Raw genomic sequence first — 72089 nt, forward strand, 5'->3', positions numbered from 1 at the left:
CGACTCTTGTTCAAAAGTGTTTTGTCAAATTTACAACATTCAAGGCCTCATTAAAGCTTTTACTAAGACTTTTTTAGTGTGTGATGAATATGCGGAGTACATTTCCAGATACGACTAAATTGATAAAGATCACAAACGTTATGTCCGATTCAATGCCTCTTCTTGACTTAAATCATATATTTGTTTTCTTGGCCTCTCTTGCTGGTGCTTGTGGCGAGTACCATCACTGAAGCAGTATACAGTAGATGGCCATAAGTGAGTCATCATTAGTGAAATTTCCATAGACTTACATGTTAATTAACTGTTGCAAGCATAATTGTCATAAATTGTGTAGAAGTCATTTTATTTTGATATTTTGCAAATATCTTGGGAATCATCTTCAGCTACGTGTACATATTTTTCTTTCATCTTTCCGTTGATCAGTTATGACACCTGATTAAGCACCATAAGTACAACTTAATTTTAATCTATCCCATAGACAGCCATGTTAAACATGATTTGTATACCTAATATATACTCTCCCAAAAACGAAACGCATATGGGAATTTCAACTGTATTGTTATGTTTATTTTGAAACATCTTGTAGGCTTTATGAGTCAATGAAATATAGCGAAATTGCACACTGGGAATGCAGACTTATCCGTCTTTGGCACCAACTCGAGGAAAGTCAGTTTGAGTGTCACATGGAGACGTGTGTGGTGGCGCTGAAGTCAATAACTCGTGTGACCACCGTGGGCATCCAGAACTGCACGGCATCGCCTCGGCATCGAACGAATAAGTCTCAGAATCTCGTGTTGCCCAATCGCAGCCCACTCTGCCTGTAGTGCCTGTGCGAGTTGCTGAAGTGTCTGGGGCTGAGGGTTACGGCGTCGCACCCGTCTGTCCAGGGCATCCCACAGATGTTCGATCGGGTTTAAGTCCGGTGATCTTGAGGGCCAGGGGAGCACATTGATGTTGTGGTTCTGGAGGAAGTCTCTAGTGTGACGTTCTGTGTGGGGCCTGGCATTGTCCTGTTGAAACAACTCCCTCTGGCGATCAATGATTGGAAGGAGGTGTGGGCGTAGGATTTCGTCACAGTACCGTTGAGCTGTCAGGTTGCCCTGGATCATCACCAAATCACCTCTCCTACGGCAGGTGATCGCTCCCCACATCAAAACACTGCCCGGGCCGAATCTGTCCACCTGGGGAACGCAAGCGTCGGCGAAACGTTCACGTCGACGTCTGTACACCCGCATTCTTCCATCGCGTCGTTCCAATAGAAATCGTGATTCATCACTGAACCAGATTCTACGCCAATTCGGTAGGTTCCAGGCCTGAACGTTGGTGCACCATTGAACTCGATGTCGACGATGTTGTTGTCGAAGCACAGGGCCAAAATAAGGTCTTCTGGCACGTAAACCAGCCTCTCTCAACCTGTTCCTGACGGTCTGCGCAGAACGTCTCCTCAATCCGGGTATTTGTCGAGCGGTACTGGTCGCCGTAGCTGTTCGATGACGCAGGTGATGTACCCGGATGTAGCGATCCTGCGCCGCAGTGGTCGCTCGAGGTCGCCACTACGAGGGGCATCTGCTACCGAATTCTGCCGGCGATATCTCCCAGAGCCGTGAAATGGTGCTTTGGTGAACATTCATGCGTCGGGCAACTGCACGTTGAGACTGGCCAGCTTCAAGCAAACCAATGGCGATATGACGGTTGGCTTCACTTAGACGTGGCATTTTGCGTTCGTCAACAATATTCCAAATACAGTGAATAATCGACAGACAGCGATCAACCTTTTATACCCATCATTGAGACTATCTGATCCCCCAACTTTCACGTGCATTGTATGTGAATTGTGTATTCTGTGACACTACACGCCGAAATTGAAAATCATGCTGTTAAATACGGGTATTTTACGGATGGTGCGTTTTGTTGTGATGTTTCAAAACATAAACACCATAGGACTCATAACCTTTTGTAAAATGAATCACGTTTTAATTCATTGCTACATGAAATTGCTATTTTCATGATGCGTTTCTTTTTTGGGAGAGTATATATTGTTTAAATAGTTGCAGTTTTCTTAATGATCATCGGAAAATTCCATGGAAATTATGTGTGCAGCTGAGATGATTTCCCAGCTGGTAGATAAGTATTAAAGCAATTCGACCGAAACTAAATTTATGAACATTATTCTTGCAAGAGTTACCTAACATGCAAGTCTATGGGAATTTCAGAAATGATGACTCACTTATGGACAACTGCTGTAGTCACAGTTTGCTAGTGATTCCTAAATACACGCTCATGACAGAGGGACATTTGTACAATCGACAATGATTTTGGCAAAGAATTTTTATCTCTGTTTTGTGTGGAATAATATCTTGACAGGATAATTGAACTGGTTCTTATTATGGAAATATTTTGCTAATGGCGTGTAACGTACAACACTATAACCTTCTTTGAAAGAAAGGCTTCTCTACTTAGATATGCTTCTGTGCTTGGCATTCAAAGTTTTTTAAATGTGTTTCATGCCGTATTTCTAAAAATGGTTTACTAATCATTGGAACGGATTGTAATGTAGGGAAGCAAATCAGCGAATCCACTATAACTGCATCATGCAAAATACATGCCAGTGAATACATAATATATGCGCACGTGGGTGTTTTCCCATCATAAAACATCCATAAAATAGCATTGCAGCGCGCAGGCGCAGTGGGGTGTGGGTTAAACTTTGGTTTAGGCAACTCGAACGCCTGATTACTTAGGACAAATGTGCCTTTGAAATTTTTTATATTATTAAGATTTTTTGGTTAAATTTATGGATTAATCTTTAACGACGCGTTTCATGAATCTGACCGTTGCGTAAAGAATAAAAGGGACATAATCCAGTGTAATTTAAAATTGATGCTCTGTAATAACATAATTTTCGAAACCGCACAAAGATAACAGCTCTGTGTGTTTGAAAATGCACGTGGCGTCGTTTTTTCACTGTACTCACTTTGTCTGTAACCAACGAGATGTTTTGCACGCTACCTTGAACACTTTCAGTTAAATCACGCCATGGCAGCATAAGCTGATTCTCAATGGCTCGTCATCTAGGCATTAAGCGCTTTGTTGACCCCAATGAACACGAGCGAACACGGATACCAGGTGAATCTGAGGTTTTTTACAAAGCGTTTATGTGTTTCTTCCTTAACGCTGCTATCCCCGATATTCCGCCTCTGTGACGGCAGCTGTAAATTCTAACGCCAGGCTGACTGGAAATGGGTATAGCCCATGTCGTCGGGGTATTATGACATGCGATGTATCAACTAAGTCATCCAGTCTTATGACACGCTGTGTATCAACAAAGTCATCCAGTCTGATGACACCCAGTGTATCAAATACGTCATCCAGTCTGATGACACGCAGCGTATCAACTTAGTCATCCAGTCTGATGACACCCAGTGTATAAAATACGTCATCCAGTCTGATGACACCCAGTGTATCAACTAGGTCATCAAGTCTGATGACACCCAGTGTATTAAATACGTCATCCAGTCTGATGACACCCAGTGTATCAACTACGTCATCCAGTCTGATGACACCCAGTGTATCAACTAAGTCATCCAGTCTGATGACACCCAGTGTATCAACTAAGTCATCCAGTCTGATGACACCCAGTGTATCAACTAAGTCATCCAGTCTGATGACACCCAGTGTATCAACTAGGTCATCAAGTCTGATGACACCCAGTGTATCAACTAAGTCATCCAGTCTGATGGCACCCAGTGTATCAACTAAGTCATCCAGTCTGATGACACCCAGTGTATCAACTAGGTCATCCAGTCTGATGACCCCCAGTGTATCAACTAAGTCATCCAGACTGATGACACCCAGTGTATCAACTAAGTCATCCAGTCTGATGGCACCCAGTGTATCAACTAAGTCATCCAGTCTGATGACACCCAGTGTATCAACTAGGTCATCAAGTCTGATGACACGCTGTGTATCAACTAAGTCATCCAGTCTGATGACACCCAGTGTATCAACTAAGTCATCCAGTCTGATGACACCCAGTGTATCAACTAAGTCATCCAGTCTGATGACACCCAGTGTATCAACCAAGTCATCCAGTCTGATGACACCCAGTGTATCAACTAAGTCATCCAGTCTGATGACACCCAGTGTATCAACTAAGTCATCCAGTCTGATGACACCCAGTGTATCAACCAAGTCATCCAGTCTGATGGCACCAAGTGTATCAACTAAGTCATCCAGTCTGATGACACCCAGTGTATCAACTAGGTCATCAAGTCTGATGACACGCTGTGTATCAACTAAGTCATCCAGTCTGATGTCACCCAGTGTATCAACTAAGTCTTCCAGTCTGATGACACCCAGTGTATCAACTAAGTCATCCAGTCTGATGGCACCCAGTGTATCAACTAAGTCATCCAGTCTGATGACATCCAGTGTATCAACTAGGTCATCAAGTCTGATGACACGCTGTGTATCAACTAAGTCATCCAGACTGATGACACCCAGTGTATCAACTAAGTCATCCAGTCTGATGACCCCCAGTGTATCAAATAAGTCATCCAGTCTGATGACACCCAGTGTATCAAATAAGTCATCCAGTCTGATGACACCCAGTGTATCAACTAAGTCATCCAGTCTGATGACACCCAGTGTATCAACTAAGTCATCCAGTCTGATGACACGCAAAAAAGTCACCCAGTATCATGACAGGCAAACGGTCACAAAGTTTGATGATAGGCACTCAACTAACTCACCCAGTGTGAGGATAGGCACTCAACTAACTCACCCAGTCTGATGATAGGCACTCAGCTAAGTCATCCAGTTTGAGGATAGGCACTCAACTAAGTCACACAGTGTGAGGATAGGCACTCAACTAACACACAGTCTGATGATAAGCACTCAACTAAATCACACAGTCTGATGATAGGCAATCAACTAAGTCACACAGTCTGATAGGCACTCAACTAAGTCACACAGCCTGATAGGCACTCAACTAAGTCACACAGTCTGATGATAGGCAGTCAACTAAGTCACACAGTCTGATGATAGGCAATCAACTAAGTTACACAGTCTGATAGCACTCAACTAAGTCACACAGGCTGATAGGCACTCAACTAAGTCACACAGTCTGATAGGCACTCAACTTAGTCACACAGTATGATGATAGGCACTCAACTAAGTCACGCAGTCTGATAGGCACACAACTAAGTCACACAGTCTGATAGGCACACAACTAAGTCACACAGTCTGATAGGCACACAACTAAGTCACACAGTCTGATAGACACTCAACTAAGTCACACAGTATGATGATAGGCACTCAACTAAGTCACACAGTCTGATGATAGGCACTCAATTAACACACAATTAACTAAGTCATCCAGTCTGAAGACACGCAAATACTTTATCCATCAGGTGTGTACACCTGGCGCTGGAAGAATTGATTGCCACTGACAACAGGCATGCTACAAGCTTGACATAAGGACGAGTACTTGATACCGTGGGCTGGTCGTTGAATGAATGCTCTTACTGAAGAGTGGAACAACCTTCATTTGTAGACAGCCAGACACTTACTGGAAGCATAAGACGAAAGTGCCAGGCTGTGATCGAATCAGGTGCAGAACATACCGTCCTTTTTTTTAATGCATTTGTTTTCATGATTTGTCGTTTCCGCTGTGCTCTGTCGCTCTTAATTTGACAGGTCATCTGGCTGATTATGGGTCACATGTTTGTATGGATTATATGGCACATGTCAATGGATTTCTGTCTATTAAAAGATCTCCTCGAAGTATTATCTTTTGATTTCAACATATCCCCACAACGTGACTGATCACCTTTTAAAATGTTGATCCTCAGCACACTCTGAGTAATATATGAGCAGAAGAATCGCTGAACTTGTTCTCACCGGCCGGGATTCAAAAGCAGCATATGGTTTTCAGTCAAAATTGTAGTAAAAGTGCTATTGTTGCACTGAATGTCCACCAACTGCCTAGTTTGTCTCCGTCGAAATGCAAGGTACGACTTGTTTTCAATATAAAAACATTTCAATATAAAAATGATCCTTCACATGTTTACCCGGATGTTATATCTAGTTATTCTCTTGGATCGACGGAATAATTTCTTATATTACTCTTACACACTGCAGATCTCATTCTTTATTTTCCTATTCTCAGATAATATATCAATGTAAACAAAAATTATATTTTGATATTTTTGTTGCATCAGTCCTCATGGCAACATAAATGATGCTAAAAGCATCGTAACTATTATTGCCGTTGAATTCATCCTGACATAAGTATGCACACTCTAAAATATTGACTACCTTTTTACGTAATATAAATATACAGCATGCCAACAAAACCGTTCGTGGTCTTGTTGTTCTCAAAAGGGAACGCCTTCCTTGTCAATGTATCCAGACGTAATATGACTCCAACTGCTTTCAATGGCCAATTTGTCATAATAAACGTTAATGACAGCTAAATTCCAGCCATTCGCTGCACAGTACAAGAACGTGAAGTGAATATTAAATGTTGAGGTGATATGTAACTATAACCTCGTAAATAAGGACCGATTTCAGAAACCCATGATCGTCATAAGAGGTGGCAAAAGGGATGGGGAGATGGGGCCTCTTGGTGGTATGTCATTATCTCCCGGTATTTTCTCCAATTATTTTCAAATTTAGAAATAATAACTACCCACCAACATTCCAGTTCACACAAAAGGAGCTCACTGAATGTTACAAGACTGAATTGGAATAGAGACTACTTCAATAAGGTTTGGTCAACCTGCCACGCCCTATTTTCTTTAACATGTTTTTATGCAAACCTGTGTAAATACTTAAGATAAATAAACAAATTATAAACATAATCTCCAAGCAGTGCACATGGGCATCGATGTTAAATAAGCAAGCCAAAACAAACAAACTTTCAACTTAATTAATTACTTCGCTGTGCCGAGGTGAACTATATAAACGGAGTTCGAATCCAGGATTCGCCCTTGCTGTGGGTTTTTGTTTGATAGCAAATGTGAAACGTCTAAGATATATCCATTCGGATCCCCCTATTGTTATATACATGTATATCCTATTCGCCATTTTTCTCGGGTTTTTGTTTCGTTATTTGTCATTGTTTGTTTGTTTGTACTAGCTGTATCCAAACAGCCTGTAAACAATAGAGTGAGCGAGTGTGTTGGGTTTTACGCCGCTTTTAGCAATATTCCAGCAAAATAACGGCGGGGGACACCAGAAATGGGCTTCACACATTGTACCCATATGGGAATCGAACCCGGGTCTTCGGCGTGGCGAGCGAACGCTTTAACCACTACGCTTCCCCAACGCCCCTGTAACCAGTAGAATCCGTTCCAGGACACTCATTATTGACAATATCAGATGCCCCAAACTGCTGACTGAATGAGTGGATCCTTTCATTGATACCTTCAGCAGAAATCAACTAATCGTTTTTGCTTTGTAAAAAACATATTTATTTGTCCAAAAGAAAAGGGATTGGGCACATGAGCTAATGAGCAGCAAAACTCACAGAGGCTGTCCACTCGATTGATTGCATCCGATGTCTACTGCATGCTACTACTTTAGCCCATAATCTCAATTGAGCAACATCGGAATAAACCATTGGTCTTAATATCTTAGCAAATAAAAGCTACACACGCTACAATCATAAGAATTCTCTGCTAAACGAATGTTTAGGTAATCAGCTCGCCTAGCAGAGATTTGTAAACGAAATTAACATTAGTTAGTCAACGATAAATTGTTCGCACACACACACACACATAGATGGATGGATGAATAAGAAGAATACCAATGACAGAAATAATTAAAGATAAATAATCTGTTAGTTGTACTAACGTAAGCTACGTATGATAACAGTTAACTCATGATTGAACATAATACACCTGACACACCTTAATACATTACTCAAGTGGGCATTTACACAAGCTACATTCTATAACAGTCACAATACATATTATGTGGTAAACAGCTAAATAGCGTTAAAAAGAATTGAAGTAATCTCTTATCAACAGCTGTACACGAAATATACACCGAAGTATGACATATTCCACATGTTGAAGTATTGCCAAGGGCCTGGTTAACATAAATTAGATGCTAGTTAAGATATAAGAACATAAATTTAAGATGCAGTAGCCTGTTGTTTAGATATAATAGCATAATAGTTTAGATAAAACCTTGAGGCATTGAGCCCTAATTAGCCGTATTTATACAAAATCCCGGTTGTACAGATACTCCTATTATCTGACTATGACAGCGATAAGGTGGTTATTGCGAACTTTTTGATTAATGTGTTGGCGACAAAGATGTGTATTAGTGAAGTTCAGTATTTATTAGATCACCTACTCGGTTTGTATGTCATATGGTTGGTTAGTCTGTAATATTAAAATTTCCAATCACACAAGAGGGAAAATGTTTGCCCATTGCGTCAAATCCCTAACAATATGTCTACCATGAATTTGTTTTGAAACTTTACTATGGCTTTCTATGTTGTAAGTTGCCAAAGCAACTTTTGAATCGCATGGCGCTCACTGAAAACTCACTGAAAGAGTACGACAGCAAAGGATGGAGTTGCTGCAATATTGCCCGATTCAAAGGGAAAGTTGACTACCAAAGAGTTGAAGTTCCTTCTCTTATCATACAGATTTTGGGACAAATTGTTGTTACTCTCACTCCGCATTACATTAAACAGGCTTCAAATCCTCAGTTGTGTGAGATTTTACCTATATCCATTACCATCAATGTCAATCTACGGAATGTGGTTTAGTTAAAATTGTTTTTCTGTCACTTCAGCCGATTTGTCAACACATCAAGACGAAGTACATACTACGCCCTTGTCTCTGAATATGCAATTTTTCATATTTTGAAAAATAAATGTAATACAATTTTACCTTGTGCAACACAAAGAAAGCATCTCTGTAGAGAATATTTCATGAATGGCTTTTTTCATTGCACTTTAGTTTGAAAACAGTGACTCCGTTTTTGAAATGCAGCTGTCATCACAAAATAACGTGACGGGGGTTATGTCTATTACTGCAAAAGTCTCCTAAAAAGTGAGTTTGCTGATATATTTCTAATGAGCGACTATGCGACCACTTCTTTACCAACGTCTTTTGTGCATACTGTCACTTCAGTATAACAGATGTGTGTGCACTTGTAGGCGGCTAATAACTACCTGCAACGCACATTGTGAATACAAGATAATGAAATATTACACTAATCCTGTCACTGCCTAAAATTTTAGAAAAACTATTTGAAATAGATTTAATTCACCAAAGTGTACATTAAATAGCCCTGAAAGTGTTTTCTCTGCATGACAGCGTGGTTTCATATAGGGATCATCTTCATATTTGTGCAATTGAAAGGGTTTTTCGTATGTGACATGACATTCTATTTGGCAAAGTACTCTTACTGGAAATCGTATTTTCATTTTCATTATACATGCAGCTCAGCTTTTATATCAAAATGTCAAGATCGGATGAGCGAAAATTAGATCCAAGATAGGTATTTATCTTATATGCACTGTTGAATATATACTTTATTCATCAATGAATTTTCTTTTTGATTATTGTACACAACGCTGAAGTCCAATATTTTGCTTAAAGGATTAACGGATTGGCACACTCACATAGGGTTTCAACAATCGTAGCTGGCAGCGCTTTGTGAAGTTGGCCCCGGGTTCTAACAAGGATTCAACGACAAAGTGTTAGATACCGTTCATTATCTTATTTGTGACTTTTTTTTACCACTAACATGAAGGTAGTTCATATATGCTGATTAAGATGTAAAAGTATGTTGTGTAAATTGGGCAAAATACATTGTGTAAATTGGGCAAATGTCAAAGGGATTACCAATCATTCTCATTTTATTTTTACTACTTCTCTGCCTACTGCCCCCTCTCTCTCTCTCCCTCCCTCTCTTTACTCCTCTCTGTCAAACTACCCTCCCTCCCTCTCTCTCTCTCTTACGCACACTCACTCAGTTCTACTCACTTATTAAAAATACGACATGAGTAATATGTGTATTTTATCTATGAATGCCAGGGGCCTCCAGTCGGACAGCATAAAACGTAGAGGTATTTTTAATTTCGTACGAAATAGGAAATCATCTATAATATTTATTCAAGAATCTCATAGTACTTTAGAAAATGAACAGACATGGGCAGCCGAATGGGGCTACAGGTGTTACTTCTCACATGGAACCAGTAATAGAGCAGGGACATTAATACTGATTAAAAATAACTTTGAATATGAAGTGCATGAAACAATTTTGGACGAAAATGGACGTTTTATCATACTGGATATGACAATAGAAAGTATTCGGTTCTCAATTACAAATATCTATGGACCAAATATCTATGGACCAAATAAGGATAATCCTGAATTCTTTCAAGATCTTGCCAATGAATTAGAACAATTACCTGGAGCGATTATTTGGGGCGGTGACTGGAATGTAGTTCAGGATTATAATTTGGACACTTATAATTTAAAACATAGAAATAATCCTGAAGCATATATATGAAAAAATTGTCGACATAAAAACAAAACTAGGCTTAGTTGACCCGTGGAGAATTTTCAATCCTGATAAACAGCAGTACACATGGCGTCAAAGGAATGGAGTAAAACAGAGTAGGCTCGATTATTTCCTCGTCTCTGAAGAGCTTATGTCCCTAGTTAAACGTACTTCTATAGATGTAAGTTACAGATCAGATCATTCTATTATTTCCTTAGAACTTGCCCTTAGTCCAGTAGAACGTGGACCGGGTTACTGGAAGTTCAACCCATCTTTATTGTATCACAATGATTATGTAACACAAGTCACGCAAACAATACGGGAAACAGTGGCCGAATATTGTATCACCGGAAACATCGACAATTTAGAAGGTATTGAATTATCAGTAAATGATCAAGTATCTTTTGAAATATTAAAAATGAAGATAAGAACTAAGACAAATGAATATTCAAATAAACTGAAAACAAACTGAAAAGAAGAAAGACGCTGTTACGTGAAATCTATGAAATGGAGGCTAGATCCCAAATATTAAGTAGTGATGATCATACAAAATTGTGTTTAAAAAAAAGAAAGACTCGAAACTATTAGGACAGCAAAAATAAAAGGAATCATATTTAGAGCAAGGCCAAATGGTATGAAGAGGGAGAGAAGAATACTGAATACTTTATGAACTTAGAAAAGAGAAACTATATAAATAAGAACATGAATGAAATAATAACAGAAAATGAAATTCTGACGGAAAAGGAAGACATATTGAGAGAATGTTCAGAATATTATTGCAATTTATACACAAGTAAACACGCAAAAGATTGGCAAGATTATCTAGATGTTTTACGAAAATGATGACCAGAAATTATCAAATGATCAACGCGAATTTTGTGAAAATACACTTACGCTAGATGAATGTACACGAGCCTTAAATAGTATGAAGAATCGAAAGAGTCCTGGATCGGATGGTTTCACAGCAGAGTTTTATAAATTTTTCTGAAAGACATAGGTGTATTTTCTGGCGATCCATTACATATGCATACGAATCTGAATGTTGTCAGACTTTCAACGACAAGGTATCATAACATGTTTGCCTAAAGACTCTCGTGATAGCGATACTTAAAAAAATGGCGACCTATAACTCTTCTAAATGTAGATTACAAAATTGCATCTGGGGCCATAGTTTCATCGACTGAAAGAAGTCCTTCCTGAGATAATAAGTGAAACTCAAACAGGCTTCTTAAAAATAGATTTCTAGGAGAAAATACTCGAATATTATATGACTTAATGAATTATTGTGAAGAATATAAACTACCTGGTCTTTTTTAGTTGCAATAGATTTTGAGAAGGCATTCGATACCTATCGAATGGGACTTTATTGACAAGGTATTGAAGTATTTAATTTTGGCCCGGTACTTAGAAATTTGATTAAACTCTTTCAGCGTAATAGCTTAGCGTAGTGCCTCAATTTTATCGGGTTCATTGTCGAACTTCTTTTCCTTAAGACGCGGATGTCGTCAAGGGAGACCCAGTAGCGCCATATCTCTTTTGTAACATGTGTCGAACTATTGGCTATTGCAATTAAATCTAATAAGCATATCAATGGTATTACTATAAAAGATATAGAATATCTCATCTTCCAATACGCAGACGATATGAATTTCACTTTAGATGGATCTGAACGAGGACTGTCAGAGCTAATTCATATTATTAAAACATTTGCAATAGTATCTGGTCTAAATTTAAACTGTGATAAAACTATAGCTGTCTGGATAGGGTCCAAACGAGACAATAAAATGAACAACTTTGCCCATATATACCTCTACCTCTTCGCTGGTCCAAAGAACCATTTAAAACTCTGGGAATAATTTTTTCAACCAATTTAGAAGAAATGATTACATTAAATTTCGAACCGCAGTTTTCAAAAATTAAAAAAATATTATTCTCGTGGTCAAATAGATCATTAACTTTGATAGGCCGAATAACGATAATTAAAACTCAAATTATCTCTCTTTTTACCCAATTTTTATCGCCCTCCCTAATCCTTCTAAACTCTTTTTCAAACGTTTGAATACTTTACTTTTTACGTTTATTTGGGGTGGGAAGCGTGATAAAATCCAAAGGAAAATGTTGATAAACGACTACTGTAAGGGTGGCTTAAAAATGATCGATGTTATATCATTCTGCAAGTACATGAAAAATCAAATGGATAAAGGAGATTACTGACATCAAAGGGTTGTGGCAGCACCTAGCATTTGAGACATTATCACCTTTTGGTGACATTAATCTATTCAACTTTCAAGTGGAAAAATACAATCCTACTCCAAAAATATTAAAACTACTTTTGAAAGATGTTGTTTCATGCTATGCATGTATCCATTCTAAAATTAGTGAAAGTGTTGAAGATTTTATGTGCTTGCCACTTCTTAATTTTGTACCTGTTACCGATATTGGGTTGTTCGTCTCATGGATAAAAAAGGCATGAAATATATGAAAGACATTGTCTCGAACAACGGTGAGTTCAAGTCCTATGATACGCTTAAAGAAGAATTTAACCTTAAAGAAACATATCTCCTTTATTTCAGATTTTTTAAATATATACCCAAACACTGGATCAATGCCATCAGAGACACAAATCAAAAGATAGAATCAGTAAACACTCAGTGTAATACTCTCATACAAATACTCAAGTCAGCTGACTGTAAATTCATATATACTCAGCTATGTGAAAGTCAAGGAAGGTCTCTCTATAATCTTCAGCGGAAATGGGAAAGCAAACTTAATATTACTCTAGCAGATGACTATCTTTGTGACTGTTTTGCACTGATAAATAAAATTACCATAGAAAATAAAGCCAGGAATTTTCAGTATAAACTGATTCATCGAATAGTTACAACTAAGTCATTTTTGTTTAAGATAGGTATCAGTGATGATAATGTCTGTACCCTCTGCAACAAAGAAATAGAAACTTTAGAACATTTATTTTATTTCTGAGAAAAAACAAAACACCTTCTCTCAACATTTGTTGAGTGGTACCGGTACAAAACTAGCTGTAATATAAGTATAAATGTTGAACATTTCCTGCTGGGATACCCGGAGACACCTGTCCTTATTAACCATCTGTTTATCATTATCAAGAAATATATTAACAAAACAAGATATGACTTTACGGAATTAAATATCAACCAGCTTATATATTTCATAAAATACCATTTCAAACTAGAAGAACATATTTTCGGAGAAAAGGATGAAAAACTTCGTATGAAATGGAACTCTTTGTTCCCTTGTGAGTAAAACCTTTCTGCACCCTATGTCTATACCGCTATCCTTCTCTTTTCCAACTCTTTCCGTCTGAAAAAAATTATTGCACTTTTGATTTGCGATTGTACGCTTATAATTTTGTTGATATGTTTATTTTCATAACCAGAAATGTATATTATATGTCGTGAATAAAAAATAAATAAATAAATAAAAAAAATTTAAAAATTAAAAAAGGATTGCATTGACGGTAAGCATCATATCTGAACGGTATGTATCACACTTGAAAACATGTCATTTCTGGAACTATATATATCCTATCTGGAATGGCACAAAGCGTATCTGGAACGGTACACATTATATCTGAATCAGCTACCTCAGTGGGTAAGGCAAAGCGACACTGATTGTCGGGAAAGTTCGATATTCATGCAATATTCCATGCTCTCTAACAATGGCAAAATCTAATCATTGCCACAAAACCAAATTTTGCGCAGTCACGTGAAATCAAAAGACCAACTCTTATTATTTGTCTCATAATTTTGGACCCCCTAATAAATAAAAAACGATCATTATTTTGTTGTCGCTTTTCCCTATATTGTTTAGCACATCAACAGGCGTGTGTAGTAAACTCGCACACCTGGCTGGAGACAAATCATTAGAGTCGGTCTGTTGATTTCACGTGACTGTGCAAAATTCGGTTTTGTTGCAATTATTAGATTTTGTGGGGGGCGGTGGGGTAGCCTAGTGGTTAAAGCGTTGGCTCGTCACGCCGAAGGCCCGGGTTCGATTCCCCACATGGGCACAATGTGTTAAGCCCATTTCTGGTGTCCCCCGCCGTGATATTGCTGGAAAATTGCTAAAAGCGGCGTAAAACTAAACTCAGTCAGTCAGTTAGATTTTGTGTTAGAGAGCATGGAATATTGCATGAAAATCGAACCTTCCCGACCATCAGTGTCGCTTTGTGCCATTCCAGATAGGATTTCGGTTTTGTTGCAATTATTAGACGTCAATATTTTCAAGTGTATGTGTGGTTGTTGGCACAATTACAACATACAGCTAAAACTGTGTCACTTGCATGTTACAGTTAATCCTTCGCGTTTCATATTTTGTTTAATTTATGAACAGTTTTAATTTGTAGTATAAGCTATATTACTTCCAAAATGAAATAGTACTGAACATGCAAATTCATTAAAACCTGTTCCTCCAGCATAACAATTACAGAGCGGTGGGTTAGCCAAGTGGTTAAAGCGTTCACTCGTCACGCCGAAGACCCGGGTTCGATTATCCACATGGGTACAATGTGTGAAGTCAATTTCTGTACAATATGTCTGAGTGGAGTATACATGCTTAACTGCTGCAGGGTATCTCAGTGAGCTAGCACTATAAAACCATCTTGAGTCTGGGGCTAGTACAAGTAGCCAGACATCCACATTCATACACATATGAGCGAAATACATGCATTCTTAAGTTCGATGTTAAAACTCAACTCAACTCCTTGAGGGAGAACAGGCACAACCAAGCAATCGAAAAATCGTAGCTGACAATCACAAGACAAATTAAGTATTCTACCTTTGCTTAAAACAGAATCTACAGCTTTGGTGGTCATCTCAGCAAGATTATTTTTGATTTAATTAAATCTATTATTTTTTGCATAGTATTTCCTATGTATTTATAAGACGACACGTTCTCAATAATATGATTCCCAATTTTGAAACGGTAATCTGTTTGGAACCACCAATTATAATTATATTTGTTTTGGATACATTTTTATCAGTTTTCAATGTTATACAATATTTATCAAAGCAATCTTACGTGTTGTAAATCATTTGGATCGAACAGAACGGTGTCGTTCACAAAACAAAAAGATTTATCATAGTTTCTAATTCGACTTTACAGGTTTCATTTTGTAGAATATATTCAAGATCATCCAGAAACATTGTAAATAGTAAAGGTGATAAATGTTCACCTTGTCGAACGCCAGATGTCTTCACTAAAATACATGATGCACAAGATTTAATATTTTGACACATGTTATGAATTACCTTGAGGCATTTTCCGGTTATGTTGTTTGATATCAACTTTGCCATAGTCTCAAACGCCAGACAGTGCCCAAATGAAAGCATAATATAATTTCCTTTTTCTAGTTTTCAGGAGTTCCGAAAGATGTTTATTGTGAAAAATATGGTCCATTGTAGAATTCCCTTTTCTAAATCCAGCTTGTGCTTCAGATAATATCGAGTTGGAGTTTAGGAAGTTTAGTGGGAGGAGTGAGTGAGTGAGTTGGGGTTTACGCCGCCTTTTTGTAATATTCCAGCAATATCACGGCGGGGAACACCAGAAATGGGCTTCACACATTGTACCCATCTGGGGAGTGAGTGAGTGAGTTAATATTTATCGTCACATCGACAATATTTCAGCCATATCGTGACAAGAACATTTTATATTTATAGAAAAGATCAATAAAGTTAGAAATAAAAACACCTGTTGACGAAGAACAGTAAAACTACTAGTGTATCACAGATATCCATTTGAAACTAGCAATTAAATCTAAAATATTTGAATATAAATGACAATACAATATAAAAACAGGCTATAGATTGTCAACGACTGAAGGTAGATCACCATACTAGGGACCATGGGGACTTACAGTACATTTGCTTCCTGCATGAACCCTAGCTGGATTTACACCATCCCCCTCAGCCGTTAGCAACGTAGACAAATCTAGCCATACATTTAAAAACACACATATTCTACGACTAAAATTAACGGAGAGTTTCAATTTACTTTGAATGTTAGTGGACTTAAGATTCCTCTCAGGAGGACAATAATTTTACAGTACTTTAACCCCCCTTGAGGATACAGCCACTAACAATCTGAGTTATTAGTTCAAACTTCCAATCATAAAATATTAATTTACAAATCAGTTAACAAATCTAATTCTTTTAAAAATGCAATAATTAAATGAGAACTTATATTACTAAAACGATCCTTCATAGTTCGTGATTTGAAATAGATATCCCTTGTGATGGAATATTCAACTCAGTCAAGCAGGACATGCTTGACCGTGATTCTTTCATCACAAGGGATACAAAACGGAGGATCCTCACCGTTAAGATACTCATGCGTATATCTTGTGTGGCCAATACGACATCGTCGTATGATGACCTCTTTAAATCTGAACTGAGAACCCAAGTAGGTGTAACCGATAGTTGGTTTGATTGCATGTCATTTATTGATACCTACCTGGGTGTCCCACTTCTTTTGCAACAGATCACGGATGTAAGTTGACAGATTTATTGAGTGCTGCTTTGGCAGCAAAATCGGCCATTGTGTTCCCGGAAATGGCAACGTAGCTGGGTAACCAACAGAAGACGATGTCGTATTGGCCAGTAGCCAGATCATTATAGAATTCAATAATTTCTATTAAAAGTGGATGTTTGCAAGAAACCAATCTGGGGAATCAAACCCGGGCCTTCGGCGTGACGAGCGAACACTTTAACCACTGGGCTACCCCACAGCCCCAATAGTGGGAGAAAATGTGTATATGTTACAGTCAATCTGTAAAACCAGTCATTTGGTCAAATTAATAAAACGATCAGTCATTTGATCAAAAGACTAAAAGTTTCAGTCATTTGGTCAAATGAGTTCTAGTTAGACTGCCTGCCTGAACAGTATGTGTCAATCCATCAAATGCAAGGTATTTATTTTGAATGTTTACTGGTTTCATTTTTACACACTATAATGCTTCGCACATCTGAACATTCAGTTATGGGTGTTCAATCACGGAAGCTGTATGAGAAGCATGAAGAGCTTCAACAGGTGTTCATCCCCAAAGTCAAGTACTGTGCCATAATTGAAGAGCTCAAACAACTTGCCTCAGTGACATCAAACAAGACCAAGATTACTTGCCTTTGTCCAAATATGAGATTCTTGAGAGTGGAGACTGTCAACGACTCATCAAAAGAAGAAAGACACCGGAAGATCAGCCAGTCTACTATGTTCACATTGAAGAGGCCTTTATTAATAATAATAATAATAATAATATGGATTCTTATATTGCGCTAAACCGCACACCAAAGTTTGCTCAAAGCGCTAACAGAGTTCACAGATATCACATGTGTGTTTACAATCCATTTCTATTGAAGAGGTAGGTCTTAAGATGCTTCTTGAAGCAAGTAAAGAGTTGGAGTTGATTTCAGATCAAAGGGAGAGCGTTCCATTTAACGGCAGCATTATATGGGAAAAATCTTCCGCCAAATGTCTTGAGCCTGATGTTGGGGAGATTACTAGCATTTGATCCCTGAACGGAGAGTTCTTGTAGGGACATGGTCTTCTACTAGATCACACAGATAACCAGGAGCTGTATCATTGATACACTGATATGTGAGGGTAAGGATCTCATGATGTATCCGTTCTTTGACCGGCAGACAGTGGAGATACCTGAGTACTGGAGTGATGTGACAGTATTTTTTGACAGTGTGACAATTCTAGCCTTCTGGATGTTTTGCAGCCTTCTGATTTTTCTGCGCTGGGGCCCCTACAAGCAGAATATTACAATAGTCAATCCTGGCTAGGATCGTTGAACGTGCAAGTGCTGCAGCTGTTTGTTTGAGAGAAGGTGGCGTATGTTACCTATGTCATTTGACATTATACAGCTAGCAACAGCCGGTGTCATTCAAGTCTCACTTGTCAAAACAAGTATTGTACATGATATGCAAAACTCTATGTTGAAACTGGATAAATAAAGTGTTCACTTCAGCTTTTTAAACTCCAAATGACTTAGACTTGATCAAATGACTGAGAATTTTAGTCATTTGACCAAATGACTGGTTTGACAGATTGACTGTAACATATATATGTTTTATCGATATACGCAGTGACGTTGTGTTCATAGTCCGTCACTTACAAAACCCAAATGATGTTTCACACCAGAGAATAAAATCCTACTGACACTTTAACTTTTGTTAAGTAACTTGTGATATCTTGTCTGATTGCTGCCAATATTTCTCCTGGGTTCCTGTTAACTCTTGTGATAGAATAGATGGTATTCAATGCAATCATGATTGTCTAATTAATAATCACACAGACCCATATTAACCAGATTTAGTAGGATTTTATATATATATATATGTATATAAACAATATATATTTATATAAATTTTCAAGTCTTAAATGGTTTTAATATATTCTTCTCTTGGACTTCCTTTACTAGTTTTAAATCCATATTAGTGATAATCTAGTTGTTTTACTGTCCTTCTTTGACAGAATTTTATAATTTACTTTAAATTGTTGATATATCATTTATAACTTGATCTAGTCACAATATGGCTGAAATACTGCCGATGTGACTTAAAATCTTAACTCACTCACTCACTTGAACTTCCTGGAATATTACTAAAAGCGGCGTAAGACTAAACTCACTCACTCACTTGAACTTCCCTGTTTGTTTTTATTTATATGTGATATTTACTTTAATTTTATTGACATTCGTACAAATATGTTTTGCTCATTCCCGGCCCCGTCTTTACACTATAAGCATCAGAAACGGGGGACCTAGGTTGGTGTAAGTCGAATGTGCTGATGCGGTGTCCAGTGTCTTTGTAAACAACTTCAGTATAGATATTGAACTCGTAAAATAGAATGTGTTATTAATAACAATATTAAGACTGTAATAAGAATTTAATGCTACATTCTGGTACAGAAGCTCACACCTGGTTAATCAAGAGACTTTGGAATCCTGGGACTAACTCACGGAGAATAAGTGAGTGAGTGAGTTGGGTTTTACGCCGCTTTTAGCAACATTCCACCAAAATCACGTCGGGGAACACCAGAAATGGGCGTCACACAATGTGCCCATGTGGGGAATCGGCGTGGCGAGCGATCACTTTAACCACTAGGCTACCCCATCCAAACGGAGAATGAATACACAAACAGGAAAAAGCTGGTTTGTGAGGACACAGGGCCCCTTAGACAGTTCAGTTTTATCAAGCTGATTGGTTGGTTGATTAGTGTTTAACGCCGCACCCAACAATATTCCAGCTATATGGCGTTGGTCTGTACATAATCGAGTCTGGACAAGACATCCAGTGATCAACAGTATGAGCATCGATCTGCGCAATTGGGATACGAGGAGATGTCAGCAAGCCTGACCACTCCATCATGTTAGTCGCCTTAAAGTAGTGTAAATACATGTCTTGAATATATATGAATATGTGTTATGCTATGTTCAAGATCCGGTTGTTATCATGTATTTCTTAAGCTGTACAATGGGCCTTACATGCTAAATACCTTGACAAAAGAGCCCCCAAAGACGAGTCATCAAGTACAACTCGAGAATGAGGTGTCTGGGGCGACCTGGATCCGAGAATAGTATCACGAAAATGGACCTGCACGATTTGGCCAGATACCCGTGAAGCCGAAGCGAAACAAAACTGCTGAATTGACAGTGGTGTTTTTGTAGATAAACTTTCAAATCACCATGTTATGTGAAAGAATTCAAGTTGCGTAAACTCTTCTTGTCGAACATATGCTGTTATGTCACCAAAGGGGCGACATAGACGCGACATAGTTAGAGTGGAACATGTAATAACATGCAATACCTGCATGCATGATATTATGTTTACAATTATAGCCAAATTATGATTCATCCTGACAATATAGATATTTGAGTGGTGAACAGAGCAGGTAAATATCATGCAATTAAATGATTATTCCACCACAATGGCAAGAAAACATAAAGCCGAGAAATTACATGATGCCAAATGTTAATGTCCGTAAATGTAGGGCAAAATAAACATGGCTTTATTCTTCCACGCAGTAAAATAAACAATTAAAATTCTTTATGATTATTGTACACAACGATTAAGTCCAATATTTGCTTAAAGGATTAACGGATTGCCACACTCACCTAGGGTTTCAACAATCGTAGCGTGGCAGCGCTTTGTGAAGTGGGCCCCGGGTTCTAACAAGGATTGCATTGACGGTAAGCGTCATATCTGAACGGTATGTATCACACTTGCAAACATGTCGTTTCTGGAACTATATATATATCCTATCTGGAATGGTACAAAGCGTATCTGGAACGGTACACATTATATCTGAATCAGCTACCTCAGTGGATAAGACAAAGCGACGCTGATGGTCGGGAAAGTTCGATATTCATGCAATATTCCATGTTCTCTAAAACAAAATCTAATAATTGCCACAAAACCAAATTTTGCGCAGTCACGTGAAATCAAAAGACCAATTCTAATTATTTGTCTCATAATTTTGGACACCCTAATAAATAACAAACGATCATTATTTTGTTGTCACTTTTTTTTAGAACAGCCAGATAATCAACAGGCGTGTGTAGTGAACTCGCACACCTGGCTGTTCTATAAGCAAGTGGTCCTCCCTCGTACAAAATAGCGAAAAGTGACAACAAAATAATGATCGCTTGTTAAACAACTTTTTTAATCGGGTGTCCAAAATTTCTGAGACAAATCATTACAGTCGGTCTGTTGATTTCACGTAAGTGTGCAAATTTCGGTTTCGTTGCAATTATTAGACGTCAATATTTTCAAGTGTATTTGTGGTTGTTGGCACAATTACAATGTACAACTAAAACTGTGTCATTTGCATGTTACAGTTAATCCTTCCCTCTTCATATTTTGTTATATTTTAAGAACAGTTTTAATTTGCAGTATAAGCTATATTACTTCTAATATGAAATAATATTTAACATGCAAATTCATTAAAACCTGTTCTTCTAGCATAACAATTACAGTACGGTGGGTTAGCCAAGTGGTTAAAGCGTTCACTCGTCACGCCGAAGACCCGGGTTCGATTACCCACATGGGTACAATGTGTGAAGTCCATTTCTGGTGTCAACCACCGTGAAACTGCTAGAATATTGCTAAAAGTGGCGTAAAACTATACTCACTTCCTCTTATCCACCCGGGGCGGTGGGGTAGCCTAGTGGTTAAAGCGTTGGCTCGTCACGCCGAAGACCCGGGTTCGAATCCCACATGGGTACAATGTGTAAAGCCCATTTCTGGTGTCCCCCGCCGTGATGTTGCTGGAATATTGCTAAAAGCGGCGTAAAAGCATACTCAGTCAGTCAGTCTTATCCACCCAATAGCATGACTCTGTACCTGTGTCTAATTCTGTAACCTTCTCTTTTGTTCGAATGTATTCAACTGATGTTGATTGAGGGTACATTAGGAGGCTTATGAGGGGTCACGCAAGAGTTTGTAATAAAACATAAAACTCTATAAACAAAAAAATGTTTATTTATCAGCATTACAACAGAAAATACATAAATCCATACAGTTTCAGTACCGGGTAAGAACTGGTCTTCAGCAACCCATGCTTGTCGTATGAGGCGACTAACGGGATCGGGTGGTCAGGCTTGCTGACTTTGTTGACAGATGTCATCGTATTCCAATTGCGTAGATCGATGCTCATGACCCTCATCACTGGATTGTCTGGTACAGGTCTGATTATTTACAGACGGCAGTCATGTAGCGGGAATATTGTTTAGTGCGTCGTTAAACTACAAACAAATCACATACTCCTGGTATATTGTCTTATAATAAGCGTCATGCCAAACGGAAAGGAAGGCCATTCCACTGGATCATGCGCTTCAGTAACTTTTGTCGTCATATTACCAAGACGGCTTGGGGCAAAGCTATTTATCACAGAAATTCATGTTTGTCAAGGTCAAGCTATGTACAAAATACAAAATAACAATTTGCAGGAAATGGAAGACGCGTTTCTCATGAGTCTAAAGCCTCAAACTCGGTCAGTGAGATTAAAATTTCGGCGTTTTCTTTTTTAACTTTTTCAAGCTCAGTGCGAAGAAACGAGTTTTCCTTCTCCAAGAATGAAGCTCTCATGGCTATCTGGTTCTCCTTGACGCGCCTGGCGTCCCGGGACCGTTTAGCTGCCACATTGTTCTTCTTCCTCCGACACCAGTACTTGTCGTCCTTATTGTCGTCAGGGACAAAGATCTGGAAATGTGAAAAGAATCACATTCAGTCTCTGTAACGTCTAAGCAGAAAGGGGCGGTGGGGTAGCCTTGTCATTAAGTGATCGATCGTCAAGCCGAAGACCCAATTCGATTCCCCACATGGGTACAAAGTGTGAAGCTCGTTTCTGGTGTCCCCCGCCGTGATATAGCTTGAATATTGCTAAAAGCGGCGTAAAACTAGTCATTCACTCACTCACATATTCACTCTATAAAAGCAAAGAACATAAAACTACGGTCGTATTAAAAACAATTAACAATTAGCTTCATTCAAACGTAAACGCTGGAAAATACCCAATCTCAAACCAATGTAAACAAACCGCAAAGTCATGTGACACGAAAATGTAGTAAAATTAGTATGTTGAATATAAATTACGTCTCCTTTGTACAAATGCAGAGGTTCTGCTGCTAATACATCAAGAAATATGCTCGTATTGAACTTTGTTTGGCGGTGTGAAGTTAATTTCTAGGAGGGTAAATAAGTTTAACAAGGTAATCATGTTTGACAAGGTAAATGTGTTTGACAATAAAATAAAACATCTATCTTTGTAATATGCGTAGACAGGTGCATTAACTTTTTTATGGCGTTGGTGTGAAACTCTAACCACAACCTTCGGGTCTCTGGGGACCTTCAGACAAATGAGACTCTGGTTGTCAAAGTGGATATACCTTTCTTGATTTCTTACACATCGGCTGAGGTTTCAGCTCGTCTTCTGAAAATGTTCGCTCTCGGGGATCGAAGTTTTCTAAGCCTGAAACAATATAAACTAACACTTCAACGCCAGAGAATAATCGGTTTCGATCATCTGTGTAAACAGATTCCATTTATGGCAAGACGCAAAATTACTTCGAAAGGTGAATGGATGTTCACTGAAAGTTAGTGATGACACCATGTGTTTAGGAAAAGGTTACGTATGTCCTGCCATATCCAAGAACTTTGCGATTTGCATTTACAAAAAACTGTTTAGTGTCTGTTTTAGTTCCATGAGACATCGATCTATAAGCAAACCAGAGAGGACAACAAACTGTGCTTTTAGCAGACATTTCTTTTGTCGCTTTTATTATTAGGGTCTAAACGATGACCTTATAACCATTTACGGTAAAAATATGTTTTTGCTATTTTGGGAACATTTTTGGGCTTTTGAACAATACGATATGTAAAAATATGTAATATGTAACGTGTGTTCTTGAGAGGAAACTATAGCCATGTATTATGACATTAAATCACATGGACCAGCTTGACACAGTACAGGTATGAAGTTAAAACAGAAGAAAGCCTTGATGTCTGTTTTACCTTCAAAATCAACAAGACAGACTCCACGTTGAGTCACAGAAAGGTCAACAGATTCATCTGGACTGTAGGATGTTGTGAAGGTCACTACAAAGTAGGAAAACATTGGTCAGAAATAACATACACACCTGGTATGCTCACCAAAGCCAATTCAGATGGTGAGAGGTCAAAGTCTAGTTTAGGCTGAGCCTCGGGGACCTTGGATTCACCAAGCTTACTTTCTGTAAGAGCTGAAAAGGATACAATGACATTTCATGTTTTGCTTTCAGAATCAAAATACAATTCTAACATCAGATCCTTAACTACTGCATTCTAAATAATCTACTTAATACTATCTAATTATCACTACAGATATGTTTTAATCCGATCGGTTGGCAAAGATTGACTGCATTCAATGAACGGAAACACCGTGTTTTTGCACAAGGATTGTCTGAAGTGGGGTGTTAATATACCTTCAAAAAGTGCAATGGCCCCAAATATCACTGTAATAAACCATCATTGTTTCGGATACACTGGAATAAACGAATCACAGATGCTTAGTTTAGTCTGAAAGTTTTACATGTTCCAAGAACTTCAAAATGAAACAATTCTTTGAGTGTTCGAAAGGTTACATCTGGTGTTGATCGCATGAAATGGCCTTTCTCATCACACAAGGGGTCATATCTTTAACCACATACCTGCTGTTGATGGTGTTGGCAGTTCGTCGTATTGCGAGGCGTCGAGCTGTGATTGTCGAGATGGCAACTGCTTTGGGAACGTGGCTGGAGTCGACTTAGTCACACGTGTGATGTGGCTGGGAAATGTGTCTGGTGGCGATGGAGGGACTTGTTGGCTGTTACTTGGACACGTGTCTGTTGGCGAGGGAATTGCTTGTGTGCTGCTACAGGGGAACGTGTCTGGGGCCTGCAAAGTGACTTGCGTGATGTGATTGGGATACTTCCCAGTTGGTGACGGAGTGAGTTGTGTGCTGCTACAGGGGAACGTGTCTGGGGCCTGCAAAGTGACTTGCGTGATGTGATTCGAATACTTGTGATTTGGATACTTCCCAGTTGGTGACGGACTGAGTTGTGGGCTGCTACTTCGAGACGTGTCTGGTGCCTCCGAAGTGACTTGTGAGGTGTGATTTGAATACTTGCCAGTTGGTGACGGAGTAAGTTGTGGGCTGCTACTTGGAAACTTGCCTGGTGCCTCCAAAGTGATTTGTGTGATGTGCTTGGGATACTTGCCAGTTGGTGACGGAGTAAGTTGTGGGCGGCTACTTGGAAACGTGTCTGTTGGTGAGGGAATTGCTTGTTGGATGCTGTAGGGAAATGTGGCTGGAGGCGATGGAGTGGCACGTGTAATGTGATTGGGATACGTGTCGGTTGTCGACAGAGTGAGTTGTTGGCTGCTACTTGGAAACGTGTCTGGTGCCCCCGAAGTGACTTCTGTGATGTGACTGGGATACTTGCCAGTTGGTGACGGAGTGAGGTGAGGGCAGTTTCTTGGAAACGTGTCTGTTGGCGAGGAAAGCACTTGCTGGCTGCAAAAGGGAAACGCGGCTTGAGGCGATGGCGTGCCACGTGTGATGTGATTGGGATACTTGTCAGTTGGCGACGGAGAGAGTTGTGGACCGTTACTTGGAAACGTGTCTGTTGGCGAGGAAAGTACTTGGCTGCTACAGGAAAACGTGGTTGGAGGCGATGGAGTGGCACGTGCAATGTGTTTGGGAAAATTGTCTGGTGGGAGTTGTTGACCGTTACTTGGTAACGTGTCTGTTTGCGATGGAACTTCTTGCAGGCTGCTACAGGGAAACACGTCTGATGGCATCGAAGTGACTTGTTGGTCGGAACCCGGAAACGTGTGGGGAGGTGAATCGATGGCTTGTGGACTGTGACTTGGAACTGAAAATGTGTCGATGCCTTTGGGACTGTGATTACTCCTGCTTAGCTGTGGGTTTGTGGAATGTGCCTCGTTGAGATTTCCAGCGATCTGATGATCTTTCGGGATGCCATTTTCTGTCAAGAAGTCCACCAGATCCATGTACTCCAAGGTGAAGTCTTCATTGTCGTATGTCTCGTCCCACAAGTCCGGTCCAAGAAAGGCTGACCCATATTTTTCAGTTTTCTTGTTCTTGTCAGATTCTGAAACAGTAACATAATAAGGCGTATTGACAATCTAAGAATAAAATGTCATGTATGCGATTTTAACCAACCTAAACTCAAACTAAAGGAAGTCATTTAAACCACCTCAATTGTTCAATATTTGGATCAATGCATAAAGGTTCAGACTGACAAACGCTTCTTCAAAAGACTGTATGATAAGATATTTATCTAATATAATCTTCCTTCATGCTCTCAATACAGTCGGAATCACAAGTTTTAGGTACGTCTTAAAAAGGGCTACAATGTGATTGCCTCCTTGTATAAGAAGCCCCAGTTTTATTTAAAGTCTGTTGTAGTCTCAGAGAAACACTTCGAAATGTCTTCATCCGCCATACTTACAGCGTATATTGTAAGGTCATGTCAAATCAAATAATAACATTATCATATTAGATATTTATCATGTATTTACATTTTCGTTTGAAGCCTTTTGTAGGTTTCATTTATATGTGTTTGTGGCGGGAGGTGCTTTTCACGAACGCTTGTCATGTCTGATATTCAGTGATCCCTCCATGTACTTGTCTGGAGTATTTTGCTCCAATCAACGTTGACGTTTTATGTCCAAAGTAGCAATCTCACCACTGAACACTGAAATCATTTTGTGAATGATGTCGGTGTCAAAATTTGGCGAGAGTTGATTGACCTCAAGTACGAATATTAACTGGAAAATCTATACTAAACAACCCTGTGACCTTTCAAGCTCCTCCCTTCAGTCTGAGTGACGAATGGAAAGCTCTCTAATGCTCCTAACGATTCATGACGCGTCACGCACCACGCCATGCCAAAAGTGAAATTGGACCTGGATTCTGCCCCCAACACCTATTGAAATTCTTTCTGAAAGGTAATCATTTGTTCCAATCCTCCTGAGAGGGTACGTAAGTCCCAAAAACTTTCAAAGTTAAATTTTCACGTACCAGGTTTTTAATTGTAGTATTTTTGTTCTTTTAAATTTTGGCTAAATTATCCTACAATCGCCAGCGGCTGAAGGGATGGTGTAAATCCAGCTAGGCTCCATGCAGGTAGCAAAAGTAATGTAAGTCCCCATGGTTGCTAGTATGGTGATCTACCTTCAGTTGATGGCGATCTATAACCCGTGTTTTTTATTGTATTGTCTTCTTTAATTGGAATGTTTTAGCTTAGCTCGCTAGTTTTATATTTTATCTGCAATTATCCAATATTTTTACTGTCCATCGTCGACAGATTTTAATCTTCAAAATGTTTTCACTTTTTATTGTATAAATTGTTTTCGTCACGATATGGCTGAGATATTGCCGATGTGACGTTAAATATTAACTCACTCACTCATTTGTTCCAATTTCGGCATACACACATGTATGTGATAGTTAAAAGTTTGGCTGCGTTGATCCAGTACTGAGTGCCTAAATTGTCGGGTAAAAGAAAGTATATTCTTGAAAACTGGATTTGACAGAAAAATCCAAAATGTATCTATTCGAATTATCAAAACGCTAACTGAAAACCCATGTTACCTGTATAAATAAATGGGATCATTTTCTTGTTTCTTACAATTCTTCCTGTGATCGAACATAGGTGGATGGTTTCTTTTGCCGAGTAGTTTATACTGTTACCATCCCAATGGAATTCAAAATATCGTACACACGACACTTCGAGACAGTGGTTGATTTTATAAAAACGGGTGTTTTACTCACTTCATCCAATACAGGTATGTGTCCCGTTCAAATGGCAGGTCATGATATCGTCCTTTAAAAACCGAAACTGGTCAGGTGAAGTATCGTTATATGAAATTGCCGGAAATATTCCACACAATGGACACTTTACACTGGATATCGTAAACGATGATACACACACAAATTAGTGGAACTACAAGATTCGACAAAGAAACATATTATGTAAAGTTATATAAAAATCTTATCTTTATTATACAAATGTTCTTTGTGCTAAGTCAAAGCAATAAGTATCAGTAAAATTTAGAATATTATTCTCCACTGGACCCTAATCACAAAGACCCATTGTAAACTGATACTGCTTTCATCTACCTTCAGGTTTCACTCTCCGTTAGTACCTGGAAGAAAGCCACATGCACCTTTCTTTGGGTTAAGGTACAAAATACTTTATATTTTATAAATATTTTATTTACCAGTATTGTTTGATGTTTCACAAATTTCTTTTAATTAACTGAGTATCTATGATATGGCGCCTGGGATTAGGTATATACAAGTATGATTCATTTATATTTTGAAACAAGATTGGCGGCCATTTTATAAAGTCAATTTGCTTTTATCTCTCCAAACAATACTCATAAGACAATATTCTCAAGCACGACGTTACACAATTTCTGCTGCTCACCTTAACAATGAAAATATCTCAGATGAATGAAACTATGTGACTGCTTGAAGGTTACATAGCTTACTAAATCGCTGGATTACAGATTATATCAGCTCAAGTATTAATGGAATTTAGTCCCCATGAAAAACTATCCCTTCGAAACATAAATAATGTTTGTTATGAATATGATATAAATAAGGATTGCATTTATTTATTGCATATCTTATCTGTGAAGATATTACTTTGTTTAATATCTGTTCTTTAAACCTTTTTGTCCAGTTTCAAAAAGAATAAATTTCATATCCGTACATATGTGTTTATAGTGTCGAGGAAAGCGAAAGAAACCCAGGGACTGTCAAGGTTGTTTGTTGCGCCAGCCACAATCACTGCACTGTTGTACACAATTATCTCAACACAACTCGCAAGGTGACCTCTTCAACATTAGTCCACAAATCCTCCCACAGCAATAGACCGGATTAAGCAAGTAGCTGTAACATGATATTTATTGAGCAACATATCTTCATTTTCATTGCTTGTGGTTTCGGACAGATGAGTAAAAGCAAATGCTTATTTGAAAAATACACAAACCCGAGGCCTAGCCTTTCAAGCTTCTCGCTCCCATCCGAGTGAAGAAATCGAAACCTAACGACTTTTCCAAATACATTGGATCCTTTGGTTCTGATGAGCTCCAAATGAAATCTTAATGAGATGACACTTTCCTTTCTTAAAAGTAAGTTTATATACGTATGTGAAGTTACCTCGGAACAATCCGTTCAGTGATAGTTAACAGTTAGGTGGCGTATATTTAGTGCCTAAATTGTCGGGTAAATGAAAGTATATTCTTGACAACTGAACATGTGTAGATGGTCTCTTTTTCGAGGTAGTCTATACTGTAACCATCCCGAATGAATTCAAATACATTGTCTGATAAGTAACTGTTATACCTTATAGAAAAAATAAAATATCGTGCACATGATACTGCAAGATAGTTCTTTTATATAAACGACTGATTTACTTACTTCATCCAACACAGATATATGTCCTGTTCAAATGACAGACCAGAAATTAGTAGAACTACAAAACTCGACTCAAAAATAAATTACGTAAATATATTTACAAATTTTATCTGTATTATGCAAATGTTCTTTGTGCTTAGTCAATGCAATCAGTATCCATACAATTTAGAATATTATTTTCCAATGGACCCTAAACACAAAGACCCATTGCCAACTGATACTGCCTTAATCTACCTTCTGTACAACGTTTGACTCTCCTTAGTACCTGGAAGAAAGCCACATGCACCATTCTTTGTGTTAAGGTACAGAGGAGAAATCTTTATTTTATTTACTAAATTTTTATTTGGTGTTTAACAAATGCGTTTTCATTAACCGAGTACCTATGATATGACGCCTGAGATTAGATATATACAAGCTGGATTAATAGATATTTTGAAACAAGATTGGCGGCCATTTTAATAATTTGACTTTTAGTAATTTACTCATAAGACAAGCCAAGTACACTTCGCTGCTCGTAATGAAAATATTTAAAGCATGAATAAAGTATGTTTTGAATATGATATAAATAAGAATTGCATATATTTATCATATACCTTGTCTGTGAAAACATTTACATTCTTTATTATCTGTTCGTTTGTTCAGTTTCCAAAAGAAATAATTGCAGATACCTACGTATGTGTTTATAGTGTGGTAGAAAACGAAAGAAAGTCAAGGAATGCCAAGGGTCTTTGAACGGCAAGTGATATTCCTTCATCAGGCGATGAAGGAGTAAGAATATACTCCGAAACGTCGTGTTCCTCAAATAAAGAAGTTGACATCCATACAAGGAATGTCAATACTGATGGGCGGGACACCCACTATCATGAGACAACTGTGTACAATTATCTCAAGTGGGAAGGTCGTATATATGTTAAACAAAATAACTCACAAGGAGCCCTCTTCAACATACGTCCATAAATCCTCGCACAGCAAAAGACCGGATTAAGCAAGTAGCTGTGGCATGATATCTACTGAGCAAAATGTAATCACTTTCATAGCAAGTGTTTTCGGGCAGATGAGTAAAAGCAAATCAGCATTTTAGAAAATAGACAAACCTGAGGCCTACCTTTTGAGCCCTCCTTTCATCTGAGTGAAGGAAACGAAACCTAACGACATTTCAAAGTGAAATAGCTCATACTGAATCTTCATTAAAATTACACTTTCCGTTGATTCTTAAAGGTCATTTTACACACGTTTGTACCTACCTGGAACAATCCGTTCAGTGATAGTCGACAGTTAGGGTACGTATAGGTAGTGTCTAAATTGTCGGTTAGAAGACACTATATTCTTGAAAATGTTAATTTATCATCAGGCGACTGCTTGTCGTAAAAGGCGACTAACGGGATCGGGTGGTCAGGCTCGCTGACTTGGTTGACACATGTCATCGGTTTCCAATTGCGCAGATCGATGCTCATGCTGTTGATCACTGGATTGTCTGGTCCAGACTCGATTATTTACAGACCGCCGCCATATAGCTGGAATATTGCTGCGTGCGGCGTAAAACTGAACTCACTCACTCACCCACTCATTAATTTATCATCAAAAGGCTACGAAGCTGAAACAGTTTCAGACACACTGACAACGTGGTACAAAACCTAACTATAAACCTCTATAAATAATAGCGAATGAATTTCTTGTTTCCTTGAATTATTGCTGCCATCAAACATGGATGGATGGTTTCTTTTGCCGGGTGTTTTATATTGTTACCACTCCGATTAAATAGGAATGAATTGTAGAAAACCTAACTTGTCGTGTACTTAATACTCCGACACATCTTTATATAAACAGGTGATTTATAGTTTTGATTTATACAGCGGGTATGTGTCTTGTTTAAGACCATGCTATCGTCCTTTGAAAACATCGACACGGATCAAGAAAAAATTGTATATCGTTATATCGTAAAATTGCCGGGGATGTTCCACACAACTGACGCTTTAAAGAGGATGATTACGTGATATGATCTCCACACACATGAATTAGTAAAACTACAAGATTCGACACAAATCTACCTTTACTAAAAAGTACTATCCCTTTATAAATGTTTGTTTCGAAATGGTTGTGACAAATAAATAACACGTACAATGTATGATTGCAAAAATAAATAACACGTGAATATGTTAATACATTGTTTGCTATCTTGTCTCTCTCAAAATTGAAGATTTGTAGCTAAGTGTATATGAGTGTGTGTAGTGTTGTAGAAAACGAATTAAAGTCAAGGAATGTCAAGATTGTTGGGCGTGACAACCACATTAACTGCGGGGACTTTTATGTAGAGTTATGAAGTGGGTAGGTCGTATATACTTCACATGTAGGCTACAGTTCTCCTGGTCTTTTGCTGCAGGACAAGGAGGTTATTAGACGGCTATTCGGCTCAGTGCGTTTTTATCTACTACCCCTTAACTCGCCTTAGGTATAATCGCTGCGAGGAATGTAACCCGATGCTGCTTCCTATTAAATGCATTGAACTTTAGTGAAACCTAAGTCATGTTCAAATGTTCATATATTTATTTATCTATTCTATAATAAATAAATTTTATTTATTTATTTATTTATTTATTTATTTTATTGAATAGAACTACATCGCAGTGTCAGTTGTCCGGTGGCCGTTTAGTGCTGCAAAAGCACTTGCCTTGTCTTTCAAATATACTGCGTTTAATTTTAACATGGACTGCATTGAAATTCAATATATATCTGTATTCCTGTTAAATAAATACTTAGATGGCAACTAGAATTTATGCTATAAAAATAATAAATAAATATTTTTTATCACCATCAGAGATATACAGTAGTGTGGAACAGTTTTGACTTTAAAATTAGTTTTCAAACAACCCTGTTCCGCATTCAAGGGTGGTTTGGTGTATATATAAATTTAGGTGACTGACTAATTTGTAAATTGGCCTAAATTATCGTCATCAAAATCTTTGCAGATAAAAATAATTTTTAGAATGAAGGTTTTCCGATTAAGAAGGGTTCCGGGGTTAGTGTTTCCATGCGGTCTCGGGTTATCTTCAAATGTTACGAGGGAACACCATTTTATAAGGATTTCTATGTCACAGTCAGGTAGCCTTTTTAAGCCCATCTTTTGAAGTTATGGTGGTTACATGTAAGGGTGAAATTGACTGAGACCCAAGTATACACAGAGATGATCCAGATGTAGGCAAGCCATATCTAAGCCACCACGTCAAGACGGTGTGAGGCAAGGTATTTCGCTAGCTCCGTCCCAATTACAAACATGTTGTTGTTCAATCAGTTCTTGCAAAATTCAAGGCTTCAGTAAAGCTGAAAAATTTATGTGGCATGTGGAGACGTAATTTGATGCATCAGTGATAGACGCAATATTTGAAATATTTCTCTATTCCGACTTGTACCATGTGCCACCATGTTTGCACAGGTGAACAGTTGACGGGTTGCACCGGTTGAGCAGAATACTCTCACCTTTTCGCAAATATCTGTTATCACTATTTGATATTAATTCATAAACGACAGGATAAAGTCTCGGACTATTCTTATGAATATAGAAAGAGATTTGACTCGATTATTTAAAGCATTATATTTTTAAATTAATATTTTAAAAAGAACGTGTTGCATCTATGCAAACGGTTTTGATTTAAATTCAGTTTAATTTTAGACCAAGGATGTAAAAGATTTGAGAACCACTCATATACAATATTGCACACTAATCGTAGCAACTCTGCTGTCATTCTGTTTTTTATTGTAAGCATTTAAAGAAACGATAGGTGTGATGTGTTACCTTGTTGTTACACCCAAATACATATTAAAATTCAGTACATACTGTATTGTCATAAATTGTCGGTTGTTGTAATTTTTGAATAATATGCTTCCATGCTTATAACAGTCAAAATCAGTTTTTGTTAAATTATTTTGTGGTTTTATGGATATAATTTATATAATATCCCTATGCCACAGACTGATCATAAAAGCAATTCAAATATTTCGTGTGTATATTAACCGCCTACCTGAAACAGTTTCTGGTGCTGCATAAAACGCCGGGTACGTCCTTCCACTGTGATAACAGCGATCGTAGGGGAGAGAAACTTGATTTGAGGGAGCTTCCATCCCACCCAGGGTTTACATGCAAGACGAGTGAGAGGAAATGTTTGTAGTAGAACTCTATATTTCTGTCAGACTTGGATATATATACTAAAACTGCTAATTATATTCATATGACTTGTAAAATCTTCAATATATAGGTCATTTGATGGGCAAAATTAAAAAACGATTTTGCTGACTGAGCATTATTTCATTGGCTTATATGAAAGGTCATGTTCCTTTTATGGTTATTATACTTAGCCTAACGTGCAGTCGATACTTACTATCATTTCACTGAAAAGTCTACCCACTCAAACTACTCGATTGTGAGGCTTCGTCTACCTAACCAGCCAACCATGCACAGAAACACTCGTTTCTTGAGCGTCTTGCATGCAGGAAATGTGGACCTATTCCACAAATAAGAATAGTGACAACCCAAGATTTTAATGCAACTTGTAATATTTCAACTAGAAATCATAACAGCAAAACATATGATTCTATACCTCGCAATTAAGGTTTAAATATAAAAGGGTTAGTACTAACTTTACCAAGTCGCTTTTCAACACAAACTGCGAAGCGCCCTCATACAACTCCATATGCTTTCCACACCTTTCTCACTGGCACTTGGTTGGACGATGAGGTGAGACTCTAATGAAATGATTATCTGGTTGGATGGGTTGGGTAGCGACTCTGGCCCTCTGGCCTAAAGGCTTGCGTCGTGTATAACGTTTAACGAACACCTTGCATCATCACTGATCTGCAGTCGTCCATATAATGTTCATAACAATCTTGCCTTTAATGACAAATGAAGAAGACTATCGTGGGTAGAGGATGAATGGGAATGTGTTTGTGTTGGTGCAGTGTGGTGGGGTGGAGGTGGTTGTGGTAGGGAAATTGCGGAAGTGAACAATGTGACTGCGTGAGTGCCTCTATGTATGCATGTGTGTGCATACTTTTCAATTCACGTTGTTTCTTGATAAACCACCAACGGTAAAGAGCAAAACAAATTAACATAAATAATATATGTCCATCACGACGCGTACGGTTAGGCAGATTTTGGTTTTGATTTCAAGGCCTTAAATAAAGTTGATAGAATTTTTGACATTTCTTTTAACTTTGTAGTTGTTATGGGATATTTAAATGAATGCGCATAAAACTTTACAGTTATTTCGATTGGTTGCATGGTGTGCCAGCTAGTTTAATGCCTTGCAGCGGCTAGCCACGTTGGCTTGTCAAGACATATGTGCAAGCGTGGCCGATTGAATATGATTAAAACCTGTTTTAAAAAAAGCTGTTTCTATTCTAGTATGTGTGTATATGTGTTTGTATGTGTATTTATGTGTGTACATAACGTGTATGTGTGTATATATGGGTATACATGCGTGTATATGTCTGTATGTGTGTATATGCTTATGCACGGATGAAAAAAACGATCAAATAAATGTACAAACGAACGAATGAATGGACCCACTTTGAAATACATTAATCAGGTATGTGAGTTTCTATACGTACAAGGGGATATATGTGACTTTTCCTGAGATGCGTGCATATTTACTGCACCACAGAAGGAACGTCGCCTTTCAAAATCAAATGCAAAATTTTTTCTTACAAGGTGGTGTTTTTATTTTGATTGTACCAATTGTTAACATGTTTTTCAATCGAAATTGACAGTTATTACCAACATCAGTGTGTTTCTGATGAAGAAAACATATCGACCAAACGCAGCGAAGAAAGCAGACGTGGTAAAAGGTTCCGTATGACATTCGTGAAAATAAGATTGCACGTGCATGCCGTGACGCCCTACCAATGAAAGGGAGTCCCAAACTCGCTTGAAATCATTTTCGTTTTAACATAATCACCATTCCACGACTCACGAGAGATCAGAGGAACGAAGTCTGGGGACGATTGCAAGTTGTCAAGACTGCACAATCATTTTAATGTTCATGTTAGGACAACTACTGACTGCAGGAGTGGTATCAGGTCACTAACAGCATCCAACACCGTCCACGCAGTGGGCGACCTTCAGTAACATCCCAACGTCAAGACCGACAGATTGTGCGCAACCATCAGCATGATCGCTTCCCTAGAGCGAGGGAAACAGCACGCCAGACCATTGGGACTCACAACAGCCCCATCCGTTCCTGCCTATACAGTGCGTATATGTTTACGCGGAAGTAACCTCTGCTGTCACAGATCCTCCTGTCGCTCATCACCACCAAAACCGACCAAAATGGGCAACTCAGTATCGACATTGGCGTTATCAACAATGGAGAACTGTGCTTTTATCTCATGAAAGCCGATATTGTGTATTCGACAGTCGACCGCAGAGTGAGAGCATGGTGAAGGTGTGGAGAACTGTTTTCCAACGAGTGTTGAAAGGGACTCGTGGGTGGTCCAAGCATCATGGTGTGGACCAGTTAGTTGACACCGTGGTGTTCCAGAATCTTGGTCCAGGATGAGAAAATGACGTGACAGCTGCTCGCTATATTGACCAAAGTCATTGGACGTTACAGAAATCACATCTTCCAGCAAGACAACGCACGTGCCCACACTGCCAGAACAACATTGGACTTCCTAAGACAACATGGCATCCAAACCCTACACTAGCCTGCACTCAGACCGGATTTAAGTCTAATAGAACACCTTTGGGACAAAATTCAAAGAAAACTGAATGACCTCCAACCAAGGCCGACAACTGCGGCATGACTCGATCAGGCATTTCGCAGAGTATGGACCAAAGTGCCTATGGCCTTCATCAACCGGCTTATTCATTCCATGTACAGACGATGCAACGCTTTCATCGATGCCCATGAGGCCACACACAATACTGACATTGGGGTATCTTAATGGTACCATTTTCGGTGATTTTGCTTGTGTGAACTCTAAATGTGATTCCTGAAAATGTGTTAACCATAATTGTCAAGTTTGAACTCAATCCTCCGTTTTGATTGTTAATTAGAGTGGATAATAGTGTGTGCTTTTAGAAACCGCTATCGGTGCGACGTTTCTTTTGTGGTTCAGTATATATACTGGTGTATGTGGCTTCTCAATAGCGCTGTGTGTGAATATGAGGGTATATGGGTGTTTGTACCAGCTGTGAATGCGTGGTTACATGTGTGTTTGTGTGATGGGTGGATGTGGAATCATGTGTGGTGTGTATGTATATGTTGCTATATGTGACTCGTGCGGAACCGTTATTTTCGTTTAAACAAATCTGTTTAATGAGGAGCAATATCTAAACATCGATTATTACGTTGTTCACATTCAAAACACCTACGTGAGTATCATTCTTCGTGCAAACAATGAACTTGTGCGTATACAAAAATGCACTCCCAAGTTTTTATTCACGATCGAAGGAGAAGCCTTTTTGAATATGTATTGAAGGATGCATTACTTCATTTCAGCATTGAATATCTAACTTTTTCATAAAACATAGTTATTTTTCCGAAAGTATATGCAGCATCTACACCCTGAATGCGTATTTCCTTACACGAGTGGAGGATAATTGGTTCAATGTGTGAAGCCCATTTCTGGTGTTCCTTGATGCTGGAATATTGCTAAAAGTGGCGTAAAACATAGTCGGATATCAGTTTACAAAATAGTTACTATTTCTGTATCATTTACTGCAAGACTGTAAAACACATGTGTTGTCTGGACCAGACTCGATTTGTTTACAAACAACATCGTACAACTGTAATACTGCTGAATCAAATATCTGCTCATCATATAGTCACAATTCGACTCTGCTTTTAGCAGAGAATTCTTGCGGATGTGATAAGGTTTTTGTCGCTTCTATTTTTCTATTTTCCTAGCAAAGAGCTCACTGTTTGTTTACATACCTCCTTCGGAAGATCAAGAAATTTTGATCGATGTTCCTGCTGGTCGCCGAAGTAGTTTCAGTGCCCTGTGATTTGGAAAAGTTATGTTGGTTTGGTCGAGACATCAAGACCTATCCCATCTGTGCACTGTATTTCAAACCGAGCATATTTCTTTAGGCGTTCTACCTTTTCTTCAATAGCAGTTGGTATCTAGTACACAGCAGTTGTATTTCAGACGAGCGCCAGAGTGTGACTGGGTCCCTCGCCCGTCCCTTTTTGGCTTCCTTGTGTAAACGCCGCCGACCCGAGGCAGGATCACCGCTGTGCCGAGTCAGGCAACACTTTTTTCTTTTGTGTTCGTGGAGGGAATGAGTTCCCTTTTTGCGAGCTCCTGCCGTCCTTGTTTTTTGTTGCCTTCTCATGTGGTTGTTAATACCCGGCCCTTCTTCCAAGAGTCTGTTTCATCGGTTGATCGAGACTGGAGTTGGCGTTTTAAAAACGTTATAATATATTTAATGATATATTGATTTGTATGAAAGCGTATTTGTGCCACAGTCTAAACAAATGTCGTCGTAGATGATACTTACATCTAACGTAGACAATGCGTACATCTTTGTTGATACATATATTTACACACATGATAATAAAACGTACTTGGGAGAAGGAGTCATCTACTATCGACTTTGGCAACCATAATTTCTCAAGCAAAAAATCGACAATGGTTCTGGGTCTGAAAATAAAGGGTTTCAACCTTGATTTGTCTTTATTCAAGGACCATCAGAACACTCAATAATGTAACCCTTAATTAAGGTCGATAAATATATTTTGGGGTTGTTTATGATTTTAAAGTTTATTTTGATCATTTGAAATGCTTTCATTAAGTTAAGCAGATTCAGAAAAAAGCAAACCGAAAACATGCAACCATCGTGCCATTCAATATTCAAATAAAACAGAATAAAATTTTATAAACTATCCCACTTGGGTCTCAACCTCACCAATGGATATGACGGTCTGAGTATGGTTAGTATAGAGATACAGGTTTCATCTACGAAGAAGAAAGTAACCTCTTCGTAGATGACGAAAATAGTTTAGATTGTGGCACTAATAAGCTGCCATAGGTTTTAACAGCGTATGACGACCAGTTGAGAAAGCTGCACAGCCCCTGTGCTTAGCCTACTGTAGATAAGCTTCTCTGAAAGGTTAGGTCTTCCAAGAAGAACGGTATATGTTTAACTTCAATTATTTTATCCTTGCTTTTATTTTGTCGTTGCTTCGGGTATTTTCTCGTTGTTTCATTTTTTCCCCAAACTTAAACTTTCAAGCATTTACTCGTTGCTTCGAGTTTTTGAAAGAATTAAGTTGAAGGAACGAGAAAATAGCAACGAGAAATTGATTGAAGCAAAGAAAAATAATTGATGTAGCGAGAAAATACTCGTAAGAACGAGTAAATACTCGAAATTTCAAGGTTTTGGCAGAAACTTGAAGTAACGAGAAATACTCGAAGCACCGAGAAAATAATCGAAGAAACGAGAAAATATTTGAAATTACGAGAAAATACGAGAAAGCACCGACAAAATATCGAAGCAAAGAACAATATTTTATGATACAGCAGTGGCAGCATTAGGATTTGGTAGAATCAGTTTACTTGAGGAGGCGTGATTGACCAATTACAAATATCAGATATATCTCCATGGCAATGTATACAGCCTGTAGTCAATCTTGGTTTGCCCAGACTGAAAAAGGTCAATACCAATCCATTACAATATCAACAATCTTTTCTTGAGCTAAAAACTAACTACCCTTCTTACTAATGCATATGTACCGACGAGTCAAAGGAACGGGAGTAAGTATCAGCTGCAGCCGTTACAACCGATGGTACATTTTCAGTTAGACTAACTGATGAGAGTTCAGTTTTCAGTGCAGAAGCAAGGGTAATTGCATTGCATTATATTCAGCACTCTGTTAAAAGACAATGAGCCAGACAATTTTTCGGTACCACTAAGAGGGACCAAACACTTTTATGGTTTTTTTTGTGTTGTTATGGTTCTACATGTCAAAAATGTATGATGGCCATGTCGGTTTGGTAGCTCAAATTCAGAACGAGACTAAATCCAAGATGGCCGCAAAAAAACCCAGTCTGTAAAACGCCAAGTAGTCAATGCACTGAAATGCACTGTGTCATGTTGGAACCAGACTTGTGACAACATGGTATGCGAGGACCATGACATGCCGACAAGTGACACTGATGATGAAAAGAGTGAGTTTAAGTTTAAAGTCACATCGCAGTATTTCAACCATATCGTGACTAAGAAAGTTGTAAATTTATAAATGAATAAAACCAAACTTATATATATACCTACCTGTCTGCAAAGGACAGTAAACATCTAGATTATCACAGGAATAAATTTAAGACTAGTAATTATATCTAAAATATGTTAACTATAAATGGCAGTACAATATACAAACGGGCTATAGATTGCCAACGACTGAAGGTAGATCACCATACTAGGGATCCTGACCATCGGGACTTACAGTACATTTGCTTCCTGCATGGACCCTAGCTGGATTAACATAATCCCTTCAGCTGTTAGCAATTTGAGACAAATCTAGCCTTACATTAAAAATACACATATTCTACGATTAAAAAAGTGGAGAGTATTAATTTTCTTTGATTGTTTTGGGACATACGTACCCTCTCAGGAGGACACTAACCAATTTAAGGAACTTGAAGGTGCTCTCACTCTTTGAAATTAAAGACCTTTCTTCAGAATAAATGAAAAGATGAGTTGTTTTTAACAGTTCTCTTACAAAATCAGGAAGAATTAAAGTTGCGGGCAACCTTGAGGGCTCCTTGGCTTGTATAATTTCTAAACATTTGGTACCTGATGTCGAAAGCAGTAAAGGTTATAGCTGATATGGATCATATCATTGTCAGTAATGAAAAATACTTCAGTGGTAAACTTTGAATTCTTATGTTTTCAGGGTTAGAAACAAAGGATTGTGTTGTATGGTATGGGTAATTGCACGTTTATTTTCGGGTGAGTGTAGATACAATTTCCAGCTAAAAGCACCTCTACTGCAGTGTATTTTAATGTTGTGTAGCGCTAGCTCTCGTCATTGTCAATTGAAATTGACATCGTCTCCCCATATCCGCACGTGGACCACGCTTTGCAGTGGTAGTAGTCTCTTTATAGCAGATATCGTCCCCGCGCTTTCCTTCAGACTGTCGCATGCCTTGCACGGGCAATCTGCCGTGTCGTAAATCTCCGAGAAAGTTATGACACATTCCAGACATCACAAAGTCGGCGAGCGAGTGAGTGGATTTGTAGGATTTCCAGGGCTGCCTCTAACCACGAAACGGTGATATTTTTACCATGTACCTTAGAATAAGAAATGATCGGCAAACCATACACATATACACTGCCAATTTTCATAGCCCTCAGTAGAAAAGCAATCCAGATTAGCAACTGTAGTGAGGAAAATAGACTATTATTTGTCCCTCCGTTGTCTTTGAAGCTATGTCGCTGCAACTGGTACACACGACTCACACCGGCGGCATTAATGCGTATTCCAATTTTGGTGGAAATCGGATGGTTGGTGTCCGAGTTACGGGTGTTTTAAAGGTGGAAAACATGAGCTCCGAGGACAGGAACACTTGACCCCTGGTCGGCGCGGGGTCATGTACCTTTTAAGAAGTTCCGGAGAAGAAATAGCTCGCTCTTTGACAGGCCGTAGCTCCGTTGTCCTTGGGTCTACGTTCAAAACAATTGGTGTTCTGGCATCGTCAGAACTTCAGCTATCAGACGCACCGTTTCACGTGTCCAAACGGTGCGTTTTAGCGACTTGAGCCGTCCAGGCGAAATGGTAGGCATTTCGATTGTAGGAGACATAATGCATTTGTGCAATTGTCAATGCCATATGGCCGACAAACGATCAAACTTTTGATATGCACGTAAGAACACGAAATGTTAAGCATCTTATGTTGATGCATACTGCCAAGTTTTACTGCCTTCCGTGCAGAACTGGAGCAGCTGTGCTGTTTATAACGTAGTATCATCAGAATCTGACGAAATCCAATATGGCCGCCAAGCAATACACATTTTGACATGCACCCAAGAACAAAAAATGTTTGACACACTCAGTTACTACGTACTGCCAGATGCTAGCTGCCTAGTTGAAATAGTAATGTCGCTGCGATTTTTTGAAAATACATTTTAGTACAAAATAAACAACAGAAGCAAACATCTAGATATCCGTAACTAATCAAGATATCGCAACATAGCTTATGGGCATTAATATTTGAGGTATATGTTGTATATCTGCACATTTACAGCGTTCTGCAGTTCATACGTTCAGAGTTATGGATTGCGAAAAATGCCTACCCAACAAAATCTGCACATTTCCGAGAAACATCTTCAATCCAATATGGCCGCCGCATCACGTGACTTTTGACATAGGACCAAGAACAGAAAATGCTCAACAACCAAAGGCAACTTCAGAACAAGCGTTTAAAGTGTTGTGTGTGGTAAGTTTCGTTTGGCACAGAACAGCCAAGTAGCCAGTGAAAGTTTTTGAAGACAACTTTTGCCCAAAAGTAGCGTCCAATATGGCGGGCATCATATAAACATAGGCACTTTTGACGATGCTACTGTGTAGAAACATGCATAGACACAAAGTATGCATCGTTTGAAAGCCGTAGCCCTTGTAGTTTTAGTGCAGCACATTTTGGGAGGTATGCAGTCAGGATTTTGCTGAAAAACATCACCAAAAACTTCAATCCCAAATAGCGTCCAAACGGTGCATTTTAGCGACTTGAGCCATCCAGGCGAAATTGTAGGCATTTTGATTGCGCATCTGCTCCAGAACTTTGGCAAACATTGGAGCATTAGTTTTGGAGATATTTGCGAACTTACAATTTGACTCTTACTAAATCAGGAAGAAATATGATTTATAGGTATCACATAACACGATTTCATATTAATTGAATCTTTTTAGTCATGTTAGCACCATTTTACCTCCTTTATTTTATTTCCAACCGATTTGTTTAACTTTACTCATGATAATAGCTTGGAATTGACATTTTTTTTAAAAACTGGGGGGTTTTGGGCGGCCATCTTTGATTTAGCCTCGTTATGAGTCTGAACTACCAAATTGAGATATCATATATAGAGACATAAAGTAATATTGAAAAACACTAAAACTGTTGGTCCCTCTGAGTGGTACCATTATGTCAGTTGTCAGCTCCTGGCTCATGGCCTATGTGTTCTTGCAGTTTATATTGCTTGCAAGGAAAGTTGACCACCCTTGAGATTTTAGACCTGTACCCGAAGTCATCTGCAGCAGATAATGATATTGCTTTCTGTTGGCTTTCAAACCATGTTGGCATACCAGGAAACAGTGGAGCTGATGCTGCAGCGAAGGCTGCTCTTGAACAAACAGTAATACCCGCCAAGATTCCTTATACTGATTTGCAAGCCTGTTATAAGGCAATATGTTCATCAATGTTGCGAGTCGAATTGGGATCAATAAACCACGAACAAGTTACATGCTTTTCAATATATCATAAGTGGTAATATTATCAGTGCTGACTATCGAAGAGATGATGTTGTTTTAAGATGATGTCGTATAGGGCATTCAAATTTTACTCATTCTTTCCTTTTAAAGGGCGATGGTGCTCCTATGTTTATTCCCTGTCAGTGTCAGTATACCATGAAGAACATACTTTTAGATTGTTTTGATACTGTGTTGATACGTGAAACATGTTCTAATGTTTCTAATTTAAAAGAGCTTTTTACATAGGTTTCTAGCCATAAGATTTTAGCATTTTTAAAGGAAATTGGTCTTTATGAAAAGATATAGCTTTTATCAAAATTGTCAGTTTTGGCTTTATTTGTGATATTTGACTGATATTATGAATCGTCTTTGAGATTGTCCGTTTTAGTACTGTTCTTTTGATGTGCACATGTAGAAATTCATAGTTAACGGCTCTCGCCGAGAATAGCTGGAAAATTGCTTATTCATTCATTCAGTTGCTGGAGGTTCAGGATTATACTAAACTTGCGGGTTAGATACAAACTCCAGAATGTCCGTATAAAGGACACACTTCGGGCAGAATACAAACGTAGACCTAAGGAAATTTAGATATCAGAGCCAAAGGCTCGCAATGAGGTCAATGGCAAAAATACGTAGTATGTCCCCGTCTTTTATTATTCTTTTGATGGTGTTGATTTAACGAAACAAGAAATTACCAGAACACGAAGAACCATGACAGGCAACAGATGTCACCATCCCCGCTCTTCTTTCAATCGTTTATGTTTATCAAATTTTGTGAGCAAGCCAAGGAAGTATTGCTGGGCGATACAGAAGTGAGTGTAAACCAAGTGAATTGCCATATCAATCAGCACAAGGGAAGGTTTTCAAGGGAAGGTTCTCAAAACTGCATCGAGTTCATGTGCAATTTTAAGCAGAAGGGTAGCATTGCTTGGAGATTTTCGCTTGGATGAGGTCGGCTGGCCTGAAAATTGAATGTAGATTATGTTGTGACTATAACGAGACTGTCCAAGACCTTGTCAGTGGCGGCCAAGCGTTAGCACGAACAATATCCTAAGTGATAGCATATGGCTTTCCTTTTATTACAGTCTTCGCTCAGAGGCCCATCCATGATAGGTAGGTAGGTAAGTAGGCAGGCAGGTAGTCGTGTAGATGGATAGGCAGGTAGTCGGGTAGGTAGGTAGGCAGGCAGGTAGTCGTGTAGGCAGGTTGTCGGGTAGGTAGATAGGTCATTGGATTTCCTGACCCTTTTGGACACCATTGTTATTGACAAGATTCAGGAGAATATGGCAGTTATGTCGACCTTGTTTACGAAGTGTTACCCTTGTATCCATGTACCAAGTTGCCCCACCCCCAGGGACGTCCTGAATAGAGGAACTATGGAAGGAAGAGAAGTCGATACTGTTGTGAGAGCATGAAGCTATGGAAAGGAGACCTTGGGTACTCTCAGTTAGCATTTCGAACTCCACCCCTCCTTCACCTTTTCCCAGTAAATGACTTAATGATGAGATGAGATCTGGCACCAAAGGTCCTGAACTCGAGGGATGTCCTCAAAAGAGGAACTACTGAAGGAAGCGAAGTTGATACACAGTTGTGAGAGCTTGAAGCTATGGAGGGGAGACCTTGGGTACTCTCAGTTAGCATTTCGAACTCCACATCTCCATCACCTGTTGCCAGTAAAATGACTTAATGATGAGATGAGATCTGGCACCAAAGGTCCTGAACTTGAGGGAGGTCCTGAATAGAGGAGCTAATGAAGGAAGCGAAGTTGATACACAGTTGTGAGAGCGTGAAGCTATCGAGGTGAGACCTTGGGTACTCTCAGTTAGCATTTCGAACTCCACCTCTCCTTCACCTTTTGCCAGTAAAATGACTTAATGATGAGACGGATGTGGAGTCATGGTCTGATACAGTGAGATTCCTTGTGTTCTGCGGCCTTTGAAGTCTCTGCTCTCCTTCGTTGGTGACACCAAAAAAGGAGACAATTGCACTAATGGCACTTTAATGTTTGAACATTATCCTGAATCGGAAATAGGAAACAGCACATATTTATTGCCTCTTCTATTTTGGAGAGCATCCTTTTTATTCTTGACATTTGATAGCATTATGTAAGAGAGTCAACCGGTACATTCTTTATTTCTATTAGACTTTACACATGCATATGCAGAACACAACAATGTATACCCGTCTACATCCTCGTTGCTCTATCGCAACTGGAGAAGGTCGGCATCGCGTATCTCAACTGTCTCTGTACGTGTTAGTTGTGAGGAACATGATACGTACACAGACACAATATTTGTTCAACCAAACAGATTGCGACCTGTAGGCGAAGACCTTTTCCATCTGATTTACATGAAGGTTACCCTCCAGTGTTAGTCATTTTTTACCAATACGTCTCATAACACTGAACCGAGCAGCGATATAGTGTAAACAGGTATAATTTAGAGCGTTATTAAAATATGTCGCCTAGGATTTAAGGTGTTTCATTCACTCATTTACAACCTCCAAAACATGAACTTGAGCCAAAGTAAACATTCTCGCCTTTGGGCCAAATGTTTTAGGCGAGCTATTTTGATAACGTTCTAAATTTAAAATGAGTTGAATTTTGTGTCATGATACTTATAAACATACTTTTATTCATATACAAACTATAAAACATGTGCTTTGAGCAAACGTAAACACTCTCGCCACTGTTCGCTGGTAGTGGGCGAGGTAGTTTAAATTTTGGTTTTTCGAGAATAAAATCATTTCTTTCATCCGTAGCATATATTCATGATAACTGCATGTTGGATGTTGGCCACAGTGCGGAGAGTTTCTGGACTTTATGGTTTCTAGGATTGAATTGTGACGTGTTCAATCTATCGAATGAGAATATTTTACCTGATAACATATTATCAAATGAGACTATTTCTAGCCGTTTTAAGATACCGGTGAGTGAGTCGAGTTATACTCGACTTTTAGCAACATTCCAGCAATATCACAAGGAGGGAAATGTTCTTCGCCCATTGTACATATGTGGGGACTCGAACCAACGGGATGAAGAAACCCTTTTAACCACTAGACTATCCCGTGTTAATATATATCACATGAGACCACTTTATCTGCTCCACAAGATATCATGAAACTACTTAATCTATTTGCATAGATCGCATGAGACAACTTTATCTACTTCTTTATTTGTTCCATATGACTTCGGGAGACATGTTTGTCTGTCGTATAACATCCTCTGAGACTACTTTATGTATTTTAGTATATCTCTTTGCAATACCAAGATATATCGTATAGTGTTCTCAATAGAATTCTATTCATCTGTCAAATGCTTGTTTTCAAACTTCTGAGGGTAAAAGTCAAGTATTTATGCATACACTGCTGACAATAGAAGCGACAGAACCCTTTCTATATTCGCAAGAAATCTCTGTAAAAGCAGAGTCGATTGTTCGATTCTATCTTGAGCATAACTTATAAATCTCTAATCTATTGCTGTCACAAACAGCATCCGGCATAAACATATTCAGAGACATGTCAAGTGTTAACCTGAAATAAGAGAATAGGGTATCGCATCTGACGTCAATTTTGTGCATCAGTGGTCTCCCCAGGTCTACCCTATAACATATTGAAAACCTTGAGCCAGAATGGTAGGAACGTTTTAGAAGAAAATAATATGATGAATTTCGTTTTCGTGGCTGTTGTTTTACAGTTCAAGCAAAGACATTGAGAGATGCGCAAGGACAATTGAAGGTGAACAAGCTGTCAGCATCTTGAGGTAATTCAAAAGGGTAAAACATATACTCAGCACATATGGCGACGCCACCGACTGACAAGATCTTCACGGGCAGACGAAATGTAATCCCTCTATATATCATATGTACAAAGGAATATGACGGCGGATCGCTATGGCTGCCAAGATCTACTCAAGTAAACGTCCAACAACCACCAAACAAGCCTGGTACAGTCGCCATCGTGCGACAGCCTGAACTGAAGCGAACTAAACTTTAGAAGGTTCAACATAGGTAATTCAATACAAAATATGATATCATCCTAATGACTGCCATATTTCAACAGACAAATGTAGGCAATTATAACATATATGTAAACATGCTATCGAATTTTTGTATGTTAACTTTACAATAATTACTTCAATATTTTAACAAGCTATCCATTCAGTGGTACGTACACGAAGAATATTGAGAGTGAGTGAGTATGGTTTTACGCCGCTTTTAGCAATATTCCATCAATATCACGGCGGGGAATCGAACCCTTGTCTTCGGCGCGACGAACGGACGCTTTAACCACTAGGCTACCCCACTGCCCCTGAACACTGGGACTATTACGGTAATTGAACGTTACAAAAAGTTGTTTACTAGTTAGACGCGACAAAACCCTTTCCACATCCGTAAGAAATCTCTACTAAAAGAGAGTCGAATGTACATTTGTGACACTGCATCATGAGTATATAATTGTTTCAGCAGTACTTCAGCTGTACGATGTTGTTTGTTAGCAAATCGAGTCTGGGCCGAACAATCAAGTGCAATACGATGACGAAATATGAACGTATGAAATAATACTGCTGTATCAGGATAAAGGATTTTGTATGTTTGCGAAATTATCAAACCCCACTGAAACGTTGTTGAATGGATGGCCTATAGAGGTATGTAGGGATATTTTCCGTTTATTTTTTTTGGTTTCCTTCTAGTTCCATCAGTGAGTAATTACGATGAACTGATTTTGAGCCTCTCCTTCTTAGACCTAACTTGGAGAAAATTGAGTCGAATTAAGTCATCTTCCTTCTACAGGCGGTGGGTCGGTGGGGTAACCTAGTGGTTAAAGCGTTGGCTTGTCACGCCGAAGCCCCGGGTTCGATTCCCCACATGGGCACAATGTGTGAAGCCCATTTATGGTGTCCCCCGCCGTGATATTGCTGGAATATTGCTAAAAGCGGCGTAAAACTAAACTCAATCAGTCAGTCAGTCTACAGGCGGTCGCATGTGTCACTGCTTTTTGTCACACAGCCATCTGTCAACTGTGTTTTAAGCATATTAAAATATGCTGAGTCAACACAAAAGACTGACTGACTGACTGAGTTTAGTTGTACGCCGTTTTTAGCAATATTCCAGCAATATCACGGCGGGGGGACACCAGATGTGTGCTTCACAAATTGTACCTATGTGGGGAATCGAACCTGGGTCTTCGGCGTGACGAGCCAACGCTTTAACCACAAGGCTAACCCACCGCCCCCAGCACAAAAGAAATGTTTGGTCCGAGACATTAAAACTGACCCCAAACGTGTTGTAAAACAAATGTATTTCTAAAACGAGAGCGGCGGGTGCTAAACCTTTTCGCGAACACTGATTTTCTGTGATCCACTCATAAAACTTTAAAAGGTAAGAATGTTCCTTTACACAAACAGAATTTTTTCTGAGGACCGTCATGATTGGGTATGGGTCTTCTTTTGCGCTGACGTTCTATATTAACTTGAAAATCTGATAAAAGGGACTGTCTGGGGAGCCCAGTTAAAACATCAACAGGTTTACCTAATTTCAGCGTTTTTTAATATTTTGTAACAGCGCCCCAAGCTCTCTGTTTCGCGATCTAAATCAAACGACATTGGGACATATTATTTGTTGTCATGATTGCTTCATAATAGTGTGAAACATATGTTATGTCATATCAGGTGACAACTCGACAAAGAATATGGAAATGGTTCCTCAATAATTACAGCAAACTGTGGTGTAGATTAGAAGCTATTTTAATGTACAAAATCAGGTTAAACCTCAAACATTTGTAGTTATCTTCATGGTTAATTTAATTTAAAAGCAGCACACAAGTATTTATCATGGGAATGAAAATATATGCATTGGAATCTACTTCAATTTCATACAGACGACCTAGTGACTGTCTGCACACAAACTGGTGCTCTTACCTAAAAATGCAATCCATCGGCAGCTGTGATACCAATATTTGGGTCAAAAATTTATTTATTTATTTATTTATTTATTTATTTATTTATTTATGTGTTTGTTTGATTGTGAACGCTATTACAAAACAATAATAATGTGAGTCAGACGCGCCATTTATTAAATAACTGTTGTAAGGTAAATACGAAAATATAATACATTTGTGGTGGTAATTTTCAGAAAATTATATCCACCATTAGAATCCATATTTCTGTATCTCATCAGAGAGTTTTTTTAAATATCGGTATCGGACACAGTCGAGAGTTTTATGAATATGCGTCGCATCATGCCTGCAATAATTTAACGTCACGTATTTTGCTAAATGCATTTTCGTCAATTACGAGAGGATGCAGGCAAGGTGATCCGCTTTCGCCATACACATTTCTTATATGTGCGGAATTTTTTGCATAATACAAAAATAAAAGGCTTTAATTTACTCGATACAGAATACCGCTTGACGCAAATTGCAGACCACACAACAATATCGTGCTTTCAGACATAAACTGACGTACAAAAGAGAGTACACACCCCGTGCCTTTGGATTACTTCCCCAAAAGCGACGTAAATGTTTTGAAAAGAGTTTTTTTATAAACATTTTGAAAAATATGCTTCTTTATTGGAGTAAAAATACAGATAGAAAATAATAGAATAATATGGATAGGCTCGAAACAATATTCAAGTGCACAGTACTGTAAATCACTAAATTTAGACTGGTCCAAGCGACATTTTATACTAACAGGGATTCAGTCCCAACACAATAAGGTTGAATGGAACTATAAAGACAAACTGAAAACAACCAATAGACTAATGGCACCGTGGTCCCTACGTGATCTTACACCTTTTAGTAGAATTACAGTCTAAATTGATCGTCTTTAAATCACATTTGTACAGATTTTGCTTCTTAATCCCAAAGTGGCCACTATTACAAAACCTGAATAAAATGTTAGATTCATTTGGAAGGGCAAACCCGATAAGATAACACGGACCACTGTTATTCAAACATGCATGCATCACTTATATTAGAAACAATACAAGCTCAAAAAAGTTTATACGGACAATTCGTACCCTCATTACAATACTTAGCAACTGATGGAACTAATAAACCCACCATGCAGCTTACATACACTAGAAAATCGGATTTAAATATTAAAATAAAAATATTATGCCTGAAACCACAGGAAAGGTGTTTGTGAATCATGGTCTAAAATACATTCACTGCAAACAAACTGCAGTGCCGATTTACCAACAAATTATATATTGGCAAACGATAATATACATATTTCACATGAACCAATTATTTACATCATTACCTAAGCACGAATATATAAATCATCAATGGTCTGTTTGAAATACTGACTGACTGAGTTTTGGTTTTACGCCGCTTTTAGCAATATTCCAGCTACATCACGGCGGGGGACACCAGAAATGGGCTTCACACCTGTTTGAAATAATATGGTACATTCTTAAATTCAGAGAAATTGCAGAGGAATATCCGCTAAAATCATTTGGTCTTTGCAAATTATAAAAACATACATGGAATATAGACCAGTATCATTTGCTAGGAAATTTGAGGACGATTTTATTCTCTGTCATTTTAGAACTTTGTATAGAGGAAAATGGGTGCAGAGTAAAAATGTCACTTTACGAATAGACTTTAAAAGAAACATACGGAGTCATCTAAAATGTGAAAATGATATAATACTGAAATATTAGATGATATTTTGCGGAACATATTTACCATTTAGAACAACAAATAACACAAAGCTAAGATGTGATCTGACAAGAAACAGAAACTTGTTCAAATATAAAAGTCCAACTTAACAATGTTTTTCTGCAATACTGAAACTGAAAATATCCTCCATATGTTAGTTGAATGTTCACATCTAAAATGTTGTGGTACAACCTGATGAAATGGATAAAGACTTGTACTAAACTAAATGTAGATATGAATCATATATTTTTGGAATTAAGGAAAGCTGACGTCTTGAATTTGATCTACATCGCAACAAAACATTACGTTTAAACACAAAAATGTTTAAATACACCCCTGAAATTTATATGTCCTAACATATTGTGATTAAAACTACTTAGTGTTGGATGATCTCTTAGGTATGGTAGGCACACACTCTAGGCATATACCCTGTCCACGATATCCTGTATTCGCTGTACCTCAGCGACGTTGGTTATAAAATGATTATGCCCTTGTGCGGAAATTGATGATCTCATGGATACGAAATAATAAGACATGGCATAGCAATAACATTGATATCAATAACACCATGGTACATCGTAATATGTAATTGTTATTAATTGAATAAATGAATATGTGACAGGCCATCAGTGGTGTATATGGTGTGTGTGCTAGTTATAAGACAATGACACATTGATTTAGTTTTGTTTGTACCACAGAAACTGCTGTGATGGTTCTTTTATCTATGGCTGTCTGAGCCTCGCTCACCTCATTCACCATGTCGTCTCCACTGTACATACCACATCTACCTTCTTCTTTCAGTTACTGGTGTCTCTCAAGGGTCACATGACAATGGTGAGATGAATCTTGTATCTGTGGGTTGCCATCAGACTAACGCTTAATCTCTGAATATATATAATAAAATGTTTATAATTTTGATAGTAACAAACAAACCCATTTAAATTGAAAAGGAACCTCAGTCAGATGCGAAATTAAGAACCTGAGGGATCCAGACTTGCTTCATGCTGGGCTTTAGCATTGAAGGCAGGGCAAGGCAGTAGGGAAACTAATGTGGTTCAGGGACTGTGAGACAGTCTAGTTTGCCATGTGCCTGCTCCACGCAGCTGACATCACATTCTGGTGTCTCTCCAAGGTCACCAGAAAATGGTGAGATGAATATTGTATCTGGGGGTTGCCCTGTGACCGTTTCTCTCATCTAACATCACCCTGCCTTCGTCACTGTTTAACTCTCTTGCATCAAATACTTGTGTCTTTTCAGGGTCCCCAGACAGTGGTGTGATAGATCCCTTATGTTCAGGGTGTCTTTCTGTGCTTTAAATGGGATTTCTCCAACCTTTCTATATTAACTACTGGTGTCTCTCCAGGTCCCCAGACAAGTGTGTGAAGGATGTTTAATCTGTAGGCTGTCTGGCCTGCTTCTGACAGCTAATACCTCGCACTCATAAAATAATCTTAATCACAAGCCTGACATATTCGTCTCTTAACCTTCACGTTTAAGGTTTCATAAAGTGACCTTCACTTCAAACGTTTTCCATTCTACCTTCAGGCCATACCCTCTTTTCTTTCTTCAGAGCTATACAATGTCATTTCATAATTATCTGATTTTTGGAACTGTTAATGGTCTCTTTAAATATATTGCATGTACCAAACATTATAAATGAAATTACCAACCCCGTTGATATATTATATGTCAACGGTGCAGTTTATATGATTATGAGTAGTTAAAAGTAACAATATACCCTTATGACATGGACGGTGACCTGGATATTGTGTTTATGTGGTGAGGTGTACAAATATGCGTGCGCCGACGTGTGGTGTCTAATTACGTTTGCCTGTTTAACCAAAATGCTAACAAAGAGTAACTAAAGAAAGTTCATAAAGGTGGGAAGATGGCACTTAAATTATGTGTCGCGACAGTTACAGAATGCGGGAGCGGGTGGGGTTGATACAAGGTTGAGCTAAAGCTTTAACCGCTAGGCTACCCCACCGACCCTGTTCCATTTTGAATTCTAGGAGTTGAAGATCTTAGAGCAGGAGTGTTTGAATTGGATGACACAAATGGATGATATTATGATGATCGTAAGTCCACCAACTCCAGCTTCAGGCGAGTCAAAACGAGGATAGTTATTGCGGGGATTATTTAAAAAGTCAAATTCACAAATGGTTGTTATATCGGTTCCAGTATATGGACATTTTCAGGTCGAAATATTCACGCTTGGTATTGTTATTAAAGCTCTTTATGTGTAATCTAGAAGATCATTTGGGACGGTGGGGTAGCCTAGTGGTCAAAGCTTTCGCTTGTCATGCCTCGGGTTCGATTCTCAAAGTGGGTACAATGTGTGAAGCAAATTTCTGGTGTCCCCCGTCGCGATATTGCTGGAATATTGCTAAAAGCAGCGTAAAACTAAAATCACTCACTCATTCACTGGAAGTTCAACCATGACCTCCTGTCTTGTTCCTTAAGACTTCGTGTTTTAGAGGATTTTCACTAGTATCACGAGAGTGATGGTTGACCTAAAGCAACAGTGAGAGTGTCAACAGCTTCATTTATACAATATGTCTCATGATAATAAGATTAGGCTACGTTTAAAGTATCCAGTCTATTTATTATTTACCTATATAATCATCTTACTCAACATCAACAACTGATTTCCACGGATGATTCTTTGCCCTCGAATCTAGCTGAGCCATGTCTTTGAATGGCATTTAGAAGTGATACAACCTCTTTATTATGAGAAACACAACCTTTCGGAGTATATCCTTACTTCTTCATCTGGTGAATGATGAAGGAGTAAGGATATTCTGCGAAACGTTGTGTTCCTCATCATAAAGAAGTTGACATCCATAATAAAAACTCTCTTCCTCTAGCCTAACCATTGCAATTTTTTATGGCTTCTATTCCATAGGTAGTCTGTGACATCGGTGATTGTTATTATCGTCAAAATATAAAATCTCACATGAGGAGGACATAACTGACCAGGGAAGACAATGATGTTTTTTATGCTTCTCTGCAGAGCTCCCAACAACTTGACAGTTAGGTTCTACTACATACCCAGGACATGCTCAACCAGACAAACACTCTAAATTCCATGCTAAAGAGTTCATATTAAACCCCTGATTAGCATTCATAATACATGGGGAAAGGGCACATGGATGTAACTGCCTTTAAGTGGCAATTTTCAGCCTACAACAGCATTTTATGATTAGAGAACAATGATTTCACCTAACCAGTGCATAAATGACATATGTTATATTTGAGATTCTAGTACATGTACTTTTGTTGAGTTGGGTCCCATTGAGTGCATAATTAGATTATAGAATCAGCCTTATGTCTTACCTACCATTGTACTGGGGGTTTACACGTCACATAAAATGTTGATATGTCGGCCAAAATTTAAAGAATGGCCGCAGAAAAAATACACAACGAGTCGTAATATTAAATTTGAATATATTGCCTGAAGGCAAGAAACTATCCAGTCTCTGCCGAGGCAGAAGTAATTTGACGCAAAAGGACAAAAATAGCTGTGAACATTAGGAGAATCAGTGATGCCACCAAAAGGCTAAGCGTGTCCTGCCCTACATTAAGCAACCGCCATTCACACAATTTGCCTGAAACGGAATCAGCTGCCTTATGCCGCACCGCAGGACTCCTGCCCTTAATGGATCCGGATAATCAAGTGACCGGTGAACTGAAACTTCAGTCACGACAGTGTGGTAAATGATTTTGTTGAAACTGATATATGTCAATTGATAAATGTGAATTCATATCGAATCCTTGACAAGAAATAAAAATAATTATCCATAAAGTCTGTCAATTTTGTGTTTAAAAGAGCAGTTTCCAAATGAATAAAGACCAAACTGTTCCGTATGCATCAAGATTAATGGTCTGACTATTTGAACCATCTGATATGAGACTGCTGAAAAGTAATCTAGAAGAAAGTAATTTTTTAACTCAACTGGAACCGAGCGTTTCTGCAATAGCTTTCGTTTTGTTTCTGCTTTTTTGTTTTTCTTTTTTTTTTTTGGGGGGGGGGAGTTATTTTGTTTTTGTTTTCCGCCGTACTCAGGACTGTTCCAACTATCCGTAATTAATCGTATTTGGACCAGACAATATCATGATGGCATTAAGAGCACCCATCTAGGCAAATGTGATACGATGATATGACAACCGCTGACTTGGTTAATCAGCCCTACCACCCGACACTGTTTGTTGCAACAAACCACGGGTTACTGAAAATCTTCACTAGTTCCTAAAACGGGTAGCATAGAAAAGTGGGGAAAAGTGTTCAGCAAACATTCTGGAATCGTTACAGAAAGTATGGACACGTCCAGGATAGAAATTCAATATATCACAAAGTTATTTGACAACTTTGGTGTTTAGTGTTGAGAAGTTCGTTAACCAATTTTTCGGATCAAGTCTATTTGCTCAAAGATTATGAACTGGTCGATTTACCCAGATATTACAAACTTCATGTCAAATCTGGTATGCTTAAGGCTGACGTCAAGAAAATTTTGATCACATGCCTGCTTGAGGAAGAAATTTTGGATGATGATCCATTGGTCTCGATGAAGTAGAAGACTGACAATTTGTCTCTGAAGAAATTGAAAAGAATGATACTGGAAGCTAACCAGGACAAAAACAAGATTGTAAGGTGAAGGAGACGAAAGTGAATTTTGGATTCAAATTGAAACAATTCGAAGTACAAGGTCATGTCTCTCTTAGTACCTCAATAGGTGACAGATCGTTTGCTATTTCAAAGCATATGAGCCTTGTTCCTCCTTTGTTGAACAGTTTTTCTTCCATTTAAAAAAGGTGGACAACAATCTAGCATCACCTGCGAATCAACGGACCATGTTTTTGCAAAGTTCAGGAAGCAAATTCTGTCTTACCACTTGATAATATTTTTTATTATCAGACTCAGTTGATTTCTGGAGCCTGCAGGCAAGGGTTTAGGTCTGCTAAGAAAAAGGATTTGTCAGGAGCCGAGAAGAAAGTTGATCGGTTACATTCACTAACTCGCTAACTTGTATTCGTTCAAGCATTTCAAAGTCTTTTGACAAAAAGTCAAGTTCTAGATATTAAGTAAGCCAGGGCATATTATTCCCGAGTGTGGAAAGCTCGGTAGAAAAAAACTGTCATTATTTTGCAAATGACACTAGTCATGGCCTCGTTGACAGTGTGGTTCCGTTAATGAGGAGCTTTTGAAGGCCAATCATCAAAGTTTTCTTACGTGAGGGAGGAGTGCTTACTTTTCGCTTGTAAAGGTTTTGGGTCATCTAAAGGTGACTATTCAATTGTTAAACCCATTGCCGTTTTGGGAGATACTGGTCTTCTCCAAACTATGATTTTTGACGGTATTTTGCTATTTTCTGAGGAATCATCAGCACACTATGGAGGTTTGTTAGAGGGTTTATATGGATTTACACGCGCGCCTCTGCATTTTGTTAATTTGCAGACTGACTTGGTGGTTTGGTATGTTCAGAGACCATATAATATGGTCTCTGGTTTGTTCAGGATGGGGTTGTAGAAACTCTCCCTATTAAAGGCGTAGACTTGGAAATGATTTGGCAGGGGCAAATATTTTTGGCTGATCCTGTTATTTGACATGAGCCTAGAACTGGAAAGAACTGGTTATCGTAAAAAGAAATGTCTTCTGTGATGTTACTCGTGCTAAGGCTACGTAAATGTCTTCAGAGAATGATTTGGCTGGCACCTTCATGGATCATTCTCTTGATTTGTCTAAGTTATCGAGGGAGAGCACTGAGTGATTCTAACAACTTGGCTGTTGAAGAAACGTTTCTGGACGGGGAGCAGTTTGTTAAGATGGAGGGAGAAAACCCAGAAATATCTTCATGCCAACAGGGCAAGAGTCAAATGACTGGCAAACCAAATCAGTTCCAGATGCAACATTCAAACGCATTTCAGCTTTTGAAAAGCCTTTCAGAGGTGTCATTATTGATTGTATTGGTCGTTTGCCCACAACTAGATCAGACTATCAGTACGCATGCTTCCTATTATGCATGATTCCACAAGGTTTCAGAGGTTATCCCGTTATTGAAAATCATTATCAAATGTATTTTTATCGTTCTCCACTTTCGGTTTGCCTCAAAATCTTCAGTCGGATCAAGGCTTTAGTTTCATATCAAGTGTATTACAGGCTATCCATCAGTTCGGCATAATCAAGTCTAATGCATATCAACCTGAATCTCGGGGAGCTTTGGATAGATTTCAACAGACTCTTAAGAATATGATAAGAACTTGGATTGGGAATGTTTGCTGTGATGGAGTCATTTCAGTCCTTTTGTCATTGTTTTAGCCATACTGTTCATGCACATTTGAAGCACTTGATGGAACAATGGCTTAATGGTGGGTCTGAAATGAGCTTGTTAGACTATGTTTCATCTTTTCGGGTGAGGCTTGTGAAAGTTTGAAGTTGCTTGGGATAATTTGAAAGAATCCCAGGACAAGATGAAAGTACATTATGACAAGAAAATAATGTGTTAGTGTTAGTGTCATCTGTCTTTCCTTGGGTAAACAAGGGGGTAGATACTGCCTCTCATCTCACATTACAGATCATTACACAACTGACTGACTGACTGAGTTTAGTTTTACGCCGCTTTTAGCAATATTCCAGCAATATCACGGCGGGGGACACCAGAAAGGGGCTTAACACATTGTGCCCATGTGGGGAATCGAACCCGGGCCTTCGGCGTGACGAGCCAACGCTTTAACCACTAGGCTACCCCACCGCCCCTATCATTACACAAATCACATCATACCCTGCCAAGCCTACCGTTGCAAACTGGATTACTGTTTCTGTGTTGTTTGTTCATACACAGTTCTCTTAGGGACTGATTCCGGGATAACTGTTTAGTGTTAACATGGGAATCAACAAGTAACACGTTCAGCTTCAGGTATATCGATAAATAACATTCAATAACCATCAAACAGATAATTTCTTTTCACTGATTTTAAAATAATGGAAACCAGTTCAGAAAAATATATCATCTATTCCATATTTTGATCTATGGAAGGGTGACAAAAAGACTCTCTGACAAGAGGGATGACTTCAACTTTCCAGTCATCAACTTTCCTCTATGTGCAGCTTTAGCCTTTTGTGGTGCAGTCGAGCACGTTATTGCCATCATGATTTCCAAGAGTGTAATACGCCTATTGCCCAGAAGTCAATGATCAAGGTTGCAAAAGTCCTCGTAAAACGTTTCATGGTAGTAGACACGTGGAGGACATATGAAAACCTTACGCATCAGTAACCAACATCATCTCCATGCAGTTTCATATTTTAGCTTTACCTTATATATGGTCCCGTATGTCCCATTTAACAGGTGAAAATCGACTTGATTTGCAAAACCTGACGCGTGGCACCGGTGAGGCAAGATATACATTCTGACGGATGCTGGATGTTGAAAAGTACTTTGTTCCTGATATGGTGAGATAGAAAGAGAGCTTGTCATCACGGCCATCACACAATAAATATATGTTGTCATCACGAGAAAACACAACATCCATCCAGCAAAATGGAAAGAGTGAGTGAGTATGGTTTTGTAACATTTTTAGCAATATTCCAGCGGTGTCTTCACACATTGTGCCCATGTGGGGAATCGAACCAGTGTCTTCTGCATGGTGAGCGAACTCTTTAACCACCAGCCCGCAAAGATGAAAAGAGAATTATGAAGTGGAGACAATATAATATAATATGTTCAGCCACAAAACCCGTGCTCAGAACATCTACGTTGTAAGTATATGTAAGACGTAAGTCCCAAAACTTTCAAAGTAAAATATAAATTATCACATTTTAAACGTAGTATTTGTGTTATTTTAACTGTTGGCTAAATTTTCCTACAATCGCCAGTGGCTGAAGGGACGGTGTAAATCCAGCTAGGATCCATGCAGGTAGCAAAAGTAACGTAAGTCCCCATGGTTCCTAGTCTGGTGATCTACCTTCAGTTGTTGGCGATCTATAGCCAGTGTTTTATACTGTATTGTCTTCTTTAATTGGAATTTTTTAGCTTTGCTCGCTGGTTTTATATTCATATCTGTGATTCTCTAGTATTTTTACTGTCCATCGTAGGCAGGTTTTAATCTTCCAAATGTTTTCACCTTTTATTGTCTGGATTGTTCTCGTCACGATATGGCTGAGATATTGCCGATGTGACGTTAAATATTAACTCACTCACTCACTATGTGTAAGAAATCCGTTCATCACTGATCACTATGATACTAATTAACGACATTAACAATATATCGATGGTTGAAGACGTCTCGTGGCATGTTGTTCCAGGTCTGAACAACGGCCGGTCGCAGCTGGACCAAAGTCACCGGTCCAACACAGTGAACAACACGTTGACAACGTGGTGTTCTGTAAAGTGTGATGTGAACTTTCAATTGTTCTGAAGAACTGGAGGATTGGGGACCTGGTGTTTTTGTAAAGGTAACGTGCGCACAACTCCCGTCGATGACCTGAAGATGAGTCATTAGATGTCTAGTATTGCCTGGCAACCCATTACACTCTAAGCACTGAATGCAGAATGTTGAATGGAGCGGTGGGGTAACCTAGTGGTTAAAGCGTTCGCTCGTCACGCCGAAAAGCCGGGTTTGATTCCCCACATGGGTACAATGTGCGAAACCCATTTCTGGTGTCCCCCGCAGTGAGATTGCAGGAATATTGCTAAAAGTGGCGTAAAACGTCACTCACTCATTCAGAACGTTGAACATTTACGCGTCGACGGAACGTTTTATCCGACGTCGATAACTACAATGATGAACCGAGAGTGCCTGTATGATGTTACGGTAATGACGAAGCACGCGTCTACGCCGAGTAACACAATTTTGTGAAATTCCGAACTTATCCAATCCAATTAATCGCAACCGTTATATGTTTTAATTGGCATAATGTTTACTAGGAAAGGCCGCCAAGGCAATTGTTTTCCACAATAAAAAACGTCAAAGATTTTATCTGTGTTGAATCGACTTGGCCCAACGTGTACTGTGACGGTATGGCGATTTTCGTACACATGGGATTTTATGCACGCGGGATACACGTGCTTCCAGGATCAACATCGATAATGTTCACATTGTGTTTGTGAATGTGATTATCTTGCAATATTGTCACATATGATTCATACTCTTATTCTGATGTGAGCAAGCAAGGTGCTCTGTTTAAATCTATTTGTTTTCACGCCTGTGCTCCATATGTCGTCTTCACATTCACTGGACTTGCTTTGGTTTCATGAGACTGTGCCTTGTAGGATCTCATGAGAATATGCCCTGACAAAACCTTACCTTGAATGATCTCATGAGACTGTGCCTTGTAGAATCTCATGAGAATATGCCCTGACAAAACCTTACCTTGAATGATCTCATGAGACTGTGCCTTGTAGGATCTCATGGGAATATGCCCTGACAAAACCTTATCTGGAATGATCTCATGAGACTGTGCCTTGTAGGATCTCATGAGACTGTATCTCATGAGACTGTGCCTTATGATCTCATTAGAATGTGGGATCTCATGAGACTGTATCTTGTAGGATCTCATGAGACTGTATCTTGTAGGATCTCATGAGACTGTATCTTGTAGGATCTCATGAGAATATGCCCTGACAAGACCTTATCTTGTAGGATCTCATAAGACTGTATCTTGTAGGATCTCATGAGACTGTATCTTGTAGGATCTCATGAGACTGTATCTTGTAGGATCTCATGAGACTGTATCTTGTAGGATCTCATAAGACTGTATCTTGTAGGATCTCATAAGACTGTATCTTGTAGGATCTCATGAGACTATGTCTTGAAGGACCTCATAAGACTGCTAAATTTGCCTTGAAGGATCTCGTGATACAGTGTGTTGTACGGATTACATGCGACTGTCTTGTAGGATCTCCAGAGTCTTGCAGGATGTAACAAGACTGTGTCTTATAACATGAGACTAAAAAATATGTTTGTTGGATCTCAGGAAAGTATATCTAGTAGGACCTGAGAAGATTATGTCTTGTAGAAACTCAAGAGACGAATAAATCTACTTGTGAGATTTCACGAGAGTATGTCTTCTAGAATCTGACGAGACTATGCCTTGTAGGATCTCAAAAGACTAATAAATCTGTCTTAAAGAGTTTCACGAGACTATTGTTTGTAGAATCTCATAATCATATTAAATCCGTTTTATAGGATCTCATCTGACTAGATTGCATGGCTTTATCTGATTTTAGAATCCTACTAAAGCTGCCACGTCGTGTCCACTGAATTCTCTTGATGAAACGAGGCTCAGAATAGATTACGTGAATTGTATCGCATCACACCCTTTGTGCGATTTTATCGTGCAACGTAATAGCCTAATCTTGAGGAGGTTTATGCTTGTATTTGTGAAACGATGTGCTGTGAATCCATCTCATCACATGAGCTGTCGGAGGATTACGTTTATTCATGTAATCCTTTGCAAAATGCATGTTAATTTGCGAGTTTGGTAATAAAACGAAAATATGAAATGAAGCAATTTCCATACTTTTCACCATAGGAGATTTTTTATCGACGCTTATATACCTGAGTAGGATAATACAATATTTTACAGTCTTCTAAAAAGACCCGGTTCTAAGTATGGCCTACGCTCTTTTAACTCAGTCGATCAGTGGTAAACAGCCCGAATGCATGCCAAGCCTTCTTATAAATGGATGTTATATGCCTGTCATAAACAGCCTGAATGGATGCTATGTCTTCCTTATCAAATCATAAAAATGCATAAAGCTTCAGGCTGACATAAAACTAAAGATCGTATTACAAGATTGATGATTTCGACTTTCTACAGTTCATTTTCACTTTATGTCGAGCATCAGTATGCCAATAGCTCCAGCCAGTGGTGTCAACAATCATCCTTTGAAGTGCAATTGAACATGTTCTTTCAACGAAGAATTCAAAAAGCGTCACATGATTCTTGCTCAAACGTTGCCAGTTAAAAAGCAATTTTGATAGCATATCTTCCCATTATTTTCTAGTGAACAGTTGTTTGCCTTTGCGTCTGTTTTTGACATGTATCAGTGTACATATGGGGAAGGATACTCTTACCGATGCATGTGTTTATGCGTGTATCACCTGGGTAGAATGTACTCACAGCAGCCCATTGCTGGTTGTAAGAGGCGAGTGAATTTATCAACATGATTGCTGTGGATTGCGGCCTTTGGTATTGAAGGACGGATCTCTGGTGGTGGACGGAACTGGTTCCAGGAATAGCGTGCCTTTATCTTCGCCCCTTACTTCACCTCAAAGAATGTGAGATGGACCCGGTCATATCAATCGTCTGGTGAAACCAAGCCCTTTGTATCGAACGTATGGGCCAAGTTTACCAAACAGTTAAAATGATGTGTTCAAAGTTGTAAATGAAGAATGTTATCCTAAGTGTGTTCCAGATTTAAAAACCACTAGTGTGTAATTGCCTAAACATATATGTCCAGAAGGCGGTGGAAGATAAAATATGGTGCAATAACACTTATGGTGGGTGGGGAGTGGGTGAGTATGGTTTTACCCCACCTTTAGCACTATTCAAGCATTATCTCGGCTGGGGCTACCAGAAATGGGTTTCATAAATTGTACAATCGAGCCCGGATCTTCAGTGCGACAACAGAACACTTTAACCAATAGGCTACACCACCGACCATTGGTGGGCGGGACCACAAACCAACAGCTTAAAAACCTCTTGAAGAATACTCGTGAGCTTTACAATGGCCAAAGCACTAACCATGATAGCAGCTCCCAAAATCGCTGAATACTGGAAACGAATAATAGTTACAGCATTATATGAGACACCTATTAAACTCAACCCGTTTGCTACTTGCGAAAGAGTGTTTGGCGTTGTTAAGACTGTCCAGTATGGGATCTCGTTTACTTCACACAGAATATAGCAAATGACAACAAGCACATAGCGAACTTAAGTGCAAAAGAATACCCAGTCTGGGTTATCCTCAGAAACAGAGGGGAGGTGGGGTAGCCTAGTGGTTAAAGCGTTCGCTCGTCACGACGAAGACCCGGGTTCGATTCCCCACATGGGCACGATGTGTGAAGCCAATTTCTGGTGTCCCCCGCCGTGATATTGCTGGAATATTGCAAAAAGTGGCGTAAAACTAAACTCAGTCAGTTAGTAAGTCTTTTGTGTTGACTCAGCATATTTTAATATGCTTTAAACACAATTGACACATGGCTGTGTGACAAAAAGCAGTGACACATGCGACCGCCTGTGGAAGGAAGATTACTTAATTCGACGTAATTTTCTCCAGTTTAGGTCTAAGAAGAAAAAGCTCAAAATCAGTTCATCGTAATTACTCACTGATGGAAGTAACTCACACACTCACTCAAAAACAGATTCAAGTTCTTATAAAGGGCAAATAGATGTGAAAAGCATAATATGAAAGTACCACTGAAAAATCAATGATGACACCGGGTGTTTGCAAGGTAAGCACCCGCCATTCAAACAATTTGTAAGTATGTAGAGCCTGACGCCACATAGCTGTACACCGGCCAGGAAACAGCATGTAAACAAACCAGACAATCAAGTGATCGATGGACTAGAAAATCCAGTTCCTAACTTTAACAAATGTTTATAGATTCCATTGCGTACAGGTAAAGAAACATTTTTTGGAAATACATTTGTTTTACAAGTTAGCGGCAGGCAATTTTAATATCTCGGACTGAACATTTATTTTGTATCAGAGTCAGCATAGATAAATCCTAGTGAGCTTATGATTCAACTCGGGAACTGTTCTGGTCAGGTTTCTTTATCATCAAAGATGGTCCAACAGGGAACTGAAAATCGATAAACAAAAAATCAGTAATTCTGATGCTAAGACCCTTGTACCCTTCATTCACCAAAATGAGTCTTAGGCCTGTTACCAAGATATAATTGTGACAACAGCCTAAATTGACTATCAGACAGACCTAACATGGAAAAAAGGCCTGCTGTCCTGAACTTGTCTCGAATGAAAATGTGTTACGACGATATGGAGAAGCCGCAATACAGACTGCAGTCGGTCTTAATACAGAAATAAATATATGATTGAATACAATAAAATTCATAAGTGGTCTTAGAAAAACGGTTCCCTGTTCCAAGACCGAAACATGTATCCATTTTTGTAGCAAGCGGAAACTGCAAAACGATCTTAAATTCTTGCATACTACACCCATCAAGGTAGTTAAGGGGAAATTTTTAGGTGTTCAGGGAGGAATGGTCAGCAGTCGGAACTTGACCACACAGAAGAGATCTAGCTGCAAGAACATTCTTTGCATCATTGAATAGCTTTCGATGAAAGATGAAATGATTTGATTCATGTATTCAAACCTCGCCCACAAATGGGTTTTTAATACGTTTCTACAGAAATTGTTGACAGCACGTTTTTACTGCAGACATTTTGCAGAATGTGTTTTAGCTTCAGAGATATTACGAAGAATGAAACATTTTCCACAATTATTTCATTTGTATTAAATTATTTCATTTGTATTAAATTTCATTTTCAAACTGTCCTATACTCCCCATTTCAAAACGTTTGAAGGCACTTGACATCAGGGATACGACGGCATGCCTGAATCATAAATGCTGACCACCAGATCCCGTTAGTCCCCTCTTAAAGCAAGCATTGCTTGCTGAAGATTCTAACCTGGATCTTTGTGGATCTCACTACAGTTTTCACTACATAAGCCAAGAAGAGACAATTTATCATTTTTTCAGGTAGTTTGTTCTGTTTTCAGGCCATAAATGCTCGGAAATCTGTCCATCCTCCTCTGGATGAGATTTTCGATCTGCACCTTAAAATTATCTGTTGCCGATAATCATATTTTTTGCTGTTGGCCTACAAGTCATGTTTGCATGAAGGGTTACAGCAAAGCAAATATGCTGTCATGTGTATTCTGTGTACACCATAAAACACATACGTCTGGACTGTGTGGAAACTGCATTCATGCATCATAAAGATTTATGTTTCTATGTTGAAACAATCTTTCACTCAGGTTCACAGCTGTATAGTATTATATCATTTTTTAAAGAAATTCATCTTTTTGACAAGATATAGGAATTAGTCAAAATAGTCATTATTTCTGATATTTTATTTGGTCTTTCATATACTATAATTATTATTTGTCTTTATATTCTCTTCTCTGATTTTGTATTAACTGTTTTTGTCGCGAAATGTTGGAAAATTGCTTAAATGTTTGCCTTATTTAATACGCCTCATAAAATATATACCTATATGATTCACTTTTCATTGACATTGGGTATGTGACCCAGCTCAACATGCTCTGGTCCTCATGGCTGGTTGTCTACCTCCAGGTCATTGCCCCGTGTGCCACGCACCATTTGACGCTCACCTTAAATAGATGAGTGCGTTTCTAATCCTTCACCTACAGCCTGGCAGATTATGAGGGAGTTGACAATAAGCTAGTGAAAACAACAAGCAAGGCAACTGTTGTGATTTGTAATGCTTATTTTAAATTTGAATTTAAAGGAATATGTGAGTGCGTTGCAGGTGAGAGGAGTACATTCTTAACGCTGCTTCAAACTGTTGTTTACTCGTGATGGTTAATCAGTTTAACGAGAATGAATAGCCCGAACTGACGTAAGCGGAGGATTGTTACACATGTCTAACTTTGATTTTGAAATCTAATTTTGAAATTGAGGTTGTTCGAGAGTATCTATAATATGTAATATTATTTAATGCTAATGGTAAATTCTCAAAGGCTATTAAGAGACTTTTGGAACAAGCAACAAGAGCCATGTTTTCCTGTTTCAAAATTATCCGAAAATTACAAATATCAATCGATTGCCAACTAAAACTTTTTGATCAATGCGTCTTACCAATCCTACTTTACAGTTCGGAAGTGTGGGGCTATGAAAATTCAATCATCTTGGAAAGAACGCACTTAAAATTTTGTAAATATATTCTTAAAGTAAAAACAATCTACTCAAAATTTTATGGTTTATGGCGAATTAGGCAGATATCCTATTGATGTTCACATAAAAGTAAAAATCATCAGCTACTGGTGTAAAGTTACAACTGAAACTAGTAAATTTCCCCACATTCTTTATAACATTATGAAATTTAGATCATCTCTCCAGAATGCTGATTCGGCCAACTTAAAGCAGTCAAAAATATTTTTCAAAACATTGTGCCCTCCTATATTTGTCAATCTCAAAAGTTCCCTAGCATCCACTGGTTGAAACATCACGTCAAAATTTCACTAATTGACCAGTTCATACAATCATGGTATGCCGATGCTCAAATTTCATCTATAGGAAAATACTATCATTTAAATAAAACCTCACTCTCTTTAGAACCTTATCATTTATGTTATGCATTTATGTTACGTCCCCGTATTGTTAATATTGCGTCGTCTGATCTTGCGTCCCTGTGTCACTGATGTTACGTTCCTATGTTTCTCATGTTACGTCCCTGTGTCACTGATGTTACGTTCCTATGTTTCTCATGTTACGTCCCTGTGTCACTGATGTTACGTCCCTGATGTTACGTTCCTATGTTTCTCATGTTACGTCCCTGTGTCATTGATGTTACGTTCCTATGTTTCTCATGTTACGTCCCTGTGTCACTGATGTTACGTTCCTATGTTTCTCATGTTACGTCCCTGTGTCACTGATGTTACGTCCCTGTGTCACTGATGTTACGTTCCTATGTTTCTCATGTTACGTCCCTGTGTCACTGATGTTACGTTCCTATGTTTCTCATGTTACGTCCCTGTGTCACTGATGTTACGTTCCTATGTTTCTCATGTTACGTCACTGATGTTACGTTCCTATGTTTCTCATGTTACGTCACTGATGTTACGTTCCTATGTTTCTCATGTTACGTCACTGATGTTACGTTCCTATGTTTCTCATGTTACGTCCGTGTGTCACTGATGTTACGTCCCTGTGGCATTTATGTTACGTGACTGTTTATGTCATGTTACGTTCCCGTGTCTCATGTTTCAATCCTGTGTCACTCATGCTACGTCATAGACATAGACACAGTCGATTTCCATCTCAAACCAAAGCGGCAATATTGATATGAGGGTATTTATATAGCGCTATAGTCCATCCCATCTACATGCATGCTCAACACGCTTTTGTATTTTCTCTCGATCATTGGATCTCAATCTCAACGGCATATCGTATTTTCAATCTCAACTCCCTGGGGATCATACAACTCGTGCAGTCACTAGGCGCACCAAGTCATTGTGGCTTTCCCATTCTTACGAGGTCATCACCTGATCCATTAGACTACACAACTCAAGCCGGAACATTTCACTCAAAGAAATAAACATAAATAGTTATGCTATCACTTCTCCTTCCATTAAAGTGTTTCTTGATTTATAATGGAGTTGATTATGTCTTTATATAGACATCTTCTATTAAACAGAAATGCATTTTTGAACACGTGGCCAGCTTCATATGTTTTTGCCAGGTTCCCGTGGAACTTTATAAAACGGAAAATGTTCACATAGTGAGTGAGTGAAGTTTTACACCCTTTTTATTCCAGCAATGCATCCGAAATGGGTTTTACAAATTGTACCCATAATGGGAATCGAATCCGGGTCTTCGGCGCGTCGAGCGAACAATCTACCCACAAGGCTACCCTACCGCCCCTCATAGAGGGAAAAGGGTGTCATTCTGATAATTGTCTTTGTATGGCCGTGCTGCGACTTGCCGATGGTCTGAATAAGACTATGCGTATGAATACATGGTTTGAGTGAATCGCACCAGATAGTTCTGGTTGCCCTCGTGACATATTTACCAGTACCCAAGTAAATTCATCTACATGTGTTGCGAACTTGAGTCAACGCTGTATTGGGCAAGCAGGCTTTTTTGTGGAGCTCCTGTATAGCCTCTTTTGCAAGCTCAGCTGAGAAGTGTATTGGTTTTGCTCATCAATAACACATATCAAAGATATTGTGTTTGTTTTTAAACCTGGATACTTATTATATTTTAATGACATAATGATGGCCAATGTCTTTAAATATTATTCAGTATGATGAAATAAAAGCGACAGAACCCTTTCCACATTCATAAGAAATCACAGAGCAGAGTCGATTGAACAATTGTGACTATATCACGAGCATATATTTGTTTCAGCAGTATTACAGCTGTATGATGTTGTTTGTAAACAAATCGTGTCTGGACCAGACAATCGAGTGATTGTCAGCATGCGATACGATGACAAAGCATGTGTGTATGAATCACTATGAAATAGTGATGATACCAGGTGTTCGCAAAAAGGTGAGCGTATCCTGCCACGCCGGTGGCACCAATCATAAAAATATGCCAAATCTAGTCATTTGTTCACCTGTAATCATTCGCGAACGTATGGTACAAGTCAAAATAGGGAATTTCATCGGACATCATTTTTGTGACTTATGCCTCAAATTTCGAAATGTCCTCCACATGTCTACCATAAAACGTTTTGAAAGCTTGATAGAGGCCTTTCATGTTGTAACCTTGATCAAACAACTTCTGAGCAAGAGTGGTATGACGCTCTTTGAAATCCTGATAAAATGAGAATGCTCGATTGTATCTCAAAAGTTGTGAAATGTAAACACCAAAGGCTGGACCTGTTGGAATATTGCTCGACATGAAAGGAAAGTTGACTATTAGGAAGTTGAAATCACCCCTTTTGTCATACAGTTTCTTCTCACGATGAATCTTAATACATAGCTCTAAATATGAAACAGTTGAGTCGGTCTCACTTGTCTCCTAAATTTCAAGTTCAGGTGGGTAAATCAGTGGAAGGGAATTGGGTATTTGATGGTTATTGAACGTTATCAAATCATAGATATACCTAAAGTTAAAGTTCAACTTCTTGGCCAAATTACCGTGTTTACATTTTGCGAACCCAAGCAGAAATTCTGATCATACGCATAAAGAAACAGGGCCCCGTTCCTCAAAGCGATCGTAGCGCTGCGATGATCGTAACTCCCATACTCTAACATAGACTTACGACAGTCGTAGCGCTACGATCGCTTTGAGGAACGGGGCCCAGATTCGCAAAGATGGGAACACAATTGTTGCCCATATCGTTGTTAGAAGGAATAATATACATTGTAATTGAATAATAAGTAATAGTAGCATTGAGACCATGCTTTGTTTCTTGGTTCTCGTAGTCCGTATTAATTCACTATGAATCGAGGTATCTTAAGGCCAAAGGAAGGGGTTTATCCATTGTTTATGTATGTGTTTGAAACCTAAACAATATTGTGTCAATGTGTAGATCTTCATGAATCACGGAATTGTCCGATCTGGACTTTGTTATGTACAGGTCGCACAATGTAATACTTAAACATTGCGTAAAACAACAAAATAGACCCGCGGTATAATAGCAACATTAATAGGTTAGGTGGGTAGGCCAGTTAAGAATGGATAGTAAGATAAAATGGTATCGCGTTTCAGTTTAGAATACGAAGTAAGCTCAAAGAGAAGCTGGTACTAAGCGATATCTATGAGGACATCTTAATGTCTTTTTCCTCTTACAAAGCTTTTCACACATATTTGATTAATTGCATGATACGTACGTATAAAGGATGCACAAGAATTAACCTCCTTGTGTTTATTGCAACTGATCGACACAGACACATCCTCCATCCACCGAAGGAATTACTCGAGCAACCGACAGGTAAGCGAAGCTCGGGTTTGGGCGAAATATGTTTTATTAATTTATTCTTGGTTTGTGGTTTCAAATACGTTATATTTTAGGGGAGTAATTCAACATTTAAGTAATCTTCTGGGATGAATCCTATGATGAGCAAAAATACGATATTTGGTAATTGTTACACATAACTTCGACCATTCATAAACAGTATCTTATCATAACGATGTTTTTGTCATTTCGTTTCGCGATTCATCTTTTTAGTTGTTCATATGAACAAGCGGAAATGAAAGCGAAATAAAACACGTATACGAAAATGGCAATTTCGTAACAGTCAAATGATCTACAAATCATGTCACATCTTCATAGCGTTGTTTACCAATGCAATGTTATTATGATTTGTTCTCATCAATGTCCCTCTGTCGAACCATTCTCCACTTTTCAATATGTATACACTCATCAGGCAAGTACGGAACTAATGTTGTGTGCTACGCCATACATGGGGAAGATGCAGACAAGGAAATTCGCGCCATGTTTGCCTATTTCGTGAAGTACTTGAACCCAGACCTGGAAGTACCAGCCCGACGGAATATTACTCACAGCGAAATCACATGCATCTGAGGCAAGTTCTCCTCTATGACATACAAAATCAGCATGAATTGACATATCCAGGTCGATGAGTTTTATGAACGATGCATCGGTTGATATGTCTGTACAATTTGTTTGTACAATTATAAAATATATTATTAATTTAGTGAAGTAAGCAACATGTTTGAGATCTTCTTTACCGCATGGATAGCTTATTGTATCTTTCTTAATTTGTTGTATACTATTGCAAATGTGATAATGTAAATGTGTTTATTATCTTGCTATTATTAGTAGTGCTTGGCCATGTGCGACCTAATCCTGGGCCACGGAATGGCATTGTCTATATTTACCTAAACACAAGAAGTATTCGTAACAAGAGTTTTTATCTGATTATGACGTCGTTTGGTTCACTGAAACACACTTGGATGAACATTTATTGATTTGTGCAAAATTTTCATAAACTAATAAGAAAATATAAAAATATGTTAGGGACCAAATGATGGTATACGTAAACAAACATTTTCGTTTCAAAGAAAGCTTACAATATTTACGACGCATCAGTTTGTTTTAAGTTATTCTTGCCACAAAATGCTACAGATTACAGACCTGTCCATAAGTCCAAAAAAGCTTGGACCTGCCTTGATACAAGCATAGAAAATGTGTTCGACATTTTCATAAGATTACATTTGTAGGTGTTAAAAATGAAAATATGTTGTCACAAAAAGGGTGAATGCCAATGAATTAATTGTAAGGAAACATTTTGGAAATGTTATAACTGATCCCACTAAAGTAACTCCAAACACTGGTACATGTACTTTGTTAGAGCATGTGTTAATCAATGGAGACATAGACGTCACTGATAGGTGCTGATTTCAATAGTATAATACGTTTTGTTTGTTTGTTTTTAACGCCGCACTCAGAAATGTTTTAGCTATATAGCAGCGGTCTGTAAATAATCGAGTAAAGTAAAATAAGTGATCATAAGGGCACATGTATAATCATATATACTTAGATCTGTGCGAATGTAGAATATTTGTGAGGGGTATGTAATATTTCCTATAAACAGGTTTGTAACCGCGTCTAGAAGTGTATTCCATCAAAAGCCGTTACTATTAACCCTAACGATAAACCACGGTTTGATAAAGAGAACGGTTCCTTAAAAAGGCTAAGAAGAGTAAACGTGTCACAAATACTTCAGCACACAAGAAACAACGTAATAAAGTTGATAATATGAAAGGTCAGGGTAAGATTTGTTTTACGTTGTTTTTTATTCATGGCCCACATTTAGAATTACCTACAGAAAACACACCTTCATTGTGGAAATTATTACGTTGTCATTTTAATCTGAAACAAATCGTTGTTGAATCCGATTTCTAAAAGTCTGGAAGATTTAATGGTAATGTTGAATAATATCTAATTTAAACGACGATGTTGTACACTGACAATAGTTTCCTCTAAGAATAAATTCACATAAAGACGAAATATTCGAAAAAGCATAAAAGGTTTAATGCCTATGTTGAATACATGTTTAATTTAAACAGTGATGATGTACAGTGATAATGTTTTCCGTCGAGAGCAAATGCACGTACACGTATAAGCGAGATATTCGGAAAAGGCTGGAATGTTAAATGCTTATGTTGACTAATATCTAATTTTTAAACAAGGATGATGTAAAGTGGTAATATTTTTCCTCTGAGAACAAATGCACTTACAGGCGAAATAGTTTTTTCTAGAAGTGAAATTGCTGATATCATAAAATGTCTTCCGTTAGAAAACGCTTATGGGCTTGACCGAAGTAGTCAGAAGTTATTGAAAAAAACATTAGATACCATTACTAACACTTTATGTACATTTTTTTAGTTTCTCTTTACAGACAAGTGTATTTCCTACTGAATACAATTATGCACATATCATGTCTTTGCTTAGTAAAGGCGATTGTTCTGTTTTTCAAAAATTACAGGCAAATTTCTCTTATTTATTGTGTTGGAAAGCTTTTTGAGAGAATTGTAATTAAATACTTGTATAATAATTTCCATGTAAATCTTCTTCTGCATAAATACCTTGCAGAATTTCAAGCAGGTATCTCAACTATATATCCTTTAATTGAAATTTATCATCATATTTGTAGATCATTAGAGAAATCATTGCATGGCATCCATCCAAAAATATAGACCAATCACTTTGTTGGAAGTTAGTTGGAAAATATTCTCGAAAATA

General features: G+C 38.5%; 2 protein-coding genes across 2 annotated transcripts; both read right to left on the reverse strand.

Moving 5' to 3' along the window:
• Positions 1-3396: 3396 nt before the first annotated feature.
• LOC124284715 lies at positions 3397-5460 on the reverse strand. Its single transcript, XM_046720820.1, has 2 exons — positions 5420-5460; positions 3397-4669 (listed from the first exon to the last, which is right to left on the reverse strand). Exons 1-2 carry the CDS (start codon positions 5458-5460, stop codon positions 3397-3399), a joined length of 1314 nt encoding a protein of 437 aa, XP_046576776.1.
• A 16573-nt stretch (positions 5461-22033) lies between these two features.
• Positions 22034-33654, reverse strand: LOC124284716 (leucine-rich repeat extensin-like protein 1). The gene is made up of 6 exons (XM_046720821.1): positions 33555-33654; positions 25105-26200; positions 24755-25014; positions 24206-24307; positions 23456-23538; positions 22034-22769 (listed from the first exon to the last, which is right to left on the reverse strand). Exons 1-6 carry the CDS (start codon positions 33652-33654, stop codon positions 22536-22538), a joined length of 1875 nt encoding a protein of 624 aa, XP_046576777.1. The 3' UTR covers positions 22034-22535.
• Positions 33655-72089: the final 38435 nt, after the last annotated feature.

This window comes from Haliotis rubra, unplaced genomic scaffold (genome assembly GCF_003918875.1).
Source record: "Haliotis rubra isolate DU_JTF1 unplaced genomic scaffold, ASM391887v1 Scf343, whole genome shotgun sequence".
Classification (NCBI taxonomy): Eukaryota; Metazoa; Mollusca; class Gastropoda; order Lepetellida; family Haliotidae; genus Haliotis; species Haliotis rubra.

Coding starts and splice junctions, on each gene's coding strand:
- LOC124284716 (XM_046720821.1), bottom strand. CDS start 33,654: ATGGAAGCTCCCTCAAATCAAGTTTCTCTCCCCTACGATCGCTGTTAT. Junction 23,539..24,205: donor GGCTTTGGTGAGCATACCAG/GTGTGTATGTTA, acceptor ATATTGTTTCAG/GCTTAGAAAACTTCGATCCC. Junction 22,770..23,455: donor TGTGTAAGAAATCAAGAAAG/GTATATCCACTT, acceptor TCACATTTCCAG/ATCTTTGTCCCTGACGACAA.
- LOC124284715 (XM_046720820.1), bottom strand. CDS start 5,460: ATGCCTGTTGTCAGTGGCAATCAATTCTTCCAGCGCCAGGT. Junction 4,670..5,419: donor CAATTCTTCCAGCGCCAGGT/GTACACACCTGA, acceptor GCGTGTCATCAG/ACTGGATGACTTAGTTGATA.